Source organism: Nomascus leucogenys, chromosome 10, assembly GCF_006542625.1.
Source record: "Nomascus leucogenys isolate Asia chromosome 10, Asia_NLE_v1, whole genome shotgun sequence".
NCBI lineage: Eukaryota > Metazoa > Chordata > Mammalia > Primates > Hylobatidae > Nomascus > Nomascus leucogenys.
Window position 1 is genome coordinate 17610070 of NC_044390.1, and position 72089 is coordinate 17682158.

At 35.8% G+C, this 72089-nt stretch overlaps 1 protein-coding gene across 2 annotated transcripts; it reads left to right on the plus strand.

Moving 5' to 3' along the window:
• The first annotated feature begins 1671 nt into the window (after positions 1–1671).
• C10H12orf50 (chromosome 10 C12orf50 homolog) lies at positions 1672–52653 on the plus strand. Of its 2 annotated transcripts, XM_030821833.1 has the most exons (13): positions 1672–1727; positions 3984–4103; positions 4446–4566; positions 32184–32339; positions 33728–33805; positions 33887–34000; positions 35620–35730; positions 41008–41115; positions 42408–42524; positions 46592–46696; positions 46950–47153; positions 48868–48960; positions 51884–52061. In XM_030821833.1, the coding sequence occupies exons 2-13, from the start codon at positions 4092–4094 to the stop codon at positions 51907–51909; spliced, it is 1245 nt and encodes a 414-aa protein (XP_030677693.1). In that variant the 5' UTR covers positions 1672–1727; positions 3984–4091; the 3' UTR covers positions 51910–52061. The 2 variants fall into 2 exon arrangements, with proteins under 2 accessions (XP_030677693.1, XP_030677694.1); XM_030821834.1 differs by lacking the exon at positions 42408–42524 and having other exon boundaries at positions 51884–52653.
• Positions 52654–72089: the final 19436 nt, after the last annotated feature.

The following is a 72089-nucleotide window of genomic DNA, read 5'->3' on the forward strand; positions in this document are numbered from 1 at the left end:
CTAGGGAAGTGTGGAAGGGAAATGTGGGCTGGAGCCCCCACACAGAGTCCCTCCTGGGGCACTGCCTAGTGGAGCTGTTAGAAGAGAGCCACCAACCTCCAAACCTCAGAATGGTAGCTCCGCTGACAGCTTGTGCCACGCACCTGGAAAAGCCACAGACACTTAATGCCAGCCTGTGAAAGCAGCCAGGAGGGGCTGTACCCTGAAAAGCCACAGGGGCAGAGCGCCCAAGACCATGGGAACCCACCTTTTGCATCCACATGACCTGGATGTGAGACCTGGAGTCAAAGGAGATCATTTTGGAGCTTTAAAATTTGACCACCCTGCTGGATTTAGGACATGCAGGAGGCCTGTAACTCCTTTGTTTTGGCCAATTTAGCCCACTTGCAGTGGCTTCACCAAATACCAGTACCCCCCACTGTATCTAGGAAGTAACTAGCTTATTTTTGATTTTACAGGCTCATAGGTGGAAGGGATTTGCCTTGTCTCAGATGAGACTCTGGACTGTGGACTTTTGGATTAATGCTGAAATGAGTTAAGACTTTGGGGGACTGTTGGAAAGGCATGATTGGTTTTGAAATGTGAGGACATGAAGTTTGGAGGGACAAGTGGTAGAATGATATGGTTTGGCTCTGTCTCCACCCAAATATCAACTTGAATTGTATCTCCCAGAATTCCCACATGTTGTGGGAGGGAGTCAGGGGGAGGTAATTGAATCACGGGGATGGGTTTTTCCCATGCTAATCTCATGGTAGTGAATAAGTCTCATGAGATCTGATGGGTTTATCAGGGGTTTCTGCCTTTGCTTTCTCCTCATTTTCTCTTGCCACCGCAGTGTAAGAAGTGCCTTTCACCTCCTGCCATGATTCTGAGGCCTCCCCAGCCATGTGGAACTGTAAGTCCAGTTAAACCTCTTTTTCTTCCCAGTTGGGTATGTTTTTATCAGCAGCATGAAAACGGACTAATACATTTATGAGGAATATTTTTTATTAATTTCTGCTGGGTTTTAATTATCTGATTAAAGATACTAAGAGGAAGATATCAATAACTGCTTATTGAAATGTTTCGTTCTGGAAATCAGAGTATTTCCCTTGTTTTCAACAAATTCTCAAAGCCTTCAAGCACTCTGAAACCTTTCTGCTATAGGAAAAAGATATTCCTCTTTTTATGATGGATGAAAAATAAATGGAATATAGCTACAAGATGAATAAGTAGCCCAATATATTTTCAGGTACCTATTAATATATCACAATTTGAATGTGATTTTTCCCAAATCAGTGGATAGCAGAGTACATATTTAAATAATTGTTTTTATTATCTTAGAATATGAGTAGCTCATTTACCTATGTCAAATTTTTAGTGTTATTCCCAAACCCTCTAAGGAAACGAAGATTTAGAAATAGCTGTTTACTTGTGAAGTACTTATCACTTTCCATTATAAAAGTGTAAACTAGTTTATAGTCCATATTCAGCCAGAACATTGAAAGATTAAAACATGCTATTTTATTTTTGCTAGTCCTTTGTAGTTAATATGCTAAAACTAAGGGAAATACAGGGTTCACTCAGGTAAATTGTAGTTTACCTGAGTGAACATTGGCCTACAGTTACATGTGAGGTCATTTATGATGAGCAAACAATGGATTAGGTAACAATGATGAAAATTCTAGAAGTTTGAGTTTGTGTGCTTACTAGCAACCACTTTCAACATTTCTGCAAAGCTAGAGAAGGTATCTTCTAATTTAAATTTCTTTAAGAATTATCTATTGTGTAATATACTGTCAACAGGAGGTCAGTTTTAAAGGAATACTACTGATAGCCTGAAAGACTGTGGAAAGGAAATTATTTTTGCCCCTTACACACTGATAGTTCTTGTATTTGCATTCCTGCAATTCATATATATTTTTCAAAAAAAAAAAAAAAACCATTGGATTAGCAGCAAGAGAGTTGAAAATGGCAGAAGTTGGGAATGACTGCTATTTCTTTTTTAATTCCACATGCATAAAGGTAAATATTGTACAATTGACAGTACTTCACATAATCTTTTTAGTAGAATGAAAATATGGCAATAACTTGTATTGCTAAACAAAAATTTACTATTTTCTTGCAAGATATCTTATATATGTAAAATCTGGAGCTTATCATGTATTTTTGACATACTGAATTTCTCTGAAGAAATCTGAGATAATTTAAAATTATTATTTGCTTGAAACTACGCTTATACATACCAGTTACATGTCTATAGCTTTTGAATCTTCATGTGGCACTTTTGCCTATATTATGACACCTTCAGACATTAAATTCCTAATACTGAAACATCATATATTACAAGATATTGTTTTAGTTAATATGATTCCAGTCATTATAAATTCAAATAGTTGAATTCAGGTAAGTGTCAAACTTAGTGTAATAAATCTGTTTTCGTATTTGAAATTTATTAACTCAATTACTGAATTTTCCTCTGTCAAAAGGCTAAGTAATAACAAATATTTAAATATCATTAAAAAGAAAAGAAAATTAATATAAACAAATTGGCCACATATAAATTAAAATTTATAAAGTTAAATGGGAAAAACTGACAATTCCTCCAATGTATTAGGGTGATTGGATCTTAATAAAACCAGATAAAGGTAGAAACTCAAGATTTGGAGCTTCGTGCTCATGCAAGAAATAATCCAGCGAAAAAGATGATGTGTCTGGTTTCAAGTGTTTCCTCTCTGTTAGGAAACCTGAATGGAGTCAACCTCTCTGACCACAGAAATTGGATTCACTTCTATTACCTGTTAGATTAAATGCTAGGATAATAAAGAATAATAACAGATTTCATGTCCCAGGTAGGCAAAGTGTTTTGTCTGTTTCACTGCTGTATACCCAAGTACTTAGCACAGTGACTAATAAGTTACCAGTAAATAATTAAATGAATAAATAATAATAATAGCTCACAATACCTTATATCGCATCATTTTTACAGCTAACCTGTAAGGAAAGTAGTTTTTATTTCCTGTATACAGATGAGAAAACTGAAGCACAGAGAGTATGAGTTAAGTATTAACTTTGTGACAATGGCAAGTAGTGGAGCCCAGGGTTTCAAATACCAGTTTATTGACTTGAAAACCCCTGCCCACTAACCCGTGCTATGAGAGTATATGGATCTACTTTAACAAGGGGGAGAGAGTGAAGATGGAAGTAGGAGAGAGATAAAAGATAAAGAACAACCATGGAACATGTGTCAAAAGAGGGAAGAATGTTATCCACTTCTCTTCCCACACAACAGGGGCTTGTAGTTTTTACCAAATGTGCGTTTATGTTTAAAATAACATAGAATTTTTAAGAAGTAACAGCAGCCCATTGAAACAATCCACATCTACTTTTGTTGGCATATAAACAAGTCAGTGAGTATATGTATAGGCAGTTGTTTATCTTTCTAAGCCAAAGGCACAAAGCACATATATTTAATGTAGTATATCGTAATATAATAATTAAAATTCCACAATAACATAAATTTTAAGCTCCATAAAAACTTAACAGTATCTCCATAGACTGAGAAAACAGATTATCTACTAAAAGGATTGATTAATAGAAATCATTTTCACAATTAGAATATAGGTAGAGATTCTTAAAAATTTCACCTGGCTTTCTTCAGAAAGAGAAATTAAGTTGTTCTGTCATTAAATTGTGATCAAAATGTCACTGGATTCTTATATCTCTATTCCTAGTGAACCATATGAATTAACGAATAACAAAAGGTAGCATTTTATCAGTGATTTGCATCATGTTGTACTATGTAATCATTAGACTATCTTGTTGCTTTCTCACTAAAGTTAGACTAATTTGCTAAAATTTAGACTTATGGTCTAAAATCAATAGTGTATATCTTTGTGATTCTAATTTAATCTACTCATATTTTTTAACTAATTAGCAACCTATTGTTGTTAACACTCATGTCAACATATTGAGCTTTCTACACTGTTTACTTTTTCTTTTAGGGTTCCCAGTGCCGATTCCGACACTGTGAAGAGGCCCTTGGCGGTGACACTGTGTGCTCATTATGGAGAGAGAGGAAATGTTTAGATCCACTTTGCAGATTTAGACACATGGAAATGCAGGTAGAACTACTTGGCATCATCATTTTTGTTAAAAAGTATTTCCCTTCAATAATGCTGAATTATACTTTTACAAAACAATATGGAAGAAATCATTCTTCCTTCTACTATTTGATTTTAGGCATTTTGCAAATTTTTTCAACTTAATGGAGGAATATGTTATAGAAATACCCATCGCACCTTTTGAATAGCAGGGCTTAAAACACTGAAAGCTGGAAGACACACATGATCCTAAATCAGTTAACTATAATTGTTTTTGTGTCCTTTTGCTGTATCGTAGCACGTTGTATTTGTTGTAAATATGGCATCTAATCATTACATTTCCCCCAATCTCCTTTTATCCAGCAAAACTGCAGCATTTCATGCTTCTGGGAAACTCAACCTCTTGGTTGTGTGAAGATTAGCTGTATCTTTTATCACAGCAAACCTCGAAATATCAATGGATTATTTTTGCCACCAAGTAGCAGTGAGTACATTTTTTGAATAATATAGACTTACCATATTCTAATCTGGTTTTGGAGTAGCAGCATAGAATGACACATTAAAAAAGTATGACAAGGTGAGCAATGCAATTTAATAGCCAATGGGTAATTTGGAATGATTCTACACGAGATGAAAAAAAGCTTAGAATGAATCATGAAGTAACTAACAAGATGAAATGAACAAAGAGCAAGTTAAACTTTCTCTATGTGTATCTAAAATGGATTTTATTCATATGAAAAGTAAGACAGCTACTGACCTCACTAAATAGAAGGAGGCTGTGTCTCAGCAAAGTATCACACAACTGAAGCCAAGCTTAGAGGTCATGCCTTCACTGGTGGTCTCTGTGAATGTGCAGAAAGCTATCTCGTAGGTGGAGAGAGCAAGGGCAGGATCTGGGTTACACACTTCTGCTTCTAGCAGAACAGCTATGTGTGATGGTTCTTTCTAACACTTTAATTGTGGAAAAAAATGCAATGCCATTGCTACAAAAGCCATGGCACAATTCAGTCTAACTAAATGGTACTGAGACTCTACCATGTGACGTACCTTTAAGTCGGTTCTGGGAAATGGATGCAGAAGACACCACAGTGTAAACCAGTGAATGGTAAGAACCTTGCTGAAGAAGTTGGGGCTAGTAGGTTTCCCTGATGCTTGTAACTACTTTACTTTCCTTCTATGGCCACCAAGTTTCTCTGATGGAATGGTTTTTTGGTTTGTTTGTTTGTTTTTTGAGACGGAGTCTCGCTCTGTCACCCAGGCTGGAGTGCAGTGGTGCGCTCTCAGCTCATTGCAGCCGCTGCCTCCCGGGTTCAAGCAATGCTCATGCCTCAGCCTCTTGAGTAGCTGGGACTACAGGCACACACCACCACACCCAGCTAATTTTTGTATTTGCAGAAAAATATACAACCATGCTGGTTGGTTAAATTCATGATCACAAATCTCAAATGAGCCCTTACTGCTGACTGCCAATAACACTACATGGTACTCCCCCAGTTCATTCCTATTCTCCCAGACTGCTTTTTATACCTCCTTCCCTCTCCTTAAACCTCCATTGCCTCCTCCTCTTTGATGATGACCTTATGTCTTAGGAACTGAGAAACTTTTAATAAGAAGAGAACTTCTGCAGATTTCCGTCACTACATCTACCCACCTAGTAGCATCGGTACTTACTTCTTCCCTACTCTTACCAGGAATCATCCATACTCCTATCTAAGCCTATCCTTCCACTTGGTAACTAGACATTGCCTTCTCTTGTCTACTCTAAGACACTGATTTAATGATTCTTCCCTCTTTTTCTACATAAGCATTATTCACTCTTACTGAATCATTTCTATCAGCATACAAACATGTATTTATTTAATTATTTAAGGAATTCTCCATTTTGATCTATTCTCTCACAAGCTACCACCCCATGTTTTTTTCCCCATTGCAATAATTCTCCTCAAAGTGGTTATTTATTATTGCTGTCACCAAATCCTTCCCCCATTCTTTCTTAATCCCATGCAAATCAGGCTTATTCACTCCTTTCAACTGTCACATACACATTATTAAATCCAGTGGCCAATTCCCAGTCCTTTTGTAACTTGAACCGTGAGCAAGATTTGACACATTTAATCATTCCTTCTTTCTTGACATAATTTTCCTATCTAGCTAGCAGGACACATTCTCTTCATTTCTCTTTCTTTTTTTTTCTTTAACTTTTATTTTAGGTTCTGGGGTACATGTGCAGGATTGTTATATAGGTAAACTGTGTGTCATGGAGATTTGTTGTACAGATAATTTCATCACCTGGGTAATAAGCATAGTATCTGATAAATATTTTTTCTGATCCTCTCCCTCCTACCAGCCTCCACCCTCAATTAGGCCCCAGTATCTGTTGTCCCTCTCTTTGGGTTATCATTTAGCTCTCACTTATAAGTAAGAACATGTGGCATTTGGATTTTGTTCTTGCATTAGTTTGCTAAGGGTGATGGCCTCCAGCTCTATCAATGTTCTGGAAAAGGACATGGTGTCATTCTTGTTTTATGTCTGTGTAGTAATCCATGGCATATATATACCACATTTTCTTTATTCGGTCTACCATCGATGGGCATTTATGTTGATTTCATGTCTTTGCTATTGTGAACAGTGCTGTGATGAACAAACATGTACATGTGTCTTTATGGTAGAATGATTTATACTCCTGTGTGTATATCCCCAGTAATAGGGTTGCTGGGTCAAATGGGAATTCTCTTCTAAGTTCTTCAAATAATTGCTACATTGCTTTGCACAGTGGCTGGACCAATTTACATTTCTACCAGCAGTAAATAAGTGTTCCCTTTTCTCTGTAACCTCATCAGCATCTGTTATTTTTTGACTTTTTAATAAATAGCCATTCTTATTGGTATGGGGTGGTATCTCATTAAGGTTTTGATTTGTGTTTCTGTGATGATTAGTGATGTTGAGCATTTTTTCATATGCTTTTGGCCACATTTATGTCTTCTTCTGAAAAGCATTCATGTGCTTTGCCCACTTTTTAATGAAGTTGTTAGTTTTTGCTTGTTAAGTCCCTTATAAATTCTGGATGTTAGACCTTTGTTGGATACACAGTTTGCAAATATTTTCTCTCATTCTGTAGATTGTCTGTTTACTCTGTTGGTAGTTTCTTTTGCTGTGCAGAAACTCTTTAGTTTAATTAAATCCTTTTTGTTAACTTTTTTGTTGTAATTGCTTTTGGCATCTTTGTCATGAAATCTTTGTCATGTCCTATATCCAAAATGGTATTTTCTAGGTTATCTTCCATGGTTTTTTAAGTCCTTTTTTTTTTTTTTTTTTTTTGAGATGGAGTCTCACTCTGTTGCCAGGCTGGAGGGCAACGGTGCGATCTCGGCCCACTACAACCTCCACCTCCTAGGTTCAAGCAATTCCCCTGCCCCAGCCTCCCAAGTAGCTGAGACCACAGGCACGTGCAACCATGCCAGGCTAATGGTTTTTTTTTTTTTTTTTTTTTAGTAGAGACGAAGTTTCACCATGTTGGCCAGGACGGTCTCGATCTCCTGACCTTGTGATCCACCTGCCTCAACCTCCCAAAATGCTGGGATTACAGGCATGAGCCACCGTGCCTGGCCTACATTTAAGTCTTTAATCCATCTTGAGTCAATTTTTGTATGTGGTATAAGGTAGGGGTTCAGTTTCCATTTTCTACATATGGCAAGCCAGTTATTCCAGCATCATTTATTGAATGGGGAGTCCTCTCCCTGTTTCTTATTTTTGTCACCTTTGTCAAAGATTAGATGGTTGCAGGCATGAGGCATTATTTCTAGACTTTCTATTCTATTCCATTGGTCTGTGTGTCTTTTTTTGTGCCAGTATCATGCTGTTTTGGTTACCGTAGCCCTGTAGTATAGTTTGAAGTTGGGTAACATGATGCCTCCCTTTTTGAACTTTTTGCTTTAAGATTGCCTTGGCTCTTTGGGCTCCTTTTGGGTTCCACATTAATTTTAAAATATATTTTTCTAATTCTGTGAAGAATGTTATTGGTAGTTTGATAGAAATAACTTCGAATCTGTGAATGTCTTTGGGCATCACTGCCATTTTAATGATGTTGATTCTTCCTGTCCATGAGCATGGAATGTTTTTGAATTTGTTTGCATCATCTCTGCCTTCTTTGGGCAGTGTTTTGTAATTCTCATTGTAGAGATCTTTCACCTCGCTGGTTAGCTGTATTCCTAGGTATCTTATTCTTTTTGTGGCAGTTATTAATGGAATTGCATTCCTGATTTGACTCTTGGCTTGGATGTTGTTGTTGTATAGAAATGCTACTGATATTTGTATGTTAATTTTGTATCCTGAAACTTTGCTGAAATTGTTTATCAGATCAAAGAACTTTTGGGCAGAGATTATGAGGTTTCCTAGATATAGAATTATGTCATCTGCAAACAGGGATAATTTGACTTCCTTGATTTCTATTTGGATGCCTTTTCTTTCTTTCTCTTGCCTGGTTGCTCTGGCCAGGACTTTCAATACTATGGTGAGTAGGAGTGGTGACAGAGAGTATACTTATCTTCTTCCAGTTTTCAAGGGGGAATGCTTCCAGTTTTTGCTTATTCAGTCTGATGTAGGCTGTGGGTTTTATATAGATGGCTCTTATTATTTTGAAGTATGTTTCTTCAATTCCTAGCTTATTGAGGGTTTTTAGCATGAAGGGATGTTGAATTTTATTAAAAGCCTTTTCTGCATCTATTGAGATAATCATATCTCAATATGGTTTTTACTTTTAGTTCTGTTTATGTAGTCAGTCACGTTTATTGATTTGTATATGTTGAACCAACCTTGCATCCCAGGGATATAGCATACTTGATCAGGATGGATTAGCTTTTTGATGTGCTGCTGAATTTGATTTGCTAGTATGTTGTTGAGGATTTTGGCATCTGTGTTCACTGAGAATCTTGGCCTGAAATTTTTTTTTTTTGGTTTTCTTTCTGCCACATTTTTGTATCAGAATGATGCTGGCCTCATAGAATGAGTTAGGGAGGAGTCCTTCATCCTCAATTTTTTGAAATTGTCTCAGTAGGAATGGCAACAGCTCTTCTTTATAAATCTGATATAACTCAGCTATGAATCTATCTGGCCCTGGGTTTTTTTTTGATTGGTAGGCTTTTTCTTACTTAGGCAGTTATACAACTCAGTATTGGTCTCTTCAGGGATTCAGTTTCTTCCTTATTCAGTCTTGGGAGGTTGCATGTGTTTAGGAATATATTCATTTCTTCTAAATTTTCTAGTTTGTACCCATAGAGGTGTTTATAGTAGTGTCTGATAGGTTTTTGTATTTCTGTGGGGTCAGTGGTAATGTCTCCTTTGTCTTTTTTTTTTTTGAAACAGAGTCTCACTCTGTCACCCAGACTGGAGTGCAGTGGTGCGATCTTGGCTCACTGCAACCTCTGTCTCCAGGGTTCAAGTGATTCTCCTGCTTCAGCCTCCCAAGTAGCTGGGATAACAGGCATGCACCACCATGCCTGGCTAATTTTTGTATTTTTAGTAGAGACTGGGTTTTGCCATGTTGGCCAGGCTGGTCTCGAACTCCTGGCCTCAAGTGATCTGCCTGCCTTGGCCCTCCCAAAGTGCTCAGATTATAGATGTGAGCCACTGAACCTGGCCTCCCTTTGTCATTTCTAATTGTGTTTACTTGAATCTTTTCTGTCTTTATTAGTCTAGGTAGCAGTCTATCTTTCTTATTAATTTTTTCAAAAAATCAACTCCTGGGTTTGCTGGTCTTTTGTATGGCTTTTTGTGTCTCTATTTCCTTCAGTTCAGCTCTAATTTTGGTAATTTCTTGTCTTCTGCCAGCTTTAGGGTTGGTTTTCTCTTGCTTCTCTAGTTCTTCTAGTTGTGATGTTAGTTGTTAATTTGAGATCTTTCTTTTTGATGTGGTCATTTAGTGCTATAAACTTCCCTCTTAACACTGAGTTAGCTGTATCTCAGAGTATCTGGTATGTTGTATCTGTTCTCATAAGTTTCAAAGAATTTCTTGATTTCTGCCAAAATTTCATTGTTTACCCAAAAGTCATTCAGGAGCAGGTTGTTTAATTTCCATGTAATTGTATGGTAGTGAGTGATTTTCTTAGTATTGATTCCTGTATTTATTGTGCTGTGGCCTGAGGGCATGGTTGGTATGATTTCGTTTTTTTTTTTTAATTTGCTGAGTATTGTTTTATGTCCAAATGTATGGTCAGTTTTGGAGTATGTGTCATGTGATGATGAGAAGAATGTATATTCTGTTGTTTTGGGGTGGAGAGTTCTGTAGATGTTTATTAAATCCATTTGGTCAAGTTTTGAGTTTAGTTCCTTAATATCTTTGCTTTTCTGCATTGACAATCTGTCTAATGCTGTCAGTGGAGTGTTGAAGTCTCCCACTATTATGGTATGGGAATCTAAGTCTCTTTGTAGGTCTCTAAGAACTTGCTTTATGGATCTGGGTGCTCCTGTGTTGGATGTGTATATATTTAGGATAGTAAGGTCTTCTTGTTGAATTGAACCCTTTACCATTGTATAATGTGTTTATGTTTTTTAATCTTGTTGGTTTAAGTCTCTTTGGCCTGAAATTAGGATCACAACCCCTGATATTTTCTGTTTTCCATTTGCTTGGTAGATTTTTCACAATTTCTTTATTTTGAGCCTATGGGTATCATTGTATAATATGTGCAATGGGTATCTTGAAGACAGCACATTAGTGGGTCTTGCTTCTTTATCGAGCTTGCAACTCTGTGCCTTTTAATTGGTGCATTTAGCTCCTTTACATTCAAGGTTACATTGATATGTGTGGATTTGATCCTGTCATCATGTTGTTAGCTGGTTATTATTGCAGACTTGTTTGTGTGGTTGCTCTATAGTGTCATTGGTCTGCGTTCTTAAGTGTGTTTTTGTAGTGACTGGTAACTGTCTTTCCTTTCCGTATTTAGTGTATCTTTCAGGACCTCTTGTAAGGCATGTCTGGTGGTAAAAAATTCCCTCAGCACTTGCTTGTCTGAAAAGGATCTTATTTATCCTTCACTTATGCAACTTAGTTTGCCTGGATGTGATATTCTCGGTTGGAATTTTTTTCTTTAAGAATGCTGAATGTAGGCTTCCAATCTTTTCTGGCTTGTAGGGTTTCTTCTGAAAGGTTCACTGTTAGCCTGATGGACTTTCCTTTGTAGGTGACCTACCTTTCTCTCCAGCTGTCTTTAACATTTTTTTCTTTTGTTTCAAACTTGGTTTCTTTGTTTTTCTTCTACCTTCCTAGTGCTTTGTTATCACTCTCCCTGGATTGTTCTTCCTCTTTTCCCCAATCACTTACATGTGCAGAGTTAGTTCTTGGTTCTTTTTTTCTCTGTTTACTTTCTTGGTAGTCTCATCTAGCCTTATGATTTTGAATATGATCCACATGTCAGTGACTCCCAAATATAACAAGAGACTCTATTTGATCTGGTGCCCTGTTAGCTCTCTGAAGTTTTCTACCACAGTCTGCTTTTACACTGCTTTTGCACTGCTGATAAAGAGATACCCAAGACTGGGCAATTTACAAAAGACATATCCAAGACTGGGCAATTTACAAGAAAGAAGTTTAATGGACTTACAGTTCCACATGTCTGGGGAGACCTCCCAATCATGGAGGAAGGCTAGGAGGAGAAAGTCACATCTTACATGGATGGCAGCAGTAAAGAAAGAGAGTTTGTGCAGGGAAAGTCCTCTTTTTGAAATAGTCAGATCTCATGAGACTTACTCACTATCACGAGAACAGCATGGGAAATACCTGCCCCATGATTCAATTACCTCCCATTGAATTCCTCCTACAACATATAGGAATTGTGGGAGTTACAATTCAAGATGAGATTTGGGTGAGGAAACATCCAAACCATATCATTCCATCCCTGGCCCCTCCCAAATCTCACGTCCTCACATTTAAAACCAATCATGCTTTCCCAACATTCTCCAAAAGTCTTAACTCATTTTAACATTAACTCAAAAGTCCACAGCCCAAAGTCTCATCTGAGACAAGGCAAGTCCCTTCTGCCTGTGATCCTGTAAAATCAAAAGCAAGTTAGTTACTTCCTACATACAATGGGGTTACAGGCATTGGGTAGATACAACCATTCGAAATGGGAGAAACTGGCCAAAACAAAGGAGCTACAGGCCCTACGCAAGTCCAAAATCCAGCACGGCAGACAAATCTTAAAGCTCAAAATGATCTCCTTTGACTCCAGGTCTCACATCCAGGTCCCACTGAAGCAAAAGGTGGGGTCCCATGGTCTTGGGTTGCTCTGCCTCTGTGGCTTTGCAGGGTATAGCCCCTGCTCCTGGCTGCTTTCATTGGCTGGTGTTAAGTGTCTGTGGCTTTTCCAGGCACACAGTGCAAGCTGTCAGTGAATCTACCCATTCTGGGGTCTAGAGGACAGTGGCCCTCTTCTCATAGCTCCACTAAGCAGTGCTCCAGTAGGGACTTTGTGTGGCAGCTCTGGCCCCACATTTCCCTTCCACACTGCCCTAGCAGAGGTTCTTCATGAGGGACCTTCCCCTGCAACAAACTTTTGCCTGGGCATCTAGGCATTTCCATACGCCCTCTGAAATCTAGGCAAAGTTTCCCAAACCCCAATTCTTAAATTCTGTGCTCTTGCAGTCTCAATACCACATGGAAGCTGCCAAGGCTTGGGGCTTGCACCCTCTGAAATCACGGCCTGAGCTGTATCTTGGCCCCTTTCAGACATGATTGGAGTGACTGGGACACAGGGCACCAAGTCCATAGGCTGCACACAGCATAGGGACCCTGGGCCCAGCCCATGAAACCATTTTGTCCTCCTAGGTCTCTGGGCCTGTGATAGGAGGGGCTGCCAAGAAGGTCCCTGACATACATTGGAGACATTTTCCCCATTATCTTGGGGATTAACATTCGGCTTCTTGTTAATTATGAAAATTTCTGCAGCCAGCTTGAATTTCCCCTCAGAAAATAGGATTTTCTTTTGTATCTTATTGTCAGGCTGCAAATTTTCCAAACTTTTATGCTCTGTTTTCTTTTTAGAACTGAATACCTTTAACAGCACCCAAGTCACCTCTTGAATGCTTTGCTGCTTAGAAATTTCTTCTGCCAGATACCTTAAATTATCTCTCTTAAATTCAAAGTTCCACAAATCTCTAGGGAAGTGGCAAAGTGCTGCCAGTCTCTTTGCTAAAACTTAATAAGAGTCACCTTTGCTCCAGTTCCCAACAAGTTCCTCATCTCTAACTGAGAATACCTCAGCCTGGATTTCATTGTCCATATCATTATCAGCATTTTGGTCAAAGCCATTCAACAATTATCTAGGAGGTTCCAAACTTTCCCACATTTTTCTGTGTTCTTCTGAGCCCTTCAAACTGTTCCAACCTCTGCCTGTTACCCAGTTCCAAAGCTGCTTCCACATTTTTGGCTATCTTTCCAGCAGTGCTCCACTCTACTGGCACCAGTTTACTGTATTAGTCTGTTTTTATGCTGCAGATAAAGACATACTTGAGACTGGGCAATTTACAAAAGAAAGAGATTTAATGGACTTACAGTTCCACATGGCTGGGGAGGCCTCACAATCATGGTGGAAGGCAAGGAGGAGCAAGTCACAGCTTACATGTATGGCAGCAGGCAAAGAGAGAGAGCTTGTGCAGGGAAACTCTTGTTTTTAAAACCGTCAGGTCTCATGAGACTTACTTACTATCATGAGAACAGCACAGAAAAGACCCGCCCCCATGATTCAATTACCTCCCACCAGGTTCCTTCCATGATATGTGGGAATTTGGGAAGTTACAATTCAAGATGAGATTTAGGTGGGGACATAGTCAAACTATATCACACATCTGTATGCTTGCTTGCTCTACTCAAATCACACTGTATACTTGCTTTTCCTAGTGCATATTAGCATGTTCCTGCTTTAGGGGCTTTGTGCAAAACACTCTTCCCTCAATATCCTCATGGCTAACTCCATTGTTTCTTCACAGCCTTGCTAAAATATGTTTTACATAAGACTATTCTGAACACTGTATTTGAAATGTAGTCAGCCTTCCCATGCATGCCTTACACACTTCCAAACTTCCTTGCCTTGTTCTACTTTCTTATTGCCATACTCCCAATGATTTCTCAGATACAATATAATTTACTGGTTTAATATGTCTATTGTTTGTTGTGTGACTCCTCCCTATAGAATGAAAGTACCATAAGAGCAAGAATCTTTATTTTGTTCACTGATGAATCTCAAGCACCTAACATAGCCACATAGTACTGTCTCTCACATAGTGGCCAGTTCTACTCTGGGAATCCATGAACAGCATTTACTTATGTTAAATCTGTAACTACTTTCCCGCTGTTTGACACATTTCTGTACTCTAGGAAAAAGGATTCAATTTCCAGACTGTAGATAAACTAACAAGCTCAGTTGAAATATGTATTGAACTACTGCATTGCCTCTTTATTTGGAAATATTTCAATACCTCAGAAGGTATAATTTGATTCCTGGCAGACCTAATATTTCCTATGATATTTCCAGGAACATCTATCTACCAATGCCCATAATAACCAAAACTGGGGCCCTAAATCTTTTCACCTTAGACAAAGATTAATTATAAAGTAATACCTTTGTGAATATCCACCTTTATGAGTGTCAGTAAATGCATATGATTAATTGATAAATTTAGGGTGAGGTTATTACAAACCATTTCATAGCAAACTGTAACTGGCTAAGTATAGGTTCATACAGAACATTGTGCAATGTGTGTAATTTTGTCTTAGGTTAAAATAAGATAAAATTTAGATATTTAAATGTGCAACCTGTGAAACTTTAGGGCTTCTGCTTGATGAATTGAGACCTGTCACATAGTCCGTATTCAGTAGATGACTTGGAGCCACAGTAGTGCTATCTAAATCACCAGCTGTGTTTTTCCAGTATGAGGCACTTGCCAAAGGCAATTTCTTATTAGATGATTTGCCATTGTATGTTATCTTTAAGCACTAAGTGCAATTATCAGGAGTCCTACATTTTTTTGTCTGGGCGTATAAAACTTCCAGTTACTCTTTCTGCAATTTAAACTTCAACCTGCTAGTGAATTTTAAAAGGTTTTGGACTCTTTTAAAAGATATTTTATTTACATGTTTATAAACCATGGAATTTTAAAAGACAACATAATCTCTCTGGTTATCATTTCTAAGTTTAAAAGCAAATAGCTGCTAAACCAATTGAGAATGCTAAGAAAACATAATTCCGTTAATATTTACCATAAAAATTCCCTAGACATTTTCTGAGTACAGTTCATACTTTTTTGCAAGCCTGGTAGGCACTTATTCTTTCTCCTATGGTGTGCGTTAGAGGTTAGTGTACTCTCCTAGACAAACTATTGTTTTAAAAAAGTTCTTACATTTTACTGAAGAAAAATTTGTTCCAAACACAGTAGCTAGCTTGAACATGGAAATTGGTCATCTTTCCTTGGCTAGTTGCCACTTTATTCTGTAATGAACAATTGAATAGGATCATTTGATTTTTATTTATTCTAGGTCAGTGTCCAGTGATGCCCTGGACAACTGATTTGGCTGCTTTAAATTAAACTTTGGTCAGCTTTCTTTAGAATGTCTAGCCTCTGTGTTTATTTTCTGCCTTTTATTTGAAGTCTTGAAAAGCCACTTGCTAATAAATTGTTTTTAAATAGTTTAATAAACACTTTGACTTGAATATTTGAGTCAGTACACACAGACTAATTTTTGTGCGTGTGTGTTTTAGAAAAGAAGACAATTCATAATGGCTATAAGGATAAAAGTTCTTCAGCTTAGTTCTTTCCTCTCCGGGGAAGGAAGAGAGGGGTTAAGAAAATGCCATAGCACACCAAATGGTAGCCCCTGGGATAATTTATGTTGGAAAGCAGATTCTTTATCCTGACTACATACTGCGTCTATTCTCATCCAAGGTCCAAAGAGCATCAAAACCTACAAAAACATAAAGTCAGGAAATCAAATATTACTTCTTCAGGCTTAACATTTGTTAGTCATGTTTAAGACCTCCACATCTTGCTTTTTAGGACTGTATAAACTTGCAGTTTAATTATGGCTTTTAAAAATGAAGTGGATTTATAAGAGATTAGAAAATCGCATACCCAGTGTTTTAGAATAATCTGTTAAGTGTATTACATGTGGCAGCGCTATGCTAAGTAGTTTTCATGCTTAATTTTATTTAATCATCATAAAAACTGGCCGAATAGATACAGTTAGTCTCCCGATTTTACAGATGAAGAAAATGAGGTCCATAGAGGCCAAATATCTTAGGCAAGATAATACCTCTCATAAGTGGCAGTTTCTGAATTCAAACATAGTTCTGTCTGACTCTAAAAGTATCTCAGCCGGGTGTGGTGGCTCATGCCTGTAATCCCAGCACTTTGGGAGGCCGAGGCGGGTGGATCATGAGGTCAGGAGATCGAGACCATCCTGGTTCATACGGTGAAACCTGTCTCTACTAAAAATACAAAAATTAGCTGGACGTGGTGGCAGATGCCTGTAGTCCCAGCTACTTGGGAGGCTGAGGCAGGAGAATGGTGTGAACCCGGGAGGTGGAGCTTGCAGTGAGCCGAGAGGGCGCCACTGCACTCCAGCCTGGGTGACAGAGTGAGACTCCGTCTCTAAAAAATAAATAAATAAATAAGTAAGTAAGTAAGTAAAAAGTATCTCACAAAAATCAGACATAACATTTAAAGTATACTCCAATGCTTTTTGTCATTTGAATGACCCATGCATCAGACCTCCTGATCTGTCATCTGCCTTCTGAGGGGCTAATTCTATTTCACTCTACCCCATAGACTTCTTTTCAAAGCTATTAAAGTTTTTTATATTTAATAGAAGACTGCCTTTCCCCTTTAATTTACAGTATAGAGTGAGATATTCTAGCACTTCTGAGTTACGTGTACTTCCATTAATAAGGCTTCTTTTTCTTAATTTATATTTCCCTCTCTTTTCTGAAACTTGTTCTCTTAAATCACGTGAAGCTCAGAAGCCCAAATACCCCATCTGATGTTTGTCTTACCCATAGGCTCTCAGTTCTGGCTCCATGTTAGATTTACCTGGGGAGCTTAAAACAACAACCACCAAAAACCAAACAGTTCTCAGCCACCACTTAGACCACCCGTTAAACTGATGCTTCATCATACTTTTGTTTTCCCCCCAACTTTTTAAGACATTTTGTAACTTACAGAAAATTTGCAAGAATAATTCAGTGAACACTAGCTGTCCATGTATTTATTTATTTATTTTTTAGAGACGGAGTCTCACTCTGTCACCCAGGCTGGAGTGCAGTGTAGCCCTCTCGGCTCACTGCAAGCTCCACCTCCTGGGTTCACACCATTCTCCTGCCTCAGCCTCCCAAGTAGCTGGGACTACAGGCATCTGCCACCACGTCCAGCTAATTTTTGTATTTTTAGTAGAGACGGGTTTCACCGTATGAGCCAGGATGGTCTCGATCTCCTGACCTCATGATCCGCCCGCCTTGGCCTCCCAAAGTGCTGGGATTACAGGCATGAGCCACCGTGCCCGGCTGAGATACTTTTAGAGTCAGACAGAACTATGTTTGAATTCAGAAACCTATCTTCACCAATTAACATTTTGTCACATTTACTTTCTCTTTTTTCTTTACTATATTTACATATCTGCATATAAGGTGCAAATACACATTTCTTTATTTTTGCTTTTTTTGGAACCATTTGGGAGTTGGTTACAAATATCTTCACACTTCATTGCTAAATACTTCAGCATGTACTTTCTAAGTTCAAGGGCATTCTCCTATACAACCGCACATGACTACCATATATAGGGAATTTAACATTGATAGAATCAACAATGGGTAATATTCAATCTGTATCAAATTTTCCTAATTGTCCAATAATGCTTATAATAGCAATGCTTCCTCAAAATTTAGTATGTATAGGAATCACCTGACAATCTTGTTTAAACTGCAGTCTGATTCAATATATCTGGGCTGGAGTCTGAGGTTCTGAATTTCTAATAAGCTCATAGGTTCTTGGGACCAAGCGTTGAGTAGAGCAGCCTTAAAAATGTTAGTTTTATTTTTTCCCCCATCCAATTTACAATTAAGCATCATTCATTGCAAGTGGTTGTCATGTCTCTTTATTTAATCTCTTTTTAAAAATCTGATGTCTCTTTAAAAAAATTCTCAGGACTTTTTTTTCTTCCTTGTCATATATATGTGTTTTTTTTTGGAGACAGGATCTTGCTCTGTTGCCCAGGCTGGAGTGCAGTGGTGTGAACACAGCTCACTGCATCCTTGACCTGGGCCCAAGTGATCCTCTCACCTCAGCCCCCTGAGTAGCTGGGACCACAGGCTCATGCCACCATGCCCAACTAATTTTATAATTTTTGGTAGAGATGGGATCTTGCCATATTATCTAGGCTGGTCTCAACTCCTGGATTCAAGCAATTCACTCACCTTGGCCTCCCAAAGTGCTAGGATTACAGGCATGAACCATTGCACCCTGCCCCATATCATATACATTTTAAAAGAGTTCAGGCTAGTTGCTTTGTAGGATATCTTTTAAATTGGGGATTTGTTCATTTGTTTCCTCCTAATTACTTTTAGATTAAACTTTTTTTTTTGCAAAGATACTACAAAGAAGATCAGTCAGTTATTTTAAAATTTATACAAGTGTTGTATAGATTTGCCCTAATGCCCTAACCAAAGAATTCCATGGGGGTGCTCTTAAAGAATTAGTGAAAAGGGAAGAAAAATAATTTGTGAAGAACCTCTGCTCTGTGACTTTTACAAAAATTAGCATTTCTTGTACTCTTTGAAGGACAAAAGAAGAACAGTGCCCAGTTCCTGTGAGTCTAAATAAAAACAACTTGTTTAATTATAAATAATTTGTTTATACAAAAGGCTCTTTTAACCTACGTGTTTTGTATTGCATGTGTGTTCTAGCTATGGAGGTATTTATGGGAGTAGGAAGTACTGCATTATGATGATTGTGTTTATGACATCTGTTTTAAAAAAACTGAATTTGTTTTGAAAATTGACAAAGCATAGAAAATAGATGTTCAAGTATGAAATGCCTTGGCATGATGCAATATAATAGTCTATTGTAAGTACTCATAGAGACTCCTTGGTCATAAAGAGTGGAGTAGTGCTAAATGTTTTAACAACTGGCTCCTTTTCCCCCACCTTGCTCCCCTACCCCAAAAAACAAATGGGAAAAAATCCAAAACAAAACAGCTCTGGTGGTTCTCATTTCCCAGTTGCCATGAAGCAAATATTTTCTCTATGGCCAATTTCAAGTTATAAATGTGACATCAGTATTCTTGCAAAATTCCTGAAAATTTGCCAGTTCTACATGCTTCTCTGAGCCCACTCCAGTATATTACTGGTTTTAAGGAGCGAAACCCAACTCAATTCGATTTAAGGGAAAACTGGAATTCTTGGCTTATATAATTAAAGAGATTAGGGACAGAACTGACCTCAGACCCAGCTGGATCCATGTTTCCTTCACCAACCCTTGGTTCTGAGCTAGTTGTCCTTCTCTATGTACTACAGTTACTCCAGAAGCTCCAGAACTAGATTTTGGAAGCAGAATAGGCAAAGATTAAGAATAGTAGCTCTAGCTCAGATTAGCTTGAAATATCAACCTACCACATATTTGCCACTGTAAACATGGGCAACTTAATGTCTCTCTGGTCCAATTTCTTCATCTGTATGGTAGAGATAGTAATAGTACCTGTATTGGGTTTTAGACATTTAACAGATTAATACTCAATAGTTTAGAATTCTTGGCAAAGAGTGAGTAATCAGTGTTATCATTATCATCATCATTCTAAATTAATCTCAGAAGAAGTAAGTCTTTCTGCAACTAAAGCCTGAGTATTTAATCTCATCTAATGGTGTAGAAAATGTGCTCATCCCTAATAGTTGTTCAAGCTAGGGGATGAGCTCATCTTTGGGTCCCAGGGGTCATCCTCACTCATGCTAAGTTGATTGAAAATGGGAAAAAGGTTATTCCCTTAAAAAAAACTCCAATATACTTTACCTAAAATAAGAGAAATAAAATGATTACAGGACAAGCAAAAATAATAGGTAATCACTACATAATATTAACAAAAATACATCTTTCAGAAGAATCATATGAAATATATGTGATCACCCCAAAGTTGATCATAGTGACATGAAGCTACACTTTTGGTAGAAAAATCAAGGTGACAAAAATTATCTATGTTTAAATTCATGGAAAGTACATTATGGTAGTTTCTTAAAATGCAAAGACCATTGGTATTTGTGATCTCATAGGAAAGTTGCTCAAATCAATGAAGATATAATAATATGTGTCAAATTCAGCACACTTTTGTTTTAACCATTGTAGAGAGGTAAACTTAACCAGTGTCTGAAGTTTTACTGCATTACTTGGTTGCCAAGTAATGCACTTGAATTATTTATTTCATATTTCTAATTGGGTAGTTTCTGTTAACTATATGTGCTCTTTCCCATCCTATCTCTTTCTCCTTCTGATATGTATTTAAACACATTAAATACAAAGGTGTGATGAGCAGTGGTCTTTATTTTTGATGAAATATCCACTACAACATTTTTGATTAAATTTTTTCGTTATAAGTTTAGCTGAAATGGTGTAGTTTTCAACATTTTATCAATATTGACTTTAAAAGTAAAAATTTTCTCATTATTAATGTATCTAATGACATCTTACCATAATGATTCCATACTTATCATCTATTAAAAAATACAAGAATAATAATCTCAATTAAAATTAAACAGGTTCTAAGACTTGCATGGAAGTGCAAAGATCCAGAAATAGTCAAGAGATGCTTGAGGAAGAGCAAAATTATAGAACTTGTTCAACCAGATTTCAAGGCCTATAAAGTGATAGAGATTAGGACAGTCTAGTATTGGCCACAGGCTAAACAAATTGGTGAGTGGGACAGAGTAGATGGAAACAGACCTTTCCATAGATGGACACTTGATTTGTTAGGTGAACATGATAACCACTACATTATGGAAACGGATCAGACACTTGATTTGTAATAGGTAGCATGGATGAGTAATGGGTGGTCTTTTCAGTTAATGAGGGAAAAATGGACTTCTCTCTCACACAATAGATACAAATCAATTCGAGGTCAATTATTGATCAAAGTGTAAAAGGCCAATATTCAAATATTTCAAAAGATAATAAGGTCACAAAATATTGACCATTTCAGAGAATATGAATAAATTTGGCTGCATTGAAATTAAAATTTGTATTTATCAAAAACACCATAAAAAAGGTAAAAAGATAAACCACCAAATAAGATAATATTTTCAGCATGTGTGCTTATGTGACTCCAGGGAAAGACCTGAAGTCAATACTTGAATACAAATCAACAAGAAAGGCCAGAGAACCTAATGGAATAGGTTTCTCTGTTTCACCACTATTGAGATTTTGGACTGGATAGTTCTTTGTTGTTGGAGTCTATCTTATGTATTGTAGATTGTTTAGCAGCATCTTTAGCTTCTACCTACTAGATTCTAATAGAACCCTCCTCGTTGTAACAACCAAAAATATATCCAGACATTGTCAAATATTTCCTAGTAGGTAGGGAGTAAAATTGTCTCTGCTTGAGAACAACTATCATAGAACAATAAACAGAAAGCATATAAACAGGCATTTGAAAAGGAAGAAATTCAAATGTAAACAAACAAGATGATCAGTCTTATTAATAGTTAGGGAAATCCAAACAGAAAGCACTTTGAGATATACCCATATTATTGGCAAATATTAAAAATTCTATCAATTGTTAGTGACGACAAAGAACATTAAGAATTCTTGCGCACTATAGGAGGATATATAAATGGATACAAGTACTTTGGAAAACAGTCTAACATTATCTTGTCCAGTTAAAATTATGCATAACTTAGGACCAAGCAATTCCACTTTTGAAGCATATATTCTAGAGAAATTCATTACCATGTACATCTGGATGCATGTATTAAATATAAGAATGCACATAACAGCATTGTTTGTAATGGCCAAAGGCTAGAAACAGTCAAATGTGCAACAACAGTGGAATGCATAAAGTGTGGTACATTCATTCAATACTAGACAGTGATGAAAATAGGAGAAACAGGTGAGTAAGGATGTATTTAACAGATAAAATTAAATGAAAGAAGGCAAGAAAGAATAGATACTGCTTAATTCTATTTATAAAATGTTCAAAAATAAGCAAAATTAAACTTTATGTTTAGGGATGCACACTTGGTAGTGGGATCATAAGAACAAATAAAAAGTGATTACAATAGGTTAGGATGAAGATACCTATTGTGGGTATGGGGAAGGAAACTCGTGTGAACGAAGAGGATGTTTAGGAGGCTATTATTACATGACTTAGGTGTTGGCTTTGTGATACTTGTTACAATATATATTTTATAGTTTCTGTACTATTCTGTGTATGTGTTATATTTCACAGTTTTAAATAGGTAAAAAATGCTTAAGCAAACGATTCTTTATTTAAGAATTATATAAATAATTCTTTATATTAAGAAACAATTCTTTATTTCCTTCTCTTAAAACTATTGCCACTTAGGACTATTCACAATAGCAAAGACATGGGAATCAAGCTACGTGCCCAACATTGATAGACTGGATAAAGAAAATGTGGTATTAATACATATACACCATAGAATACCATGCAGCCATAAAAAGAATGAGATCATATTCTTTGCAGGGACACAGATGGAGCTGGAGGCCATCATCCTTAGCAAACTAATGCAGTAACAAAAAAACAAATACTGCATGTTCTGACTTACAAATGGGAGCTAAATGATGAGAAAAATGGACACGTAGAGGGGAACAACACACACTGAGGTCTACCAGAGGGTAGAGGGTTGGAGGAGGGAGAGGATCAGGAAAAATAACTAATGAGTACTAGGCTTAATACCTGGGCGATGAAATAATCTGTACAACAAACCCCCATGGTACAAGTTTACCTATTTAACAAACCTGCGCATGTACCTCTGAACTGAAAAGATAAAAAAAAAAGCTATTGCTGTTTAACTTTCTTCACATATTTTTACCCTAACCTAATATTTTTTATGCTTGAGCTTATTGATCACCTATTAAAATTAATATAACAAAAATATATAGAAATTTAAATTTTCATTTTTTTAATGATGATAAAGTCCCACTTTTAAAGCCATATGGTCTTTAACATGCCTTTAGGGTTGAATTATTATTACAATTATCACTGGCATTTCATTTATTAAAACAACATAATTACATTACAAATATTGATAATTATTGCACATCAAAGTATAATTATATAAGAAAATTATCTCTTAATTAGATGAATTGATGATCAAAATTATTCTGATCTGTTTATAAAACAAAAAAAGGTATATATTGCTGCCATGGCTTGTTTGTATTCCTCCAAAATCCATGTTGAATATGAATAGGATTAAGGCCCTTATAAAAGAGGCTGCACACAGGGCTTGGCCCTTTTTGCCCTTTTGCCCTTCTGCCTTCTTCTTCTATGTGAGGACACAGCATTTATCCCCTCCAGAGGGCACAGTAACAAGGCACCATCTTGGAAGCAGGGAGTCCTCAATAGAGACCAAGTCTACCGGTGCCTTGACCTTGGACTTTTCAACCTCCAAAACTGTGATAAATAAATTTCTGTTATTTATAAATTACCCAGATATTTTATTACAGCAGCATAAATGGACTAAGACGCTTGCTAAAAACTAATGTTCAGAACGAGCAGGTTATTCTAATATTTGCTAAGTCAATTACAATATAGTAAACATTTTATAAACTGAAATAAGATGAGGACTCGCTTCAATTAGAAGATTTCACAATATTATAAAAGAGGTTTTAACTATCTCAATTGGAATATTTTATTTGAAAATTGTATCTGGGTTTTTTTAAGATATTGTGAACAATCTGGCAAACTTGTAAATAATTCTACTTGCATTAAAAATTTGTGATGACTAGATAACTTTCAGAATGATGTTGTGAAGAATTCTATGAACCTGTTCCCTAGTGAAATAACCATAGTTGATGAAAATTATATGTTAAAAATGTTTCCAAGTGTTAAGAAATTGTCCTAAGGGCATACAGCAAATGAAATCGTATTAATTCAATAAAATCTACTAAAGCCAGTAAAAATGGCAGGTCTGTTGTATTGGAAGCACCACCCATTCCTTTCACCACCTCTTAGTTTAGTGTGACAGAAGCTCTACTCTGAATGGATACAGCCAAGAACACAGAGCTCTTTCTATGTCCAGCTTCCAGTCAAGAACTATAGTACCTTTCTGGGGGGAGGAAGCTGCTAACATTTCTCATCCTCCCCAATTCCCAACTCCATGTTGCTAGAGCTGTATTTATCAGGCCTGAATCTTGTTTTCATCCAGCCCTATGCACAAAGCAAAAGTTCTATCCCACGTGCAGCAGGCTAGGAATAACAGTACCTCAATTACCTTTGCCTCAGATGGAGCATGGATAGAGGTCCCATGCCAGGAGGCCCAAGTCATAAACACCAGAAATTACCACCCCTGCTTTGTGCTCTAATTTTAAAACAGGGGCGTCACTCCAAAAGAATTAAATGAGTGTCTTTGCTCTTAGCATTAGCACTGAGATTTTGTGCAGGCAGAGTAGAAAGCTGAAGCTCTCCAAAAGAGAACTGAATTTATTTGGAATAGAACATAGCGTGGGAGAGTTTAAGAGTATGGACGCTCTGAAAACTATGGTGATTGGGGATAAGCCTTAAGAGGAGGCTAGTAGCTCTATGAGAGCAGCAAAATAAACTGTAAACCAGCTAGAAATTTACCAAAGACAACCCGGTAAAGAGACAGTTAAAAAGAGTTCTTTTGGGATTGGAACAAACTTGAAAGATTGGCCTCAAAGCTTAGCTCTGCAAAGGAGTCAGAATTTACTTGGGTTAAACTGTGGAGCAATTTATGCCCTAGTGCATTGATGAAAACAATGGAGCATTACACCAGCAATGAATGGAAGCTAACATCTCAGTGTGATACCAACAGAGGTGGACAGCTTAACAGAGAAACCAGGGAATGGGGCAAAATGAGCCCTGCTAAAGTCCTTGTTATCCCTGTTAACTGTGGACGTGCCAAGGCTACGTCCGCTGAGGAATGACAACAGAGGTTGCATATTGTGGGAGAAAATAAGTTTTACTAAAATATTCCAACGAAGTCACTCAAAAATTAAAAAGGAAACAACAAGCTTCAGGTTTAGGATGAGACGTCAATATTCGGAGTTGCTACAATGTATTATCACAAATGTTGAGTTTTCAATAAAAATTATAAGACATGCAAAGAAACAGAAAAGTATAATCCACATACAGAAATAAAGGAGGCAATAGAATGCCTATGAGAGGGTTGTGATGTTCAACTGTGCACTGATTTTTTTTTAACTTTTATTTTGTCTTCAGGGGTACAGGTTTGTTTGTGCAGGTTTGTTCTAAAGATAAATTGCACATCTTGGGATTTGATGTACATATTATTTCGTCACCCAGGTTATAAGCATAGTACCTGATAGGTAGTTTTTCAATCCTCACCCTCCTCTCATCCTCCACTCTCAAGTTGGCCCCAGCGTCTGTTCTTCCCTTCATTGTGTCCATGTGTACTCGATGTTTAGCTCCCATTTGCAAGTGAGAAGGTACAGTGTTTTGTTTTCTATTACTGTATCAGTTCGCTTAGGATAATAGCCTCCAGCTCCGTTCATGTTGCTGCAAAGGACATGATCTCATTCTTTTTTATGGCTGTGTAGTATTTTATGGTGTATATGTGCCACATTTTCTTTATCCAGTCTACCATTGTTGGGCATTTAGGTTGACTCGATATCTTTGCTATTGTGAATAGTGCTGTGATGAACATATACATGCATGTGTCTTCATGGTAGACTGTATACACCCAATAATTTGATTGCTGGGGCAAATGGTATTTCTGTTTTAAGTTCTTTGAGAAATTGCCAAACTGCTCTCCACAATGGCTGAACTAATTTTACATTCCCACTAGCAGTGTATAAGCATTCCTTTTTTTCTGCAGCCTTGCCAGCATCTGTTATTTTATTAGCTTTTTAATAATAGCCATTCTGATTAGTGTGACATAGTATCTCATTGTGGTTTTGAGTTGCATTTCTCTAATGATTAGTGATGATGAGCATTTTTTCATATGCTTGTTGGTTGCGTATATGTCTTCTTTTGAAAAGTGTTCATTAGCAGACAATGATTTAAAGCAGTAATTATAATACATCCAAAGACCTAAACTGCTGCGTAAAGAAGTAAAGAACGGTATTATGACCACATCTCAACAATAGACACAATCGATGGATAAAAACTACGAAAAAACCCTAACAAATTGAAATTTTGGAGTTGAGCACACAATATCTGAAATGGAAAAAAAAATACTATAAGGGATCAAAGGTAGATTTGAGAACTGCAAAAGAAAGAACCGGTAAACTTGAAGATAAATCAACAGAGATTATATAATCTGAAAAACCAAGAGAAAAATAAATGAAAAAAAGATGAGCAAAGCCTAAGAGAAATATGAGGCATTTTACCAAAATGTAAGGAAGGAAAAAATAATGGCTGAAATCCCCTAAATTTGATTAAAAAATTAATCTGCATATACAAGAAGCTCAACAAACTCTAAGTTGGATATATACAAATATATCTGCAGCCAGACACATCATATGAAAAAAGATAAATACCAGTGATAAAGGCAAGTTCTGGAGAACAAGATAAAAATATTTTATTGCATATAATAGAACCCCAGTATGATTAACAGCTACCTTCCCATCAGAAACAATATAGGTAGTATTCACTGTAGCTAAAAGAAAAAAAACTGTGGCGATCAAGAATCTTTGTCCAGAAAACTAGTTTTAAATGCTGTATTTCAAAAATAAAAAGGCAAATAAAGACATTCCCAGAAAACAAAAACAGAGAATTTGTTGCCAGTTTGTCCACCTTAAAAGAAATACTAAAGGAAAACTTTCAGGTGGAAAGCAAGAGACCTGAGTCAGTATTTCAAATCCATATGAAGAAACAAAGTATGCTGATAAAGGTAGTTATGTAACTATGAAACTATCATAAGGGCAGATTTCCTTCTATAATCTGATTTTAAAATTTCATAAAACAATATATAAAATTATATTTTTTTAGTTTGTTACATTTAGAAATGTAATATATTTAACAATAGCCACACAAAGGAGGCAGATGGAAGCAAAACTGTATGATGACAAAGAAATGACACCAGATAGTAACACAAATCCATGGGAACAAATGACGAGAATTAGAAATTTTAAATAAAAAGGTTAATAGTCTCTGTTTACAGAACAAACTATAAGTACCTACTTGATCTTTTTCCCCTCTTAGCTCCTTTAAGAAACATACAATTATCTTAAGTAATAATTATAACAATGTATTACTGGGTTTGTCATGTATAGAAATATAATATATGTAACAGTAGGAGCACAGAAAGGAGGAAGAGGGCATAGAGCTATATAGGAGTAACCTCTTATATCTGTCTCACTGGTGTTAAATTAGTATAAATGTGAAATAGATTCTGATGTTAGGAAGCATACAGTAAGCCATAGAGCAACTTAAGAAAATACTATAAAAAATGAAGAATGATTAAAGGAATTTAATATTGTACTAGAATCAAAAGGCAGAGATTGTGAGAATAAAATTAAAGATAAAACTATATACTGTCTACAGAAAACACTTTTTAAATTAAACAGCACAAACTGAAAATAAAAGAATGGAAAATATATACCATGCAAACAATTATAAATAAGAAAATAAAAGACTTGAACAACTGTAAAGCAACTAGACCTAACAGACATCAGCAAAACACTCCATTTAACAATTGTAAGACACACATTTTTCTCTAGTGCACAAGAAACATTTTCCAGTATAGATCACATTCTAGGTGATAAGACAAGCCTGAATAAATTTAAAATGATTGAAATTGTGCAGTGTATGTTTTCTGAATATAATGGTTTAAAAAGTTGAGAGAAAAAAATTGGGACCTTCACAAATATATGGAAATTAAATAGCACACATATAAATAACCAAGAAATTACAAGAAAATTACAAGGGTAATCAGCCAATACTTTGTGTTTAGTAAAAGTAATACATAGCACACCAAAACTCATGGTATGTAAGTAAAGCAGTGCTTAGAATAATATAGGTTGTAAATGCCTATATATTTTTAAAAAATCTCAAATAGATAACCTAGACTTATACCTTAAGACACTGGAAAAAGAAGAGCGCATTAAACTTAAAGCAAACAGAATGAAGCACGTAATAAAAATTAAAGCAGAAATTAATGAACTACAGAATATGAATAAAGAAAACCAATAGAGAAAATCAGGGAAAGCAACAGTTGGTTATTTGTTAAAATCAGGAAAATTAAAATTCTTTAACTTGACTGACCAGTAAAAAAAGAGATAGGCTGAAATTACTAAAATCAGAAATGAAAAATGAGACATCACTCCCAATATTACGAAAATAAAAAGAATTAAAAGGGAATAATGTGGACAACTATATTTCAACAAATTAGATAACTTAGATAAAATAGACAAATTTCTAGAAAGACACAAACTACCAACACTGACTCTAGAAAAAAAGAAAAAAATTGAATACAGCTATAGGAATAAAGAGATTGATTGGGTATTTAAAAACACTGCCACAATTAAAATCTGGGCTCAGATGGCTCCAATATTGAATTGTAACCAACATTTAAAGAAGATTAGTACTAATTTGTCACAAATTCTTCCAAAAAAACAAAACATGATGCAACACTTTCCAACTCATGTCTATGAGATGTTCTAAGACATTACACGAAAACTACAGACCAAACTTTTCCTATGAATAGAGACACTGAAAAATACTCAACAAAATTCGATTACACTAAATCTGACAGCTTTAAAATGGGATTATATTCCATAACTAAGTGAGATTAACCCAGAAACAAGGTTTGTTTAACTTCCCAAAAATCAATTTCTGTAATAATAATAATATACCATAATAATATAATAAAGAGCAAAAGACACACGATCATCTTAACAGATGAATAAAAAACAGTTGATAAAAATTTGACACACATACATTATAAAAAATATTCCACAAACTAGAAACAGAAGAAAGCTTCAACCTGATAAAGAATATATATGAAAAATCCAGGGCTGACAACATACTTGATGAAATACTGAAAGCCTTACGTCTAAGATTAGGAACAAGACAAGGGTGTTCATTCTTGTCATTTGTAGACAAGACAGGGAAATTGTTGCAATATCATCAGCTAAAAGGCTTCTAGATTGGGAAGAAAGATGCAACATTATCTCTATTTGCATATGGCATGATCTTTTATTTAGAAAATTCTAGAAATCTAAAAATTATTAGAAATAAGTTTAGCAACATTGCAGGATACAGTACTAATATACAGTAATGGATTGTGTTTCTTTACAGTAGCAATGAACAAACTGAAAGTGAAATGAAAAAAATCCCACTTACAATAGCATCAAAGAGGAAAAAATATTTAGGAATTAATTTAACATAAGATGTGCAAAGTTTATATTCAGAAAACTACAAAACATTGTTGAAAGAAATTAAAGAAAACCTTGAAAAACAGAGATATCCTTGTTCATAGATTGACTTTGTGGTTGGTATGCCAGTATTCTGCAAATTGATCCACAGGTTCAATGTAGAACTTATCAAAATCCCAATGGACTTATTTGCAGAAATTGAGAAGCTGATTCTAAAATTTATATGGAAATTTAAGGGACCCAGACTAGTGAAAAAAAATCAGGAAAATGGAAACCAAATTTGGAGGACTTACACTTCCTTATTTCAAAATCTACAAGTTACTACAAAACTGAAGTAATCAAGACTATTTGGACTAGCATAAAAATTGATCTATATGTCATTGAGACAGGATTGTAAGACCAGAAATAAACTTTTATATGAATCAGTTTATGCTCAATTGATTTTCAACAAGGGTATATAGACCATTCAATGGGGAGAAGAATAGTATTTTCAACAAATGGTGCTAAGACAACTAGATAGCCACATGCAAAGTAATTAAGTAGCACAACTGCATCACATCATAAACAAAAATTAACTCAAAATAGATTAAAGAACAATATTCCATTTTGGAACATTGGATCACTTTAAAAAGGAAATCCACACCCATTAACAGTTACTCCTCATTTCTTTCCAACAAAACATTGGATCATTCCAAAAAACAAACTCACACTCATTAACAGTTACTCCTCATTTTTTTCCAATTCCCAAAACCTACACAGTCACTACTTTACTTCTTGTTCTTATAAATATATCTATTTTTGATATCTTATATAAATGGAATCATACAATATAATATTTTTTGTGAATGACTTTTTCCACTTAGCATGTTTTCAAAATTCATCCATGCTCTCACATGCAGCAGTACTTTATTACTTTTTACAGCCAAATAGCACTCCATTCTATGGATATGCCACATTTTATTTATCCATTTATCAGAGAATGGAAATTTAGGTTGTTTCCACTTTTTGACTATTATAAATAATGTTGATATAAACATTTGTGTGCAAATGATTACATTTGTATAATATGGACATATATTTTGATATCTCTTGGTATGTAGCTAAAAATGGAATAGATGGAACACATGATGACTCCATGTTTAACCTTTTGAGGAACGGCCAAATTGTTTTCTAAAGTAGCTGCAGCATTTTACATTCCCAACTGCAATGTACAAAAATTCCAGTTTCTTCACATCCTTGTCAACACTTGTTATTGTCTTTTTAGTAAAAAAATTAATCATTGTAATCATTGTAGTATGAAAGTGACATCTCATTTGGTTTTGTTTGTTTTTGTTTTTGTTTTGAAACAGAGTCTTGCTCTGTTGCTCAGGCTAGAGTGCAGTGTGGCATGATCTTGGCTAAATGCAGCCTTAACTTCTCAGGCTCAAGTGATGCTTCCACCTCAGCCTCCTGAGTAGCTGGGACTACAGGTGTGCACTATCACACTTGGCTAATTTTTGTATTTTTTGTAGAGATAGGGTTTTGCCATGTTGCCCAGGCTGGATCTTATTTATTCTTTCTGCGTCACCTCGGGATTCTGAGTGTTTCTTCATTATCTGGCTGAGAGGGCTAGGAACTGCTTTCCAGCAAAATCTGGGACTTGTTTGCCGGTGCTATCATGGCTCACCTCCATCTGCCAGGGGGCTGGCTATTTTTCACTGACTGCTTTTTCTTTTGGTGTCATATCTAAAAAAGCTTTGCATGACCTAAGGGTTCTTCTATGACTTTTATAGCTTCAGCTCTTTCATTTTGTTTGCAGATCCACTTTGCATGAATTTTTGTTCTAATGTGATGAAGTTGTGCAACTTAATTACTTTGCATGTGGCAATCTAGTCGTCCCAGCAACATTTGTTGAAAATACTATTCTTTCCCCCATTGAATCGTCTATGTACTCTTGTTGAAAATCATTTGAGCATAAGTTCATTCATATAAAGATTTAGTTCTGGTCTTGCAGTCCTATTCCAATGATACATAGATCTACTTTTATTTTTATGCTAGTCCAGATAGTCTTGATTATTTTAGTTTTGTAGTAATGTCCATATAAATTGTAGAATCAGCTTCTCAATTTTTGCAAATAAGTCCATTGGGATTTTGATGAGAGTTGTATCATACCTATAGATTAATTTGGAAAATATTGCCATACCAACCACAAATCAATCCATAAACAAGGATATCTTTCCATTTCAATAGTTTTTAAACTTCTTTCAACAATATTTTTATCTTATTTTAACAATCTTTTTCAGAATATAAATTTTGCACATCTTATGCTAAAATTAATTCCTAAATATTTTTTCTCTTTGATGCTATTGTAAGTGGGATTATTTTTCATTTCATTTTCAGTTTAATCATTGCTAGTGTGTAGAAACACAATCCATTAATGTATTATTATTGTACACATTTTAAAATAATATATAGTTAATTAGGAGGGCAATGATTGATTATTAAGTCTACTTATCATCACATATATCTTGAACAGACTAAAATGTTGCATTTTCTGTGCAGATATCACACTACAGAAAGAAAGTCAGGAAGGAATTCTACTCCAGACCCAGAGTCAGGAACATCTGAAACCTCAGGAAAATATATCACGACCCATCCACCATCCATTAGTTTTAAAAACTAATTTTGAGGAAGAAGAGGAAGTAGATGAACAAAATGGTTAGTAGACCCTTTTTCAGGTTTACAATGCACATTCAAAAACCTCACATTTTCTACATATGTGTTTAACTATAAAGGTTTATGATGTAATATATAAGGCAGATTTTGCTGAGAAAATAACTATAATTGTATTAAACAAATTTAATTAATTATGTTCTAATTTGTTCTACATATTTATGATCTTTTGGATTGGAAAGTTTTTGTTATATGATGGCTGGGAGACAGATCTGATGCTTAAGTATACATAGGTGCTTCATATACACCATGGAATACTATGCAGCCATAAGAAAGGATGAGTTCATGTCCTTTGCAGGGACATGGATGAAGCTGGAAACCATTATTCTCAGCAAACTAACACAAGAATGGAAAACCAAACACTGCATGTTCTCACTCATAGGTGGGAGTTGAACAATGAGAACACATGGACACAGGGAGGGGAACATCACACACCAGGGCCTGTTGGGGGGTGGGTGGCCAGGGGAGGGATAACATTAGGAGAGATACCTAATGTAGATGATGGGTTGATGGGTGCAGCAAACCACCGTGGCACATGTATACCTATGTAACAAACCTGCACGTTCTGCACATGTATCCCAGAACTTAAAGTATAAAATATATATCTATATAAATGTGTATATATATATATATTTATATATCTACAGGTGCTTATAGAGATACTAATAAGCTATCTTTTTTGTCTATAACTGTTTCTAAAACATTGATGTGCATGTGTATCTGTTTACATATGTATTAATATCAGTTTCACGTTTAATCCTGGAAGTTATAGAGAACTATGTAGTAGTTAATAATCTATAAATCACTGTCATTTGCATTATTCTAAGTCATCCTCACAAGAGTATGAACAGGCTTAGGACCCATGTCTTTGCATTTTAGTTCATCCTTTGCCTCCCATATCAACCCAGCACAGTGGTGCCAGAAAGTGTGTATATACAAGATAAACATGAAGAAAAACTCTCAGTCTGTCTTTGTGCTGGAATATGTCCTTCTATGGACTATGGGCCACCATAGTTTCTGTGCTTAGGAATACACTGAGCTATTTATTACTGTTTCTGTGTGCTGCAGCTCCATGTCTCTCATGCCTACCTCAACCTCGAAATAAACATACACCATCTCAACACTGAGTCTACACATTCAGCATCTCATTTCAAAGTACATAATACATAGCCCCTTGTTTTCTCTTGACATTGTTTCCAATACTTAAAATGTAGCAATTTGAAGCATTTACTAGTATGTAAAATTATTGATTTTAAAAATATAAAAAAGTAATCTATCCATGAGAACGGTATTTGGGGTTTTCCTTTCTGGTTGATAAATTTTCAGATTATTTGGCGTTGGGACAATTTAATTTAAAAATATATATCCTATAGATGCTTCTAGTTTATGGACAAAGACTCCTGAAGAAATTGAAGAAAAAAGAGCAATAAAGGAGACGTGTTATAAATCTGGTAAGAAATCAAACATTTTTGTATTTTCTAATACTTGATGTGATAAATATACTAACCATTACTTTTCTTATGGTTGATTAGGGGAATACTACAGATTTCATACTCCTCCAGATATTTTATCATCAAAAAGTATGACCCCTACAGCAGAAAAAGAGTTAGAAAAGCCCTTGGAAAATGGCAGTGAATTGCAAGAAGGTAAGAAATGAAAAGGCAGCATTCATAGTGATCTATAAGAGATACTTGGTGTGATAGACTGAATTATTTAGTATGATGTACAGAAGAATAAAATGATAAATAATACATCGTAATTGAGCACTAGAAGAAAGTGTTTGTGTTGGATGACCCAAAGCTGCTATTAATGGGATTATGTTATCCTAGAGAGGTGACAGAATGAATAGACTTCATTAACACGTAATGACACTACAGACTCCATGGGGTAATGCTGTAAATAATTTGCTTTTACCATTTTATTTGTCTTTGAAATAAATACCGCTGTGAAAGAGGTCTAGATTTTTCTTTCTGAATAGAAAAGTAAACCTAGCCCAAGAAGAACAAAAGAGAGGTCACAGAATGACGCTAGTGGCAGAACAGAGATTATTTGGTCATTGAATGAAAGCCTTCTGTGGACCAGACTATTTCAGGGGCCATGCTGGAGAACAAATCGAAGGCTCTGCGTTTTATGGCGCTTACCTTTGGAGAATCTGATTTACTGTGGATGAACATCTGCAAGATATGCGTCTGTTTTGTAGCGAACTATTCAAACGTGGCGATAGGTGGCAGCAACACACCATCAGACAGAGAAGAGTCCGCAAACCTTGGGAACCACATAGGGAAGGACAGATTGCAGGCCCGCACTACTCAGAGGAGAAAAAACAAAAGGAAACAAAAACAAAAGAAGAAAACAAGTTAGCAATGAACATTAAAAATGGCAGATTATAAAGACAATTATATGTACTTTTGCTTTATATTATGCTTTAAAAGGCTTATTTTTAAATAGTTTCGGTTAATTCCTATATACCCTTCACCTAGATTTCCTTCAAACGTTAGCATTTTACCACATTTGAATTTTCACTCTCCTAAATATATACATTGTTATTATAATCTTCTGAATTGTTTGAGATAATAAGTTACAGACATGATATCTCTTTGCTTTTACATAACTGTAGTATAAATATAAAAATCAGAAACTAACCACTGATAGAATATCATTTACAACCTTCTTTTCCCACAAATTTTACCAGTTATGCCATTAATGTGCTTTATAGTAAAATAAATTTTTTCCCCTAGTCTAGGATCCAATCCAGAACCACACATTGCATTAGGTTGTCATGTCTCTTTTATTTTGCTTTTAATAGTTTATTTTAGAAGAAAATTATCCAGAAATGCATGAGGAAAGCTGAGAGTATTATTTAATTATCAATGTAATTAGCATTTTGTAGTCAATAGTGACTCTAATACTTTTTATCTGATTGTTCATGGTGAACAGATAAAATCAAAAGCAATATTATAAAATTCCTTATATGAGAAACATATCAAACTAGATATATTATGTATATACAATAGTGTTAGATTGCTTACAATTTTTAATTGCCATTGAATAAATAATCCAAATAGGAGAATATACTTGCTTACTTCTTTGTTGACACAGAATTTAAAACTCATGTATTTATTGATTTAATGTTCATCAGATCACTGTGCAAACAATACTTGCATTAACTTTAAAGCTTTTTTACTCTCATCATGAATTCTATCATAAGTTTCTTATTTAAGCATCTAATAATTTCTGGGGTGACTTTTTTTCTTCCTATTTCTAGGAGATAGTCTTACAGTTCCGACAAAACTTAGCCAATATGAAAGGCAAGGTGAAATAAAAACATCATTGCATGGGACACCAAAGACTGACATTGCTGCTTTTGAAGATGGAGGTGAGTTAATTTATTACTGATTGACTCTGAATATATCACCACATAATAAATGAGTCTGAATTTTTATCTTTTACAACTAATTTTCTTTTTTTGTCCATGTCATGTTTAAACAAGAGTTTGGAGGTATATCACAAAATCAGTTGCTTTCAGAGACCAAAATCTCTGCCAAATACCTTGTGCGAATTTGTGTTCAGTGTGTAAGACATTCCATTTTCCATAATTTAATGAGAAACCTGTGCGTGTGTGTGTGTGTGCACACGTGTGTGTGTGTGTGTCTGTGTGTAGGCTCAACTCCAGACTGTAATGAATTCAGGTGTTATGTAGGTGCTGTAATAAACTATAACAGAGCTATAAATGAAGGAGGCACTTAATAAATCATTTGATTAAGTCTACTTTTTATTTATCTGTTTATTTATTTATGAGACGGAAGACTCACTTTGTTGCCTAGGCTGGAGTGCAGTGGCGTGATCTCGGCTCAGTGCAACCTCCGTCTCCCGAGTTCAAGCTATTCTCCTGCCTTAGCCTCCTAAGTAGCTGGCACTACAGGTGTGCGCCACCACACCCGGCTAATTTTTGTATTTTTAGTAGAGACGGGGTTTCACCATGTTGGTCAGGCTGGTCTCAAACTCCTGACCTCAGGTGATCCACCCGCCTTGGCCTCCCAAAGTGCTGGGATTACACGCATGAGCCACCGAGCCCAGTGGACTTAAAGTCTACTTTAAAGGAGCTATATTCAAATATATATCATTTGTCATCACACTCTAACTGTGTATTATAGCTTAAATATTTTGGAACTGCTTTTTAGCGTAAACATGTTGGGAAATCTGTCTCTTGACTGAAAATTCCAAGCGTTTGTTTTGAAAATATATAGAGACTTTGTGGGGAGGTTGAAAGGTGTGGCTGGTGGGAAGAATGTGTGTGAAGAATGGGAAGGAGGTTGAGAGCAGGTATCAGTAAGTACCAGTATCTCTTAGGCATATTGGTGATACTTTCTGCTGTCCTGGTGTCAGCCATTTTCTTCTGTGTGCCCCCCACCACCTTTTTTTTGGTGCTAAAGTAATTTGATTATTTTTTCTCCTTTCTTATATCTGCAGCAGTTTTAGTCTAGCTGTTTTAGTCTAGCTGTCATTGTTTTAGTCTAGCTGTAATTGTTTGATTGCCTTGAAGCAATAAGTTTTAGCTACAAAATAGAAACACTGGCAGTTTCTTCCAACGGAGTTCACACTGTCTATATAACCTATATGAGTGGTATCCACTTAACCCGAGCAATCCTAATTGAACAGTTTATTGAAATATCATTAAATCAGACTTTTTGGTTAATAAAAGGTTATTTTTAACCATTGATAAACTAATGGTTTCATATAAAAATAAACTTTCCTTCACTTTGTAACATTAATAATATATTTCCTACTTTGTTGGGAGTTAGAAAATGTGAGAATGTCATTATACTGTCATTAGCCTATCCAGTATTAATAATATTGTTAGAGTAATGAACTAGTTGAAAAACCATACCAAAACAATATTTAAAAAATTCCATTATCTGGTATACTAAATTCTGGTATAGTCAAGCTTATTGATTTTCCAGGCATCATAATGTTCTCTGTGTCACTAGATAAAAAAATCTTCTAGGTATATGTGTATGATAGGTATATCTAAACATATTTAGGCTCCTATATTCATAAGACATCTTTGAAATGAAGATGATCAAAACTGAAATTATAATTAATGAATTAGTATTCATTTCAAGAAAAGTACTTGAGGCATTGTCTTGTCTTAATATTATTTTAATGTGTTATTGCACTTTAATAAAGGTCACAGATCTGAAGTGAATAGCTTGTTAAAATTTTACTTGTATATTTATCAATATAACCATATTTATGGCAATCCAGATGGCTCCTTCTCTCCAAGTCAATAGTCTTCTCCCAGTGGTAACCACTACTCTGGTCGCTATTACTATAGGCTAATTTTGCATTTTTTGACCTTTATATAAGTGGAAATATACAGTTTGAACTCTTTTAGTTTGGATTCTTTTACTTAATGCTCTTTGTATTAGACTGATCCATGCTGTTGACTGTAGCAGTAAATATCTTTTTTTTTTACTTTGCTGTAAATATCTGTAAATATCTATAGATAGATAGATATATACCACATATATACACACATATCTACATATAAGACATATACTGTATATGTGTATGTATATATAAAAACAAACATGGGCATTTCTCTATGTATATAGTATATATACACACACAGTTGATACACACACAAATACACACACAATTGATTCTTGTTATTCCTGGTAGCTATGTTCTATAAAGTTGACATGAACACTGAATTAGCAAACACTGAACTATTGCTCCTCAGGGAACTATGTACACACACACATATACATACATCTCATAGAGATTATAACCTTAAATCATATAAATTACTGATCCTGGTATATTCTGTTTTCCTTATTTTACAAAAGAGAAAACAAAGTTCAGAAGTCTTAAGTGACTCTCTTGAGGTTGCCTCACTAACAAGCCTCAGAACTGGGACTCAAACTCCTTCCACCTCTCCCCAGAACGAGAGCTTCTTCCACCGTGCTGTGCTGCCCTCTCCTGTCTCCAGCCATTCTCTGGTCATCTCTGTATGAACTGAAATGAGAATGCTGAGCATTGCCATTGTTAGACCTCAGCTAGGAATGTGCGGGTCCAGCAACTCAAAATTTTCACCACTCTGCATACGTTTGCAAACAACAAACAAACATAAAAACAAGGCATGAAAGCACCATGAGTATTGATATTGGGATTTGACGGACAATATTTCCAGTTTGGGACTATTATTAACATTCTTGTACATGTCTTCTAAAGGCCATATGCATACCTTTTCTTTGAGATTAGCTTGCTCTGTATCCTTCCCACAATTAGTATTTTCAGTCCTTTAACTTTAGCCTTTCTGGTGGGTGGCAAGTGGTACATCACTGTAGTTTTAATTTGTATTTCCCTGATGACTCATAATGTTAGCACCTTTTCATAAACTTATTGGCCATTTTGACTTTCTCTTTTGTCTGGTGCATTTTTAAGTCTCTAGCCCATTTTAAACTTTTTTTTCTTATTTATTTCTCTAGATAAATCTGGATACTTTCTGACAACCTACTGTCCTGTTCACTAATTCTCTTCCTCTCTGCTCTTTAATCCATATTTTAAATTCTGAATTTCTATTTGACCTTCTTATTGATTTTCTCCTTAAATTCTCCATCAGTTCTCTATTTTGATAATGTTCCTGTTATTTTTTGCAACTTCCTGTTTGATTACGCTTGGGTATCTTTCATTTTCCTCAGGTTTTTGCTCAATTGTCCTGTCTTACTATGCCTTCTAATATTTTATTTGATGCTGAACAATATAGATAAAAATTACATAGTGTGTGAATGATGTTATTTCTCCACAGAGAAACTTTTCTCCTGGCAGGCAGCTAGACTATCAGCAGGCCACCTTGATTCTGTGCAGGACTAGCTTTAGGCTTTATTAGGGATGATGCCGTAGATGATACATTATTTTTCCTTTCTTTGAAGGTATAGTCCTTATTCCTTGGATAAGACCCTTACCCCTAAAACATTGCCTTACTGGGTTATCAACTGAGACATGGGATGTTCACCAAGATACCTCTACTCTGGCAAAGGTTGAATGCCAAATTTTACCTCCCAAGCAGCATGTAGATGCTGAAATCTCTGACCAGTTTTTAGCCTCCCAGATGCTGTTTTTGCTTATTTCCTAGGGTTCCACACTGTACCTGAAAAGTATGGGAGTCAGATAACAATTTAAAGGGAGTTTTATGCCTATTTCAGAGGAACTTCTTTGTTGTTCTTCCTTTTTCATTCCCCCCTCAATTTCAAGCCAATTAGTCCCAGACTTTTGGCTCTTTCTTTTTCACCTCCTTGGTGTCACTTTCTGCTGTTACTTCCTTACGTGATGAATTAGACATGCTTTCAGGGAAAAATCTGTAGTGAGTGTGGAGTGTAACTCCTTCAGGGAAAAAAGCCAGGGTGAATGTGAACATACAATTGACTTTGTGTCCTTCCATTGCTCTCAGGCATTGCAGTCACATGCACTGGGTTGTTTTCCAATCAGTTTGTTTTGGTATTTTATAATTGTTTTTGGGATGAAAGTTATTCTAATAAAAGCCATTTTGGTCATGGTAGAAACCAAAAATCTTTTTGACATTTTTATCACTGGTTTTGTGTAAGCTCCTTGAGGCTAGGAACTGTATATAATCAATCACTATAGATAAACCTCTGTAGTAGAATGCCTGGCACATTATGTGCACTCAGTAAATACTTGTAGAATAAAGGATGATATGTTCAAATGCATTGAATGACTGGGTGAATGTAGACATGTTTATAACATTTACAGTTAACTGGAGGTTAATTTGTTGGAACAATGAGCCAAATTTACAGGGTAACTTCAAGCAATGATAAATATACATTCTTACATTTAGGTGCAAAACATTAAATAGTGGCTTTTCTTTAAGTTGGGAAAAACCCAATATGATGGTGTTTTTGAGGGGAAAATAGAGTGCGTTTTTTTGGCCACAATGTTTTACAACAATTTAGGCATGTGTCTTCACTACCAAACAGCAACGGTAAAGTCACATTGGATTATTAGAAGCAGTATAGAAAGATAGTTAAATGTGATTTAAAGTACTCAGTAAAGGGTCAGATTCCTAGAAAATTACTCCATGAATGGCAAGTATTATTTTACTAGTTCTGCTGATTTCTCCACAGCTTAGTTCACATTTGGGTGTCATTTTAAAATAAGGTTATTTGAAACAAATATGTTAAGAAAAGGTAATTTGTATGGTGAAGAATTTTGGAATTTTGTATGTAACGTTTAAAGCAACTATGGATATTTATCCTGGGAAATAGAAGTCCTTGGGGAAATATGGAAACTGCTTTAATATATCTGAAGATGTTATATGGAAGATAAATTACATTTACTCTAAGTATCTCTAAAGGGTGGGACTAAAGATTATTATACATTAAGGAAAATTTTGTTGACTCTGAATTTTCTTGCAATTATCTATATGTAAGTTTACATACTGCATATTCATATACATATATATTAATATTCATGTAATCTAAGCATATAAATATATGGAGATGGATATGGTATCACTGAGAAGTGTCCAAAGAAAAGTGAACAAAAGGGGTATTGTAGAAAATGTTCCTGTATTGAAAGCTAGTTTGTATCACTTTCTGCCATTGTTGCCACTGACAGTAAGGTTTTGTCATAGGAGGTGACTGTTATGTTCCGCAGAGGGTCATATTTCTTGGAGTCGATGAAAGTGAAGCTTTAACTGAAGAGAAAGAAATCACCATATCAAAATGTTCAAATACTAAAGGTAATGAATTATTATATAATTTTGATTCATTTGTAATTTGGCTGGACAAGTTAAAGATAGGCTTGCTTATTATAAAAACCAATATAAGAGGAATGGTAATAAATCAAAATATACACTGAATAGGAGTCAAGAGCTCTAAGGGTCCAGTCCTGGCTCTGTCCCTAATTGTATGACCATTTTTTTAGTTTTCTTACCTGAACAGTAGCCTGTTGGACTGTATAATTTCTAGTATTGCGAGTTCTAAAGTTACTGGCTCTCTTAAATGGCAATACCAAGTCCTTTAATTTATAATATCAGTATAAATGAATTTTGTTAGAAAACATTGCTTGTGAACATTGTGAAGAGTTTAATCTCAAAAAGACTTTTGTATTTTATAATTGTTGCTAACACTAGTCTGTGAATAATCAAGAGATATGATAAATACATCCTCTAGAGTTTTACACTGCCCTTAACTGTACTTAAAATCCACCAGCTGGTATCTCTCTACTGAGTGCCTCTCAGTCGCAGACTAAAAGTACAGCTGTCCTGCAATTAGGGGGCTTCACATACTTTCAATAAAAATATAATCCCATTTTATCTACCATTAAATATTCTCAAGCATAGGAAAGGTTGCCTGTGATCAAATTATTTTTGTGGAAAATTGTAAATCTTTCTCTCATTTTCTCACTCAGAGATGGAAAGGTTTTCCCCAGTCCATCAAAGAAACTCTTAAAGCTGTACTAATGTGGTAGCCACCAGCTATGTATGACTCTTTAAATTTAAGTTAAAGCTGAATAAAATAAAAAATTCAGTTTTTCATTGGCATTAGCCACATTCCATGTGCTCAATAGTCACAGGAGGCTAGTGGCTGCCATATTGAACAGCACAGATTTAGAATATTTTCATCATTATGGAAAGCTCTACTAAGGAGTCCTGCTCCAAAGCATATAGCAAGTTAAAGTTGTTAAATTTAAAATATTTTCAGAACCGCAATTTAAATGGGACCATTCAATGTAAAAATGCAAAACCTTTTAAATCTTTTGTATGGAAATATTAAAAATACTGCCACGATTTTCTATTTACATATTGAAAATGATGGCTATAGTTTCCGAGTTTTGTTTTGTTACTCGTGACATTTCGAAATCCATGTGGCAACTAGGGAATGTTAATGATGCTTTTCTCACAATTCATAAATATATAAATTATTTTAAAGAGGTGTTCCCATCATGTAATGTTTGAATAGTGAAATAACAACTGAAATGCTTTTTTTAAAACTAATATTCACATTTTATTTTCTTAATTTGCTTTAAAAGATAACAAGGACAGTCCTCATCCAAAGCGTTCCCTAACTACTCGACCAGTACCTACAATGCATGTATTAAATGCTACTGAGAATATCAGTATGAAGTGCAGAGAGGACCCCTCTTCAAGTGAGACATTAGCTCTATCACTTTTTGGCCTTAGATATATTTGTCTTACCATGGATTTGTTTTGCTTATTTAAAATAGAATTTTAAAAAAGAAAGAAAAAAGGTTTAAAAATTATTCAGAACTAAGAATTAAAGACAATATCCTCTACTAACTCTGACAGTGAACTGTGATGTAGGTCCTAGTAAATTATATGTTCTCCCACTAGTTTAATTTTGGTATTAAAATGAATAATACACTACCTTTTTGGAAGATTCACTAGCATAACATTTTAAATTGCACCCATAGTGGAATAATACATTGGCAGCTTTTTATTATGTTTTGGATTATTTTTTATTAGTTTGGCTTCTCCTTGACATTCAGTTCAGTGAGCTACTTCTCTTGATACAGTTAAGACATGGGAATCTTCGATTCACAGCCGAATTCTACCAGAGGTACAAGGAGGAACTGGTACCATTCCTTCTGAAACTATTCCAATCGATAGAAAAAGAGGGAATCCTCCCTAACACATTTTATGAAGCCAGCATCGTCCTGATACCAAAGCCTGGCAGAGACATAACCAAAAAAGAGAATTTCAGACCAATATCCTTGATGAACATTGATGCAAAAATCCTCAATAAAATACTGGCAAACCGAATCCAGCAGCACATCAAAAAGCTTATACACCATGATCAAGTGGGCTTCATCCCTGGGATGCAAGGCTGGTTCAACATACGCAAATCAATAAATGTAATCCAGCATATAAACAGAACCAAAGACAAAAACCACATGACTATCTCAATAGATGCAGAAAAGGCCTTTGACAAAATTCAACAACTCTTCATGCTAAAAACTCTCAATAAATTAGGTATTGATGGGACGTATCTCAAAATAATAAGAGCTATCTATGACAAACCCACAGCCAATATCACACTGAATGGGCAAAAACTGGAAGCATTCCCTTTGAAAACTGGCACAAGACAGGGATGCCCTCTCTCACCACTCCTATTCAACATAGTGCTGGAAGTTCTGGCCAGGGCAATCAGGCAGGAGAAGGAAATAAAGGGTATTCAATTAGGAAAAGAGGAAGTCAAATTGTCCCTGTTTGCAGATGACATGACTGTATATCTAGAAAACCCCATTGTCTCAGCCCAAAATCTCCTTAAGCTGATTAGCAACTTCAGGAAAGTCTCAGGATACAAAATCAATGTACAAAAATCACAAGCATTCTTGTACACCAATCACAGACAAACACAGAGCCAAATCATGAGTGAACTACCATTCACAATTGCTTCAAAGAGAATAAAATACCTAGGAATCCAACTTACAAGGGATGTGAAGGACCTCTTCAAGGAGAACTACAAACCACTGCTCAATGAAATAAAAGAGGATACAAACAAATGGAAGAACATTCCATGCTCATGGGTTGGAAGAATCAATATCGTGAAAATGGCCACACTGCCCAAGGTAATTTATAGATTCAGTGCCATCCCCATCAAGCTACCAATGACTTTCTTCACAGAATTGGAAAAAACTACTTTAAAGTTCATATGGAACCAAAAAAGAGCCCGCATCACCAAGTCAATCCTAAGCCAAAAGAACAAAGCTGGAGGCATCACGCTACCTGACTTCAAACTATACTACAAGGCTACAGTAACCAAAACAGCATGGTACTGGTACCACAACAGAGACATCGACCAATGGAACAGAACAGAGCCCTCAGAAATAATGCCGCATATCTACAACTATGGGATCTTCGACAAACCTGACAAAAACAAGCAATGGGGAAAGGATTCCCTATTTAATAAATGGTGCTGGGAAAACTGGCTAGTCATATGTAGAAAGCTGAAACTGGATCCCTTCCTTACACCTTATACAAAAATTAATTCAAGATGGATTAAAGACTTACATGTTAGACCTAAAACCATAAAAACCCTGGAAGAAAACCTAGGCAATACCATTCAGGGCATAGGCATGGGCAAGGACTTCATGTCTAAAACACCAAAAGCAATGGCAACAAAAGCCAAAATTGACAAATGGGATCTAATTAAACTAAAGAGCTTCTGCACAGCAAAAGAAACTATCATCAGAGTGAACAGGCAACCTACAGAATGGGAGAAAATTTTTGCAACCTACTCATCTGACAAAGGGCTAATATCCAGAATCTACAATGAACTCAAACAAATTTACAAGAAAAAAACAAACAACCCCATCAAAAAGTGGGCGAAGGACATGAACAGACACTTCTCAAAAGAAGACATTTATGCAGCCAAAAAACACATGAAAAAATGCTCATCATCACTGGCCATCAGAGAAATGCAAATCAAAACCACAATGAGATACCATCTCACACCAGTTTGAATGGCCATCATTAAAAAGTCAGGAAACAACAGGTGCTGGAGAGGATGTGGAGAAATAGGAACACTTTTACACTGTTGGTGGGACTGTAAACTAGTTCAACCATTGTGGAAGTCAGTGTGGCGATTCCTCAGGGATCTAGAACTAGAAATACCATTTGACCCAGCCATCCCATTACTGGGTATATACCCAAAGGACTATAAATCATGCTGCTATAAAGACACATGCACACGTATGTTTATTGTGGCACTATTCACAATAGCAAAGACTTGGAACCAAGCCAAATGTCCACCAATGATAGACTGGATTAAGAAAACGTGGCACATATACACCATGGAATACTATGCAGCCATAAAAAATGATGAGTTCATGTCCTTTGTAGGGACATGGATGAAACTGGAAAACATCATTCTCAGTAAACTATCACAAGGACAAAAAACCAAACACCGCATGCTCTCACACATAGGTGGGAATTGAACAATGAGAACTCATGGACACAGGAAGGGGAACATCACACTCTGGGGACTGTTGTGGGGTGGGGGGAGGGGGGAGCGACAGCATTAGGAGATATACCTAATGCTAAATGACGAGTTAATGGGTGCAGCAAACCAACATGGCACATGGATACACGTGTAACAAACCTGCACATTGTACACATGTACCCTAAAACCTAAAGTATAAAAAAAAAACAAGACTTGGGAATCTTGCTGATCCCTTCCCTTCTTCCTTCTGTTCCTTGTTTTATTTATTGAACCCCTATAATATTCTTGGATCGCAGCCTGGCACTGATGGGAATACTTGTGATTTGCCCTCAAGAAGCCCAGTTTAGTGGCACTTGTTAAAAATATGGATTCCAAGTCCTTGCACTGGGAGCTTGGGAGTGGATCAGAGGCATGATGTTTGAGGAGGAGACAGTGAATCAGAGCTTTATTGAGGGCTTAAAGCTTAAGCTGAAAGTTAGGGCACAAAAAGATTAATTAGTTTACTGTAGAGAACGAATGTAGTCTACACTGTACACTTGATGTTCAGTTTCTCTGTGCAGCGGTCACTTGTGAATTTTCAGGAGTCTTGCACAGTGAAGTAACAGAATGCCCCCTCTACAAAATTGTTTTAAGATTCTCTGGAGATATGTACCATAGAAATTCCTGAAAAATTGAGAATACATATAAAATATTGATGTAAAAATATACAAATACAAAGTGAAAAATTTAATATTCTTAGAACTTTTAAATTCTGATTGCTCAATCTTGACCAAACTATCTGTACACCCAACTTAAGAGCTTAAAATAATAAGGTAAAATTCACTGAAAGTATTTTACGTTAATCCAACTTCTTAGGAAGTAGTAGTTTTGGCTAAAAGAGTACAAAAAGATTCATGTTGAAAATAAGAGTTCTAAAACTACTTAACAATAGCGTTATAATGAGATTTATAATTATATTTTGAATGCAATTTTATGTTCCTTTAAAAGAATCCACACATTCCTTTAGAGGAAAGTTTTTCTTTGAGGAAAGCTACTTATGGAAAGTTATTTCATCAATCTATTTCCAAGATAGATTTTTTTGGCACTTAAAAATAAATCACCTTTTGTTCTAAAAACTAAAGTATTAGGATGGTGCATTTATTTTTTCCTCTTGCTTGACATGTGAATGCACAGGTCTGTAATTATCACCTACAGTAATTTCAGAGATGAAAGCATCTCTTAAAAAACTGTAAAATTTGTATCTTTTCTAAGTGAATGATGTCCAGCCAGTGAAGAAGCCTCATTTTAAAGGTGTGAAAAAAAGAAAATGGATTTATGATGAACCAAAGAACTTTCCTAACTCTGGAATGTGGAGAGGTAAGGTGTCCATATATTTGATATTTCTAAATTGTAATTTTAAAAGAGATTAAATATATCTTCTACCTGAAAAACAAATTACTGTCATGTGACGTAAATGTTACTTTAGGGGTCAACTCAACTTCTCTAAACTTAATTATTTTGGTTTCTATTGGCTTCCATTATGCTATCAAGTATTTACAGTGCAATATGTTATTTATGGGTGTGAAACCAGCCTGTTTTATTCCTCACTCCCTCCCCCCTTTCTTTACAGCAGTACAGGCCCCAAGTCCCCAAAATAAAATGAGTTATCGCCGCAATAATAAAAATCGAAATGCTGAGAATGCATCCTATATCCACGTTCAAAGAGATGCTGTCAGGACTGTCGCGCTGAATGCACCTTCCTGCAGCAGGCCCACGCATGGGTCCTTCAATAAAGTCCATGTTAACAAGGAACCCAGACCCAACCTCAGTCCAGGTGAGGTCGTTCGTTGATGTGGTTTACTCTTGTCTGTGGTTTGCATTCCCATGGAATTTCCTGATAGCTTGGCTAATCTTCACTACAACCTACTCCCCTCTTCTTTTCCCTGGCCATCACCACCACAGAAACTAGTGAGAGGATTTCTTCCATGTGCAGTCCTGCCATGATTGAAAGGATACGGAAGAAAACTCATGTTGTGTGCAGATGACTTTAGATCGCACCTCCCTAGAGTTTTTTTCTCAGAGCACTGCACTTCGTTCCTCCTGGACAGCTTTATGTCACTCTGGAGGATTGTTTTGGAATGGCTGACATTTTCTTGTTCCACTAACTGCATGGTTCAATTTTCACTGTTAGGCTAGTGCCTTGACTTTTCTGTAGGACTTCATGATTATTTTCTGAAAGGGTTGGTTTGGGGATTAATTGCCATATTTTTGACAACCTCTCATCTCTCTCACCATAGATAGATTGCTTCTAAATCATTTCATCATGTAATAGGCAAAGTCATAGTGTATGTCAGGAAGTACAAGGTTACAGGGGAGAAGAGAACCAAATCTCTTTATCTCTTTTTCTTCCTATGTCTCAGATGGATTTTGTTCTTTTGAAGTTGGGTTTCAGTTCTCTAAACTTAACAAAATGCTGCTCAATTCTATATGATTTCATGTTCGTATTTCTCCAAGTTCACGGTTTAGTTAGTGGAGTTCTGAATATTTTGAACTTATGGAGACATAAGACTATATCTTTCTTAGTTTATTTTATAATTTAATAAATTTTTTAAAAAGTTTATGGGTACACAGTAGGTATATATATTTCTTTTACAATTTAAATATACATTAGCTTATTTAAATTATTTTTGTTTTTGCTTTAAAATAGAATGATATATGGATGTGTATTTGTAAATAAGCATATTCTCAGGTGAAACTTGCTTTTAATTTTATTTATTACTATTATTTTATTGATATTGTTATTGTTGTTATTGTTTTACTGCAACTGGATGGCTGTGAAAAGTACAATGAGTACTAGAAGAGTTGCCAATGTCTAGGTTTGTGTGAAGGTGCCAGAATTCATACTCTATATTGCTTTTGCACCATTAGTGCAAATGTCAACACAAGAGAAATGCAAATTATTGGTATTATGGATCATGCTTTGAGAACACAGCTGCATAGTAATATTTGAAAACACAAATATAACATTGTTAGATAGTAGTAGAAATGTAGATACGTCAGAGAAAAATAAGTATTTAAGGACCAGGTGAGGCTATAAATGCTTTGGCTATCTGGGGCAGTGAGTTCACTATTGCATCATGCCAATTACTGCGACCACGGAAGTCACTTCATGGAAGGACATGGGACTTGGGCTGTACCTCATAGTTTCACAGTTTTTAAATAAAAGCTCTAATAAACATTAGCAGAATTTATGCAAAACTATGATGAAGTGATGCAGTGAAAATTTTTATTACATTTAGATATCATACTCTCCTGTAGCTTACCCTTATTTGAAGCATTGAACAGCCAATTAAGAGTCTGTAACCATGCTCACTTATAACTTAAATGTCTTAATAAACTCACTTGTATCCCTGATGCCTTAGCTTTGAAATGGTAAAATGAATTACTTAGAGAATAGCTTCACCCCTGAGATGTTTATAACTTTGAAACACCCTTGGAATATGATTTTAAAGTTATAAAATATTTAATTCCGGATTTTTTTCCCTCAGACAAATATGTGTCAACATCATATAATGATTCAGCATGGCGAAAACAAATTCCTTTTTCAAAAACATATTCAAAAAGTGAAAAGATATATCCAGGTAACTATTTATAAGTGGTTTTAATGTATCATGCAATTCTGAAAATGAGTAAGTTTTAAAGTGCAAGGAGTATTTTAGAAAACATGAAGATAAATAAAAATTTCAAGATATACATGCACACTTAATTACTTGGAGTTTAGTAGATATCTTGTCTACTAGTAATTTAATTTTACTGTTCTACTGTGTTCCTCTTTGCCTATTTGTATGTGTTACCCAAAAACGTTTTTATACAGTTCTTTCCTGGACAACAAACAGTAATTGCAGCAATCATGTAATATGTTAAGCTGCATTTTTTTTTTTTTTTTGCTGTGCTGCGAAGCAAATATGTAAAACTGTATTTTAACACAAGACATTAAAGCTTTGCTGTATCTACCATAGACAAATATTGGCTGGTATAGGCTGACAGGACATCCAAGATGAAATTTCTCAGCCAACAGGTTCTGAGGGACTGTGGTCTCCTCCTTGTGGAACTCTGTGCTCTGGGAGACTGGGGTTCCTTGGAATCTCCTCAGGGCAGAGGTTTGTTGTATCCCTGACCTCAGGTTTTTCTTTTGCTAAACAGCTTGGTGTCTTTTTCCCGACTGTCCTGGGCTGGTTCAGTAGGTTTGGAAATCTACACGGGATAAAATGCTTTCAATTACTTCTCAGACAACTGAACATTTCAGAAAAAGTTCCAGTTAGGGAACTCCTACTGACTACAACTGTGACTCAAGGCACAGATGTGTGTTATATGTTTATATACTGATGATCACTGTTTTCCATTGTTCCCCCATCTTTCCTAAATCATATTGTGCTGCAAGAGAACCCTGCTGCAGTGCTATTTAATTGATTATACTTTCTCTTAACTTTGTGTGAATTTTCACATGTGATAGCACTGAATTTGGGGGGTGGGGAAAGAGGTGAAGAGTTGATGAAAATCCTGGGTGAAACTTGAAATTGTTGAGCTCTATAGCCTTTTCTCCTGTGGTCCTCTTTTTTTTTTTGTTTGAGACGGAGTCTTGCTCTATCACCCAGGCTGGAGTGCAGTGGCGCAATCTCTGCTCACTGCAAGCTCCGCCTCCCGGGTTCACGCCATTCTCCTGCCTCAGCCTCCCGAGTAGCTGGGACTAGTCTCCTATGGTCCTCTTATGGGTGAGGTGATATTTGGAGTATTAAGGGATGTGCTCCTCCCTTATCCCCGTCTTAATGACTTCTCTTGTCTTTCAATAGCCTTCTCCCCTCCCATCCCAGATAGTTAAACATGAATTACAGGAGAAATTTAGGAAAGAAAGGGTCACTTCAGCACATAATACATGTACCATCTATATCTAACACTGAATCTGTGCATCGAGGTACGGCTGCATTGCAGTTCCCAGATGCAATCTAGGGAGAAAAGCTTTGAAGAGAAATTTTTCAGTGCTATCTGGGTTAGGGAGAAGACAAGCCACGTCTAATATGAGAGGACTGGAGACAGCTTCTTGAGATTTTTCAAGTGCTAAGGTTGCGTGGGAGGGCATCTCACATTCCTGTGAGCCTCAAGTGGGGGAGAGTTCATGGGAGAGAGGACCAGTGGGTCCGAATGAAGTCTTCTGGCCGGGATTAAAAGGATAAGCACCAGAAAGAGGCTTTTGTTGAGCCATATTGGGGTGGGTCAGTATTCAGCTGTAATCTCGACAGATTGCTTCTGTCAGAGAGCCAAGGAGAAACTGAACCAGCATCTACTGACCAAATCCTTGTTAATTAAACTATGGTCCGAGGACTAGCTGCAATGACATCACCTGGGAGCTTTTTAAAAATGTAGAATCTCCATCTCAGACCTGCTGAATCAGAATCTGCATTTTAACAACATTCCCAGGTGATTAAGACACACATTAAATTTCAAGAAACCTTAGACTGGGTATCTAGGCCACCATTAAAGAAAAATAAGAGCCCAGCACAGGACCCGCCCATGTCAGGACTGTTGAAATTATGTTCTCTTACTAGCTCTCCCACAGCCACAAACATTCTCTCCTGTTCCAATTCCAGAAATTAGGATCAGTAGCAGGGAGGTGGGGTACAGAGAAAACCCTGAGAAAAAATTTTAAATCTGAATGTGACTGAAATGTAAAAGTGAGATGCCAAATAAATCACTGAACTGGACTAAATTTACATGCAGAGGAAGAATGAGAACTTAAGAAATTAGATTTTATAATGAAATAGTTTGTTTTCTTATTTTCTTTTGATTGGGAAATGCATAACCTCACAATGCTTATCCTTCCCAATTGTTGTCATCACCAGCATAGGAAGAGAAAGATTAGCTTATGTTTCTTCCTGCACATATTCCTGCTAGGTCACAGAGCAGCATTTTCAACATTTCCCAGTGGACAGATGGACTGCTGGAAGAAAGGAGGCAGAAAACAAAAGCTGCCATGAGTCTGTTCCTCTAGGGCACTGGCAGCCAGGGCCACAGAAGTGTAAATGGACAGGAGAAGCCTTTTGGAAAAATGTTGTTGGATACTGTGGGGATAATGCAATAACACAGGAGAATGCACACGTCTGTGGGAATTAGGGGCAGAAGCTGAAGGCAACTGGAGATGTCATTCTCATTGGTGACCTTCTCTTGAGGCCACATGTCCTTTGTAATAGGGATATTGCTGGTGCGAGTGAAGTTGCTTGTCTCCATATGATGGAGCCTTCGTTCTGTTCATTCTGCATGTCCCATAGCACAGCCTTATATACAATGTCACTTCCATTCTTTTCCACCCCTCCATCCAAATGCAAAACATAGTAAGCATCAAAAAGAAGTGGACTATTTGAATGGCATTTTGAAAACTGATAAATTAAAACAATAAGATTAGTTTTTCTTTGCCTTTAGATTTATGGCAAGTAATTAGCAAAAGAAGAACAAAATATCAGTGCACTAAACAAGAAAATAATTGAAATATTTTGTGTATTTTATTATTAGAGCCAAGAAGAAATGGGAGCAAGTAAACCTGGAGGTTGAGAGAAGATAAAAATGAGAAAAAAAGTGCCAGACATCATCTGATTTACAATCAAGAATGAAAATTCAAAGAATGAGATATTCAAGTACTCCATGCTATATAGTGGATAGCCAAAGATGATAAAAATGCAAATTCTGAAAATAAGATGCAGGAAGTACGTTGTGCTCTTTCAAAACTGATAAAAATGCAAATTACCAACAGCTGCCAGTGTATTTATGTAGGTCTGGAATTCATTGCATGCATTACTCCAAACATTTTAATAAAATTTAAAAGTTTGACAATTAAAATCATTCTTTAATTGTAAACCAAGTTATTGCACAGATTGAGAAGTAAAATTGTGCCTTTGATTTCAGTTTTGCAATATTCTTTATGGAAGAAACCTCACTTCTTATTTCTTTACCTGGATTTTAAGCTGGGCCCTCAGCAATGATAACATATAAAATGTAAATACATTGAATGAAGTCTCAGGGTTACAGTTTGGTGATGAATATGTTAGAGGAATTCCAATAGAAATACACTTTAATGCATGGTAGAAAGAGACAAAGATTGGTTTATTACTCAGGGCAGTTGTTGAACAATGTTTTAATTGGCAGCTACAAAATCTGTCTGCTGAGGTTTGCTAGATTCAAACTGAAAAATAAACATTTTCCTACCATGAAAATAAAAATTATATGATTATATTGGAGAAAAGGACATGTTTAAGAAAAAAGTGAATTAATAACAAGGTGTTCCAAATGTCTTAGTGATATTTTAAGGCATTAGTAACTCCAGAAGCATAAATATTTACAAGTGAAAGAGAGACATTATTTGAAAACTAATTTTGATTTCTTTTTGCCCTTTTTAGAATTGTGTTTTGAACAGTACTTTTAAATTTAATTTTTAAAATTTTCATCAAAATGAACCACCCGCAGTGACTGAAACAAAAACTTAAAAATTTATTCTTTAAATTGAAAAACATGTTAGAAAGCAATATAAGTAATTAACATTTAAAATGATGTTTTTGTAAGTGTAGTATTTATACTTCTGAGTTTATTAAAGCTTAGAAATTCACTAAGACTTTGAGATATCTCGTATTTATATTTGCATGAATTTTGTGGTTATTGATACCATCTTTTTCAATATTTATTGGGGGGAAGGAATCAGTGTTCTTACAAATATTTTATTTTACAGCATCTTTATAATATGTGGAGTAATAAAGCCTAGGTTTTGGCTTCCAGTGGTGCTCTGTGTACACACTTTCAAGAAAATGGGGATATAGTCAGTTATTTTTTAACAAGGGAGCAGATAGAAATGGAAACTGTGGGCTGGGTGCAGCGGCTTATGCCTGTAATCAGAGCACTTTGGGAGGCCGAGGCAGGTGGATGGCTTGAGCTCAGGTGTTTGAGACCAGCCTTGGAAACATGGTGAAACCCCGTCTCTACCAAAAATACAAAAATTAGCTGGGTGTGTTGGTGCACACCTGTGGCCCTAGCTACTCGGGAGGCTGGGGTGGGAGGATCACTTCAGCCAGAGGTTGCAGTGAGCCAAGATTGTGCCGCTCTACTCCTGCCTAGGTGACAGAGTCTCAAAAAACAAAATAAATAAATAAATAAATAAACAAACAAATAAATAAATAAAATAAATGAAAACTGTGCCAGCAAAATATCTTCGTGAGATAGATTTGAGAGAGATGTAAGAAAATAGCTGAGTTGACAGGCTGTCTAGATTGAAGCTGATGGGAGACACAATTCCATTTAATGAACAGATCTCTGTCCTTCTAAAACTCCAACTAGTTATGAAAAGGAAAAGTTCTAGGAAGACAATCCAAAAGAACTTCCTGAAGTGCAAATTCTTAGTGTGTATCTTTATTGTATATTAAATGCTGAAGAATCAATGGGGAATGAGGAAAATCTGAAGGAAGTCCTGAACGTGATTGTACACATGTTGTTCCTGAATAAATGGAAATGTTCATTATGGTAAGCTTTGTCTAATGGAACACATAGATGACGGCATTAGCCAACTGTGTTTCTATATGTGTGATTTAGGAAAAAGGCAATTGGTTTAAATGGGGGGTAAACTACAAACCAGGGAGGAAGAAGGTAGCATACACCAAAATAAGAATATATAGGAGACAACAAAATAAGTGAACAACCAAAAAATTAGTTAGCAAAAACCTATTCTTGTTGATTCCTGAACATGCAAATATTGCATTTAAAGTTAAGTTTCACAATGCCAGTGGGTGGATAATTGCTTTTGTGTCACATCTAAAAGCTTTTGATACATTTCACCAGAGTTCCATGACTCTACTCTTCAATATGCAGCATTGATAAAAATGATAATAAAGGTAGCATCTATTAAATGCGTAGTATATTAACTGGCTAAGACTGCTGTAACAAAGTACCACAAATTGAGTGTCTTACGCAACAGTTCTGGAGGCTAGAAGTCTGAAATCAAATTCTTAGCAGGGTTGTTCTTTTCTGAGGGCTGTGAGGGAAGGATCTGTTCCAGGCCTCTCTCCTTGGCTTGTAGATTGCTGTCTTTTCCCTGTGTCTCTTCACATGATCATCCCTCTATATATGTCTCTGTGTCCAAATTTCCCCATGTCATAGAGACACCACTATATTGTATTAGGGCCCATCCTAATGACCCCATTTGAACTTTTCTCTGTAAAGACCCTGTCTCCAAATAAGGTCACATTCTTAGGTAACAAGGATTAGAACTTCAACCTATGAGTTTTGAGGGGAACATAGTTTTGAGTAGATCTTAGACAAATTCACTGCTAACATCCCAGTCTCCCTATGCCTTTAAATCCTTTCATCTACAGTAAACAAAGCAGATCTGGCATTTCTATCTCATTCACTCTTGGCCATGTTTTGGGCCCAGGTTTGAGCCAACAAACCAAACAGAACTCTTTCTTTCCTTCTACCTTTTTCTTTTTTTTAAATTTGAGACAGCATCTTGCCCTGTCACTCAGGCTAGAATGCAGTGGCAGGATCATGGCTCATTGCAGCCTTGGCCTTCTGGACTCAAGTGATCCTCCCACCTCCACCTCCTGAGTAGCTGGGGCTACAGACATGTGCCACCACACCTGGCTAATTTTGGTATTTTATGTAGAGACAGGTTTTCAACATGTTGTCCATGCTGGTCTTGAACTTCTGAGCTCAAGAAATCTACCCACCTTGTCCTCCCAGACTGCTGGGATGACAGGGATTGGCCACCATGCCCAGCCAATTAGAGTTCCTTATAACTCCCCAAGCTGCCACGTTAAATGCAGAATCTTTGCACAATGTGTCTATGTCAATAAATTTGGTTTGGTCTAACTTTATTTTCTTTCCATCACTATTCACCACCTTTAGTATCCATTTTCAGACATATTCCCTGTATTTTAATCTGTATAAATTAGAAAACTCAATTTTCTTTTGGAGTGTAGCATACCTCCTCATGGATCACACTTTGTACCTCATCTTTAGGGTGATGAGTCTAGTTATAGGTCTAGTATCAAAGAAGGATGGTGGGGTGGATCTTGAGGGGAATTAGCATCTTTTAAGGCAACTGTCAGGGTTAATCTCAGATAGGGGTGGAGAGGTTGCTTCTACTGGGAGTGGAGCTACTATTTTTAATGGTGAAGAAGACTCAGAATGTCCCCATCTTTATCAGAGTCTTGCTAAATATCCCTATTTCAACTTTCAGGATCACATTCCTTCCCAGTCAATGTCCTCACCAGTTGACACCCCCTGCAAGCCTGGGAATTCTATTTGCGTTGTAAGTTAGCCACTTGCAAGAGGAAATCCTGGGTTTGGTTTTCAGCAATTTCAGCCTTGTGGCTACAGGAAATAACATTCTCTTTTCAGGGTAGGCATGTAACTTTCAGGTCATTTATGGAATGGAAATGACCTGAACTGGAAATTCAAATCCTTGAGCTCATCTTTTTCTTTCTCCACTGTCTTCAGGGTTACTAGGGGCAAGCAGCAAAGCTCATTATACTTGTTAGTTTGACAAAAATATTCAAAGGTATCATAAACATGTCAACAGATCCTTGCCTCTTATAAGTGGTTGATTGGGAGTCTCCAGTGGTGACATTTTGCCTATTTCTATTGTCACATCATGTCATGAACTAGTAATCTTCTTTCTACAACTGGAAATAGAGTTATTAGTGTGTTTAATCAGATTATAGAGCCAATTCCCAAAACCCTAGAACCGATTCAGAAAACTCATCCTTAGGATTATACTCCTCTAGAACTACACTTGGTACGAAAATCTGTATTAGTCAGCATTATTCAGAGAAGTGCAACCAATAGGATGTGTGTACATGTATAGGAAGAAATTCACTTTAAGAAATTGGCTTGTGCAATTGTGGAGGCTTAGTGAGTCTAAAATCTCATGGGGAAGGCCAACAGGCTGGAGAATCAGAAAATAGTTGCAGTCCAGGTCTGAAGGCAGTCTGCTGGAAACTTCCTTCTTGCTGGGGAGAAGTCAAGTCTTTTATTCTAATCAGGCCTTCTGCTGACTGGTTGAGGCCCACCCACATTATGGAAGGTGGGCTGCTTTACTCAAAGCCCACCAATTTAAATGTAAATCACATCCAAAATCACCCTCACAGAAACATCCAGAATAATGTTTGACTAAATATATGGGCATCATGGCTCAGGCAAGTTGGCACATAAAATTAACCATCACATTGGACCTGGATAATCCAGGGTATTTTCACTATATAAGGGCAGGTGGTTAGCAAACTTAGTTTCCCTTTGCCAAATAACCTAATATATCCACAAGTTCTGGGGATCAGGATGTGGACATCTTTGGGGAGCCATTTTTTTTCTGCCTAACACGACTACCTTTCATATGCGTAATAAAAAATAGTTGTTACTATGTAGCAGAAACTATACTACATCAAATAACTCACGAAAAAATTAAATCTCCTCTTCACCTAAACAAATAATGAGATAGGAAGAAGCCACCCTGGGCCACCCTGGGCTAGAGATGTCAATCTTGGAGACATCATGGTAAGTTTCCTCATCAAGGTTTCTTCCCCATTACCTTGCCTTTTCACTTCTGTAAGAGTAGTGTAGATATGCTGTTTATCTTCCTATCTATTCCTCAAGCACACATCAAAATATACAACTTGTGAATATTACATTTAATTTTGAGTTTTCTGGCAACCAAGACAAGAAAGAAAACATAGTTATATCAGAAAATTATACTAATGCTCCACAAAAGCCTTTTTTATAGTACTACTTTTGAAATGAAACACATTTTGTGTAGACCTAACTGAAATTCATTCAATAAATGTTAAAAGAGCACCTTTGAGATCAAGCCTTTGACTACATGTTACAGATACAAAGATAAATCAGGTCTTTCTCTCTAAATGCTTCTAATATAATGAGTGATGCAAACAAGTGATTTAAGCGTTTATGTGATGTTCTGTGTGCCATAGTGGAAGTACAGAATAGGTGCTATGGGACTATAAGAGAAGACATGTTTCACAGATATTTCACCTGACAGTCTTGCTTGGCATTGTGTGGTTTGCAAGATTTCTTAAACATTTTCTTGCTGCTAGCATCCCTCTATATGAGCAGTTGTGTCGACTTATAGTCCTGCATGTGATGGTGGCCTGTCCGGACACTGGGACTACTGTGGGATAAAGGAGGAATTGTTAAATTTTAAGGAGCACTTCCTTTCTGCTTTAAAACAGAGAAGTTGTGCTCATGTGTTCCTCAGAGAAATGTTGCTAAGAACATTAGTTTTAGAGTGGACTTTTCTACTTGGACACCTGCCTGCATTCTATTATGTGATTATACTACACATAGTGATTAGCTTATTTATTCTCCCATCAGTCTATGAGTGTTTTCAAGAAAAGAACAATGTCTTTCCCTCTTTATATTTCTCATACCTGACATATAATTGATACTTAATATTTATTGAGTGATCTAATACCTGTCACTGAAGTTTCTTTTCCTTGGATCAACCAGAACAGTCATTAGAAATGTGGATAATTGCCACGAACCTTGTGTTTTGAGTGACTCGCACATGCTAAGAACTCCCGAGGGCCATGGAGATAATTACCCTGAGGTCATTGGCAGTGCTATATGAGCCTCTCCCCCAAAATAGTGCTTCAAAGGGTAAACCTTGCTATCAGATGGGTGGAGAAGGAGAAACTGTTTGCAGGATGTTGAAGGAGGTAGAGAATGTGGGCTGTTCTGTCCATACATGTGCACAGGGTCTCTTGAGCCTTGGGACATATTATAGCAGGGAATGGGAAGAGAAACAGGATGCAATTCATCCCAGGAGCCTGAGGCTTTTCATGTTTTTCTTCCTAGAGTAGAACTCTGAGTTGTCCCAGGATTCTAAATATAAACCTGGTTTTCTATAACATTATGTGGGTATATTTGGTAGCTTTATTTATAACTTTAAAATATTTAGGTATATGGTATATAAGTCTTCATATCTACTCTTGCCTGAAGATCTGCAAATAATACACTCAGCACACACAGGCAAAAGAGCAACATTTTCTGTCTAATTATCATTTTTTTCCTGTCAATTCTGTAACACTTGCAATTTTCACATGGATTGTTTCTTGTTTCTTTTATTACGCAAACCATGGACAGAAGGAGAAAGACTGGCTGTAACAAGAGTCTGGCTTTTTGCCGGGGACTTGTCATCATAGCAAAGAAGCTAGGCTGAGCAGAGAGGGTGTGTTAATTACATTTCTAGAGTATTTCAGATGGAGAATGGACCACACAAAAGTATAATTTCTAAATAATTTCTACTTTTTATTCTATACATCCCAGGTAATTTATGGGGTTGTTGTTATATGAAACTGTTGTAGTTATTAAGGAAGCCTTGGGCAAAACCATTAGGTCTGTGTACCATTTGGCTAAAAGTAATGCATACCATTGTTCTTTGCTATTAACTAGAGAGTGATTTGGACAAGTGATAGAAACGTGTTTAGTCTATAATCTCTAATATTGAAAATCTATAGAAAAATAGGCTTAAGATCTAGAATAAATTCATAAATTATACCTAGGGACAGTATAAGATTCTCTTAAGTGATTATTTTTTCCTCAATAATTTCCATGCTACTTTCCTCTTATCACATTACTATTTGTTGTAAAAATAAAGTCTCTCTCTCTCTCTCTCTTCCTCTGTCTCTCTCTCTCACACACACAGACACTCACTCATACACAGAGAGAGAGATAGATAGATAGAACTTAGTGCCTGGCACATAATAACTAACTACCTAGTAACCTGTAGCTGATACGAAAAAAATAGCTGTAAATAATGAAAATATGAGGCTTCAGTTTCCAGTAATATGGTAAACTATATATTCAGAGATTTTTTTCTGGAACAGCACATCCAAATATGTCATATTTAGAAACAAAACAGTATGAAACAAAAGTGTTTTTTCCAGTGTATGTTGGAACAGGTTGGAGAGAAAAGGGATTGCCTCAGAGGCTAGAATGACAAAGAGAGAATCCAGAAGAGTAAGGAAGAATTAGAGCTGGTGTTTGCCCTCAGGTATTTGTATGTCTCTGCCATAGATTTTGAACTTCAATGGTCCATGAATAGGGGAATAAGAGACAAAGTCTAGGGCATGACCAGAGTTGCAGGTAGGATTGCAAACCCCACAAAATGCCAGGACCCATTTGTGAAGTACAAAGGAGGGAACTAGAAAATGAATCCTTACTTTGCAGACAGAGGCAGTATTAGTATATATCTTCTTCTCCTGGCATTTCTAAAGATTTTAACGTTTTCAGGTGAATTTTGAGCTTAATTCACATGATCAGGATGTCCTAACAAACTTCAAGCCTAAAATGCAGTATAAAGTGTTCTGAAATTGATCGTGCCTCCAGGTACCTGGTTGAAGCAAAGTTAAATAATTTGTAGTCTCTGGCTTCTAAACTTAGGCCTCAAGGAATCACCAAAGATAAAGTTCCAAATAACATAAATGTATAACCCGCCCCCCAGTATTAAACATGTAGAAATAGCCATTGAGTCAAGAGTAGCAACAAATGACAGAGTCAGACCTGCAAAAAGTAATTAAAGGGTAAAGAATGCATTGAAAACATAAAGAATTGACAAAAGGCTATTTACACTGACCAGAAATATTTGAAAGGAAACCATATAGAACATTTAAAAGTGAAAATAAAATAGTAGGAATAACATAGGTGTGATAATAAAAGATTGGGTAAAAAGATCAGATATGCTGCTGAAGAGAGTACATGTTGAAGAATATATTTGAATAAATTTGCCATCATGTATCACAGACTAAAAATGGAAAATACAAAAGAAAGGTGAAGAGAGATGGAGAATGGAGTAAGAGTATCAACCTGTATCTTCCAGTAAGACAATAGAGAAAACGGGAGAGATAAGATAAAGAAAATGGTTGTAAAAATTGTTGAAAAACACCATCTTCAGACATAGAAAGCCTGCTGGATCAAAAAGTAAAAAAGAAACCCTCACCTCTACTCTCCATCTTTAAACTGCAGTACATCAAAAATATCATCTTAAGCAGACAGAAAAGAGTTTAACTACAAAGAAAGATATTATGCTGATATTTAAACTCTCAAGAGCAACAGAGCCACACAATAATAGAATAATCAATGCACTTACATAAAGTAATTAGCAATCTAGAAAAATGTCCAGTCATTTTTCAAGAATTTGATAGAAATTAAAATCTGTTAGAAAAATCCAAACAGATTTTTTTCCCTCAAATCAAAATCTAAAGTTACTTCTGAATTATATTCTTCTGGAAAAAGAAAAGTGATTCACAAAAATAATCTGAGAGGCATAGGGAATGGTTACCAATGAATGTAACATGTGGTTTAATTTAACAAAACAATAATTATATAAAGTAAGAATAATACTTTCTAATTTGTAAGTTAAAAAAAAACCAGGTAGAATTAAAATCTCAGACCATTTACATGCAAGTTATAAGAATGGGTGACCAGAGTTAAGTCAACTTGAGTTCTTTGTATAGTTGAACATGCAAGGTTGTGTGGATTGTGCTGTATGCATTCAAGGGGAAATAGATCATAATCAAACACAGTGTGCTACCTGTGTAACTATACACAGTGAGCCTGAAGGAGCAAGATATAATCTTGATGTTGTTAAATTTACCATGCATGCCAAAATTTATGGGATAACTGCAAGAAAACAGAAGTCATACCATATTGCTGCTAAATTGGTAGAAAGAATAAAACGGAATAAAAAAGAAATAAAAAAGAAAAAGTTGTATAGGAAGCACAAAATAAAGTAGCAAAAATAAAATGTGTTAGTAGCCATCATGTAACTGGGGCAAATTCTAATAGATAAATATTTTTATATCCAGCATATGATATTTAAAAGAGACCCACGTAAAACTTCAAAACACAGAATGTTTGACAGAAAAGTGATAGAAAAATATATATTGATGAATACTAATGTAAAAAGCTAGTATTGCTGTATTAATGTAATGTAAAAATGACAGAAAAAAATGACTGGACTAGGAACATAAAAGTTTCTGTTCATCATGCACAAACAATGCTGTTCATATGTACCTAACAATAAGTTTAAACATACATAAAAATAGAAATGGACAGAACTATAAGTAGATATTAACCTTTCACCATTATCATAGTGAAAGACTTAAAGCACCACACTCAGCAATTGATTGATCAAGTACACAATAAATAAAGACATAAAAGATTTCAACCAATTAGCAAGCTTGACCTAATAATACATAGACTACTGTTGTAAGCAGAATTCTAAGATGTTCCCCAGGCTTCCTGCTCCCACTCATGGTATACCTGACCTGTAAACCCCCAGGACTGTGAATATGATGGAATATCTTTCCCATGATTAAATTCTGATATATAGCACATTTGACTTTAAGAAAGGGATATTACCCTTTTAGTGGATATAATCTAATCAAATAGGCCTTTAAGAGGTTCTGAGTTTTTGTCCTGAAGAATGAAACTATCATCACAAAAGGGAAACAGTGCAAGGGAGATTCTGTTGCTGGCTTTGAAGATGGAAGAGGCCACATGGCAAGTAATGTCGGTGATATTTCAGAGCTAAGAGTGGCATCCAGTTGACAGCCAACAAAAAAAAATGGAGACTTCAGTCCTACAACAACAAGAATTGAATTCAGTCAACAATAAGAATGAATGTGGAAGCAGATTCTTCCCTAAATTCTCCAGAAATTAATGCAAGTGTGCTAAGACACTGCTCAATTTTGCCATACCATAGACCTCTGCCCAGAACCAGACTATGAGCTAAAAAATGAATTTTGTTTTAAGTAGGTAAGTTTATGGCAATCTGTTACACAGCAATAGCAAACTGTACAACTACTATGTTCAACAGCTGGAGAGCTTACATTTTTCAAGAACACAAATGGGCCATTTATGAAAACTGACCACAAATTTGACCATAAAGCAAGTCTCAACAAATTTCAAAGAATTTTGTTATATGCACAACATATTTTGTGATAATACAATTTTATTAGAATCAACAACAAATGAATAAAGATAGCCATTTATGTAATAATTAAGAGGCATATTTCTAAATAGTTTGTGAGTCAAAGAAGGAAGCAATAAAAATTAAAATATTTTTAGTAATAAATGTTAAAAGTTCTACATATCAAAATTTGTGGAATGCAGCTAACTAGCAACCTAGGAATATAAATAAACTCCCTTAAACTAATGAATGGCATCTCCCTTAAACTCTTAATCTCCCTTAAACTAATGAATGGCATCTATAAATTCTGACAACAAATAATCGTGAATTCTAAAATAATTCCTTTAAGTTGAAGATCAAAACAATGGGGCTTACAATCAAGATGAGAAAGAAGTAATAAAACCTATAATAATTGGAATTAAGAAATGACATTGTTTTTAGGTGACATAATTGTCTATATGGAAATCTCCAAATATTTATGGACAAATTAGATTTATCAAGAGTGATGAGCTAGTTCTGCATATAGGCTTGATATACAAAAGTCAATTGTATTTCTTATATACTAACATATATTTAGAACAAGCAACTTAGGCAAAAAAGAATACATTTATAAATGCAACAAAAATATAAGGCATTTAAGAATAAAACTAGCAAAAAAGTGCAAAAGTTTTGTGCAGAATCTATAAAATTTTAATGAAAGTTAACAAACAAATAAGTGGAGTGCCATACCATGTTCATGGAAAGACAGACACAATATATTAAAAATGTCAATTATCTGCAAATTGACTTATTCAATGTCATGTCCATCAAAATTCTAACAGGTTTTTTTTTCTGTTCACAAAGCTTGATGAGCTTATTCTAAAATTCATATGAAATTCCAAAGTCTCAAGAATATTCAAGACACTACTAACAAAGAAGAGTGATGTGTAGTTGCCCTGTCAAATATCAATATTTATCCTAAAGCTATCTAATATTATAGAGCTATATTCAATATTTGTTACAGCATAGTATTGGAATTGTTATCATACTTGAGGCAAAACGGAAGAGAATAGAGACCCCAGAAAATGAACTTATGTATCTACGTAAATTGATACAACAGGTGGTATTACAGATCAGTAAAAAATGGAAATATTATTAAATAAATATATTGGACATTGAACAATAGAATAGAATAAAGAAGCGAGAAATAAATCCATATTTTTACAGCCAATTGATTTTCAACAGAGTTGCCAAAAACATTCTCTGGGTAGAGGACAGTGTCTTCAATAAATGGAACTGGGCAAACTGAATATCTATCTACAGAGAAATAAAACTAGAACCCCATCTCTCACTATACATGAAAATCAAACCAAAGTGGAGTAAAGATTTAAATGTTAGATCAGAAATGATGAAACTACTGGAAGAAAGTGTAGAAGAAACAGTTCAGGAAATTGGTCTGGGCAAACATTTTATGGAGAAAACCTTAAAAGCACAGGAAACAAAGTAGAAAAACAAATAATTGGAATTATATCAAACTAAAAGCCTTCTGCAGAGCAAAGGAAACAATGACAGAATGAAGAGGCAACCTGCAGAGTGGTAGAAAATATTTGCAAACTATTCACCCAACAAAGGATTAATATTGAGAATACACAAGGAACTCAAACAGCTCAACAGGAAAAAAACCCAAATATTCCAATTAAAAAATGGGCAAATAAGCTGAATAAATATCTCGCAAAAGAACACATGCAAATGACCAACAGATGTATGGAAAAAAGTTAAACGTCACGAATCATTAGGGAAATGCAAGTCAAAACTACAATGAGATATCATCTCATCTTAGAATGGCCATTATAAAAAAGACAAAAAATAACAAATGCTCGTGAGGATTCAGAGAAACAGGAACTGTTATACACTGTTGATGGGAATATAAGCTGGTACAGCCATTATGGAAAACATTATGGAGGTTCCTAAAAACTAAACTACCATATGATCCAGTAAAGCTAGTACAGGGTATATATATATATAAGTGGAAAAAAACAGTACATTGAATAGATATCTGTACTCCATGTACATTGTAGCAGTGTTTACAAACAATAGCCAAGATATGGAATCAACCTTAGTGTCTGTCAACAGATGGATGAAGAAAATGTGGTATATATACATACTATAATACTACTTAGCAGTAAAAAGGAAAGAAATTCTGTCATTTGCAGCATCATAGATGAGCTTGGAGGACATTATATTAAGTGAAATAAGAGGCACAGAAAGGTAAACATTGCATGTTCTTACTTATACGTGAAGGCACAAAAAGTTGACCTCATGGAAGTAGAAAGGGGAATAGTAGTTACTGGAGGGTTGGAAGATTGGGGAGAGGGGAGACAGACAGAGGTTGGCTAATGGACACAAAATACAGCTAGATAGGAGAACTAAGTTCTAATGTTCTATTGCACTATAGAGTGACTACAATAAATGATTTATTGTAGATTTTTCAAATAGTTGAAATAATGGATTTTGATTATTCTCAACACTAAGAAATGATAAACGTTTGAGGTGTAGAATATGCTAATTACTCTGATTTTTATCATTACACATTGTATACATGTATCAAAAAATTACACTATACTCCATAAATATGTGTGATTAGTATGTGTTGATTAAAGTAATAAATAAATACATACATAAATATGTTGGGGAAATGGGTATCCATATAGAAAAAAAGTGAAAATGAATCTCTAATCTCACACAAAGGTAAATTTCGGATAAATCAAGCACTCAAATGTCACGGGCAGAACTTTAACATTTACAAAAACAGCATGTTGAATGTATACATGAGTTATAGCAAATTTGCAAGCATACCACTGAATTAAATTATTATGCGTCCCAATATTTGAGTAAAGAAAAGAAAGCCAACAGAGAGGCCAACATGTTCCAGTCCTAAAGTCACGTAGAACCTCTTAAATACACTTTCCAAATAAACAAGGACATGTTTCTAAGAAATTAGGCACTAGACCTCTGGCGTTTATCACTTATGGGCTGTGTTTTCATGATATTTATCTTCTTACTTAATTCATTATTCTTGGTTGTATATAACTTAGCTATCAATACAACTATTATAAATTTGTACCTAAATTCTCTTTTCTTCGATTTACTTGAGGGACCCAAATAGCTTGTTTTTAACTCTAATTTTAGGATATGTCTACATTATCTTTAAGAAAAGTTTACTATAGACAGCTGCTTATTTGAAAATGCTTTTTGGCTCCTTTTACCATAAGCTGCCATTTGACATGGAGATGAAAGTTCTAGCTCAACAGTTTCCTTTTACTTACACTTAGTTTGCCACAAATTGGAGCCTCAACTGCCTGGCAAAAATAAAAGCCACAACTTCTACTTCGCTCCTGGCATAAACTCAAAAGGACAATTTGTGCCATTTGTAAGTTAATCAAAACAGATTATACACAGCAAGGCAGGCAGAACTCTGGGTTCCAATTTAATGTGCTTTGAATCGGCTTTGCTAGATGGTCCTGTTTATGAAGATAATTGCCCCTATTGCCAGGATATGTTTATGTTCTTTTCCCCCAGGGGAAAGATTGCCATAAAACAAATTAAAGGCGATTAGCAGGAAGGTTGGGGAATTGCCAATAAATTCAGTAAACTTCCATGAGCTTTTGAGCCAAAATGGCCTTTTTAAGGGTCCTCATTTTGCTATTTGCTAGTTGTTTGACCTTGGAGGAAATACTTTCTCTGAACATTAATTTCCTCATCTATAATAATAATTTTCTGATAAGGTTGTCATGGGGATTGGAGATAGTATATTAAGTACGAGGAGTTGTGCCTAGCTAGTGAGTGATTTTCAGTAAATGGTACCCATATGTTATTATCGAAAAATATTTGACAGGTTATTATCACTTACTGATCACTATAATAGAAATAATATGATTGTGCTTTTAGGACATAATCTAATATTTCATTTGCCTGATATTAAACAGGAACTAAATATAAGTAAGATCTGGTTGTTTCTGCCGGGGCATGGGTTGGAAATACAGTTTGAAGATGTTTTTGAGAACAGATTAGTAATTCTCACACTCGCTTGCTCCTTGTACATGGAATTCCCTGATGACTGAGAATGCATGAATTTTTCCCTTTCTTACATTTTTGATTCAGAATCAAATCTATATCTAATATTTTAATGGAAACACATTTCTAAAACATAAAAGAACAAAATAAATTTAATGCACCACCAAAACTTAAACAACAAAACAGGTTGTAGCAGAATTTAAAATATGTTTTCCTTTTTCAAAAAATTCTGATTTAATAATGTATACTCTCCAGGCATGCAGCCTTGGGAAATTTCTAGCCCAGAGCATTGTAGCTCCGCATATAGTCAACTAAATGATTTTCATGGTTTTTCCACAGGAAAATAATTTTAAATTTGCTTCCTCCTGACACCCAGAAGCTTCTCTTTTTCCTCCACAGCTGGTGGGTTATTATGCTTAAAGGATATAAATTGCTTAACAACATACTGAGTAAATTCTAACAGAAACACAAACTTTTATCAAAAAATATATTTTAAATTAAATATAAACATTTCTTAGTTAATGGTCTGCATTATCCACATTGCACTTCTTTCCTGGGCCTAAATAATCAAGACATGGCTATTAATTGGAAGAAAATATTCATTTACTTAAGTATGCACTTTCCGGACCATCTTCATACTAACATTGTGTATATAATTTGTTAATTTGGCTCTCTTAAATTTATTAATATATTATTTTCATATACTATCATATTAATATGTGTTAATTTACTAATATAATATGTTAAGGATTATTTATTTTCAGAAGTGCATAAAATTCAGCATTTACTCCTTGCCAGACTTTATTCAGTGATGTGGGGGTAAATGGTTAATAAAATGGTTCTCAGAAAAAGCAGACCCTGTGTGTAGCATTGCTAATTTCCATAGTGTAAAAGCTCCTACAGTGACTGATTTAAAGCTACTGTGGTGAAGTCACTGATCTCAAAATTGGGAATAAATGCACACAGTTGGCTCTTCTGAGCTGGAAAAAGCTCACTCCAGCACATCTTTGTGTATTCTCCGCATTACAATGACATAATTTAAAATAATCAACTTAAATTTAATTTATATTAATTGAATGCTTATTCTGAACCAATTTCCATTCAGGATATTGGGGTTACCCCTCCAACTATATTTATATATATTTTATATGTATTTGTTTATTGTCAGTTTTTACCTTCAGGAGTAAGAGCCTCATGAAGGCAAAGACTTTAGTTCATTTTTGACTTCTCTAAACCTGGAATAATGGCTAACACATAGCAGGCAATGAATAAAGATTTCTTGAGTCAAAGGAGACTCAAATATCAACAAGCTCACAGTCTATCGGAAAATTAAACCAGATGATTTTTAAGGAGATAGCGAAACTAAATCATATAATTACCAAGTCTCAGTGTTTCCTAAAGTTAAACCATAATAAATTCCATAATGCTATATTAATAAAAATGTAATACGTCCAGCTAACATTATATTTCATTGAAAAACGTGTTATATGGTGATTGTGATTCTGCAAAGAATAGGAGTGCCAATACCAGTAGCATCAGCAAACCTTTATAGAGTGCTTATTCTAAAGTGGGAATATGCCAAGTGAATAACATATACAGTATTATTGAATTTACCTCTTATAATATCCTTTCCAATATACACTAATTTTACCTTCTCATTTTGTACACGAGAAAATTGCAGCTCCAAATTGTTCACAAACTTGCTCAAGTAAGTTGCTGGTAAGTGCTAGGTTCCATTCTGAACATAAACCTCTAATTGAATATACGTTCTTAACTCCTAATCAGTCCCCTAAATACTTATTATTTTCTCTGTTTTTTCAAAATAGTATAAATCATAAAGAGTTCACATTTCCATGTTGATGTTTTGCAATTCACAGAAGCAAGATGAGTGATTAGGATTATTTTTCAAAGTAAAAGATGCTCTACCATTGACAGCAGGATCTCTTTAAAGTGGGCAAGTTGGTCACAGGATTTGTATGAGTTCACTGTTGGTTGTAAAAGGAGGGAATTAGGCCAGATAGATGGATTCATAGCTGAATTCTACCAGCTGTACAAAGAAGAGCTGGTACTAATTCTACTGAAACTATTCTTAAAAATTGAGGAGGAAGACCCCTCCCGAGCTCGCTCTATGAAGCCAGCATCACCTTGATACCAAACCCCAGCAAAGACAAATGAAGAAAGAAAACTACTATATTAGGCCAATATCTCTAATGAATATACACAGAAACATCCTCAAAAAATCTAGCAAACTGAATCCAGAAGCACATTACAAAGTTAGTTCAACATGATCAACTAGACTTCAGTCCTGGGATGCAAGGTTGGTTCAACATACAAAAATCAGTAAATATGACTGACTCCATAAACAGAATTTAAAACAAAAACCATACGATTATCTAAATAGATGCAGAAAAAGTTTTTGATAAAATCCAACATCCATTTTTGATAAAAACCCTCAAGAAACTAGGGATTAAAGAAACATATCTCAAAATAATCAGAGCCATCTCTGACAAACCCACAGCCAACATGATATTGACAGGCAAAAACTGGAAACAATACCCTCGAGAACTGGAACAACTCCTATTCAACATAATGGTGAAAGTCCTTGCCAGAGCACTCAGGCAAGAGAAAGAAAGAAAAGGCATCCAAATAGGAACAGAAGAAGTCAAACGATCTCTCGCTGACAATATGATTCTATACGTAGAAATCCCTAAAAACTCCAACAAAAATATCTGGGAACTTATAAATAACTTCCATAACGTTTCAGGATACAAAATCAAGGTACAAAAATCAGCAGCATTTCTATACATCCAATAATGTTCAAGCTGAGTGCCAATTCAAGAACACAATCCCATTTACAATCACTGCAAAAAAAAAAAAAAAAAAAAAAAAAAAACACAGGAATACATCTAACCATGAAGGTGAAAGGGCTCTACAAGGAGAACTACAAAACACTGCTGAAAGAAATCATAAATGACAGAAAAAAATGGAAAACATTTCATGATCATGGATTAGAAGAATCAATATCATTAAAATGACCACACTACCCAAAGCAATCTACACATTCAACCCCATTCCTAATCAAGCTACCAATGCCATTTTTCACAGAACTAGAAAAAACTGTTCTAAACTGTTCTAAAATTCATATGGAGCCATGGAACCTGACCAGCTGGATAAATCCTATACAAAAAGAACAAAGCCAGAGGCATAACCTTACCTGACTTCAAACTATGCTATAAGGCTACAGTAACCAAAACAGCATGGTACTGGTACAAAAACAGACACACAGACCAAAGAAGCAAAATAGATAATCCATAAATTAAGTCACACACCTACGCCACCTAATCTTTGACAAAGTTGACAAAAATAAGCAATGGGGATAGGACTCCCTATTCAATAAATGGTACTGGGGTAGCTGGCTAGCCATATGCAGAAGAATGAAATTAGACTTCTACTTTTTAGCATGTAAAAAATTAACTAAAGATGGATGAAAGATTTAAAGGTAAGACCTCAAAGTATAAGAATCCTAGAAGAAAACCTAGCAAACACCATTGTGGACATTGGCCTTAGAAAAGAAATTATGACCAAGTCCTCAAAAACAATCGAAGCAAAACCAAAAATCAAGTGGGATGATTACACTAAAGAGCTTCTGCGCAGCAAAACAAACTATCAACAGAGTAAACAGACAATCAACAGAATTGGAGGAAATGCTTGCAAACTATACTATGCCTCCAACAGAGGTCTAATATCCAGAATCCATAAAGAACTTAAACAAATCAACAAGAAAAAAACAAATAACACCATTTCAAATTGTAGACAAAGATAAGTAGGCAAAAGACATGAACAGACATTTCTCAAAAGAAGACAGACAAGGGCCAAAAAACATATGAAAAAATGTTCCATGTCAGTAATCATTAGGAAAATGTAAATCAAAACTCCTATGAGATATCATCTCAGGTCAGTTTGGGAGGCTGAGGCGGGCAGATCACGAGGTCAGGAAATCGAGACCATCCTGGCTAACACGGTGAAACCCCGTCTCTACTAAAAAAAATACAAAAATTTAGCCAGGCGTGGTGGCGGGCCCCTGCAGTCCCAGCTACTCGGGAGGCTGAGGCAGGAGAATGGCGTGAACCCAGGAGGCGGAGCTTGCGGTGAACCGAGATAGCGCCAGTGCACTCCAGCCTGGGTGAAAGAGTGAGACTCCGTCTCAAAAAAAAAAAAAAAAAAAAAAAAGTCAAAAAACAACAAATGCTGGTGAGGCTACACAGAAAAGGGAGCTCTTATACACTGTTGGTGGGAATATAAGTTAGTCCAGATACTATGCAAAATAGTTTGGAGATTTCTCAAAGAACTTAAAACAGAACTACCATTCAACCCAGCAATCCCATTACTGGGTATATATCCAAAAGAAAATAAATCGTTCTACCAAAAAGACACATGCCCTCTTATGTTCATCACAGCACTATTTGCAATAGCAAAGACAAGAAATCAACCTAGGTACCCATTAATGGTGGATTGGAGAAAGAAAATGTGGTACATATACACCACCGAATACTATATAGCCATAAAAAGAATGAAATCATGTCCTTTGCAGCAACATGGATTCACCAGGAGGCCATTATCCTAAGTGAATTAATGCAGAAACAGAAAACCAAATACCGTATGTTCTCACTAATAAGTGGGAGCTAAACATTGGGTTTTCATGGAGATAAACATGGCAATAACAGACGCTGGGGACTACTAGAGGAGTGAAGAGGGAAAGGGGACAAGGATTAAAAAACTTTTGAGTACTATGCTCAGTACCTGGGTTATGGGAGCAATTGTACCCCAAACTTCAGCATCACACAATATACCCAGGTAACAAATCTGCACATGTTCCCCCTGAATCTTAAATGAAAGTTTAAATTATTAAATAAATGAAGGGAACCATAAACCATCTTAATTCCCATGGTTCTCAGGAACCCACTGGCAAACTGTGAGCAGGCATTAACCAGACATTTAATTATAATAAGTTTAGACTATGATAAATTCAGGGGACTGTGATAAATTCAGGGGGAAGGATGAAGCATATTAGCTAGATAGCAAGAGAAGATGTATTAGTCTGTTCTTACACTGCTATAAAGAACTGTCTGAGACTGGGAAATTATAAAAGAAGGAGGTTTAATTGACTCACAGTTTTGCATGGCTGGCGCAGCTTCGGGAAGCTTACAATCATGGCAGAAGGCACCTCTTCACAAGGTGGCAGGAGAGAGAATGAGCGCAAGCAGGGGAAATACCCTACACTCATAAAACCATTAGATCTCATGAGATCCATTCACTAACATGAGAGCAGCATGGGGGAAACCACCCCATCATCCAATCACTTCTCACAGGGTCCCACCTAGGACATGTGGGGATTATGGGAACTACAATGAGATTTGGGTGGGCACACAGCCAAACCATATCGGGGGGATGGAGTAGAGTTTGCTGTTTTATGATGGGTAAGGGAGCTCACTTATAACATTTTGAAAGGAGTCCTGTGAAGGAAGTGGGGAAGCAAGTTGTACAGGTATAACTAGTAGTATTTCTAGGTATAGTATTCCTAGGTATATCTAGGGTCAACACATTCTGAGCAAGAGGGAACAGCAGGCCAAGCACAGTGGATCACTCCTGTAATCCCAGCACTTTGGGAAGCCGAGGTGGTTGGATCACCTGAGGTCAGGAGTT

Excerpts from the sequence above, each read along its gene's own strand:
- C10H12orf50 (XM_030821833.1), top strand. Across the intron at positions 4,567-32,183 it reads ATTTTTGCCACCAAGTAGCA|ATATCACACTACAGAAAGAA; the intron begins GTGAGTACATTT and ends TTTTCTGTGCAG. Across the intron at positions 47,154-48,867 it reads CAGACCCAACCTCAGTCCAG|ACAAATATGTGTCAACATCA; the intron begins GTGAGGTCGTTC and ends TTTTTCCCTCAG.